General features: G+C 45.8%; 1 protein-coding gene across 1 annotated transcript; it reads left to right on the top strand.

Moving 5' to 3' along the window:
• The first annotated feature begins 22,748 nt into the window (after positions 1–22,748).
• LOC144688032 (BCL2/adenovirus E1B 19 kDa protein-interacting protein 3-like) lies at positions 22,749–65,355 on the top strand. Its single transcript, XM_078554688.1, has 6 exons — positions 22,749–22,982; positions 54,926–55,088; positions 59,675–59,759; positions 60,651–60,757; positions 61,725–61,874; positions 65,081–65,355. Exons 1-6 carry the CDS (start codon positions 22,946–22,948, stop codon positions 65,127–65,129), a joined length of 591 nt encoding a protein of 196 aa, XP_078410814.1. The 5' UTR covers positions 22,749–22,945; the 3' UTR covers positions 65,130–65,355.
• Positions 65,356–72,089: the final 6,734 nt, after the last annotated feature.

The raw sequence follows: 72,089 nt of genomic DNA, 5'->3' as shown, positions 1-72,089 counted from the left end.
TTGCAAAACTCAAAACACAGTGTCCAACATTAGATGTGATTCCGCGATTGGACAACATTTGCTAAATAATCCTCAATGTGATGTTAATTGCACTCCTCACAAAGTGGCATCTTTGTGTATGCTGTAAGCTACATATATTAATACACAGGGCCCTGTTCTTTGCAGACAGAAAGAACATGTACACACATTGCGCCTGTTTCAAATAAGTGACAGCCATTCGCTGACTCATTCTTCAGGGAAATGCCTTGACTAACCAGTGTCAAGCTGCCAGGTTTAAATTTCAAACAATGCTTGGCAGTCACCATCAGTGGTGCATTCTCTATGGTAACGCCACTTGGCCGACCAATCAGCTTTCTTTTCACATACAATATAAATTGTTGTTTTCCCCTTATATTGGTATTCTTGTGAGTGTCCTGAAGACAAAACTGCTTAGACATATCTCTTTTTTCAGTGAAACCATAACTCTGATTTTTATCATGGTCTTGCCCTGTACCCCTTTCTTTCCCTTATCCCTCTTTTATTGTATGAGTGCAAAAGGGCAAAGCTCCTTTCCCATGTTTTGTGTGTTTGTAGAATAAACTAACCCCCTGATTTTACCCTGTCTCAAGTTTGCTGTGGGGCTATTAATAGAGGATTGGATAACTCCAAAACTGAAGTGTTGGGGAAAATACGCCAACACTTATGAAGGGGGAAATCAAAAATCAAAACACCTTTCAGTTTAGGGACAGGTAGTGAGAGGAAAAATCAGGGCTGTTTAAATTAATCCCCCTCCAGTCCGTAACACTTTTAAACGCCAGAAAATAGATTGAGACTACCTGAATTCATGGGTGCTGACACCCATCGCATGCCCAGTCCCACAACAGGGACCAGCATCTAACCTATTGCACCATCCAATCCTGTCATAGTGTCATAAATTGTATGGCGCGGTGATTGTAGAGCAGCAAATTATTCTCAGCATTTGGTTGTCATCAGCAAGGCCAACATGATTTGCCTTGGTGGACTATATGTGACCCTGCATATCTGTGTGCTTGTTCGACATTGCTAGCCTGTTCACTAACGTGCCGTTCAAGGAAGCCATAGACATTTGCACCGCACCACAAAATCATGGCAATCTAGACATGCTGCCATTTTCTGGATCTGGATTCATTGAAACTTAAGAGCTTAGCAAATTGCGCAGTTGAGTTCAGCTTTAATGACACCATGTATGTCCAGCTAGATGGTGTTGCCATGAAATACCCTCTAGGCCCAGCTCTCGCCAACATCTTTGTCGGTTTCCATGGGAAATGTGTTTTTGATAGAATGATCCCTAACCCCCTACCCCTTACATATTTCTGATGCATATATGACATTTTTGCTATATTTGAATCTGGAGCTGCAAGTAAGAATTTCCTTACACATCTTAATCCACAGCATCCTGCATTCAAGTTAACCTTTGAAATGGAGCAGACTAAGGAATTTCCTTTCCTCGATGTGCGAGTTGAGAAATCCACTAATGGGTTCTCTACTACTGTCTGCCACAAGCCTACCTTCACTGCTCAGCATATGCATTGAGATTCCTACAGCTCTATGCTCTATAAGTTTGGTCCTATTGGCAATCTCATAAATAGGGCCCGAGCCATTTGCTGACCATGAAAGCTTGATAGGGTTCACGAATGCTATCTTAGTGGGATAATGGCTACCCCGGTCAGATCATCACTCGCTGTAGATCGCACATACTCACAAATGGACATAAGGCCGCCACTTTTGGACCTGAAAAGTGCCCAGTCTACCTCAAATTACTCTGGAAGGGTAAGGTGTCTCAAACATTTGAGCAACAGATGAAGCTAGTCATTTCACGCTGTAGTAGCAACATGTGTGGTATTTTCCACTAACAGGATGCTGCCGTCAAACCAAAAAGATGTTCTGTCCATAGACAAATGAGTAATGTGGTATACGAGTTTCAGCGCCAGTGTAATGCCAGGTATGTCCCATACGGACCAAAGACTGGTAGATCAAATGAAACAGCATGTCCCTTTGGCTGTTCTCAATAGGCAGTGTACAGACCATACTCAACTAGCTCATGCTTGCAAAACTCAGACCATAATATCTAATGTTAAATGTGATTGTGCATTCGGACAGCACTTTTTGAACAACCCTAAGTGTGCCCAGACCTACACTAACAACCAGTTGAAGATTATCAGTCAGGCACGCAATGTGGTTCGCTTATGCTTGGTGGAAGATACTTATTCTCATATGCAGGGGCTTGTCCTCTGCAGACAAAAGGAAAATGTCCAGACATTGTGTCTTTGTTGAATTAAACAAAACTGTGGGGGACAATGGTTTCCTGGTGCATCCTCCACACAATGCCTCGACCAATCAGAGTCAACTTGCCAACAACTCAGCACTCTTTTATCATGCAGCATAAATTGTTGCCCCATAAAATTTGGCATTCTTACACCTGCCCCAATGAGCGCAAGGCAACAAGCTTCAACAGCATGTCTCATTTTTTCAGCAATTTCAATAATCCCTACTGAGAGTGACCTTGGACAGCGTCCTTTACAATACCTGGAAGGGAGGGCCAACTGAGCCTGCAAGTTCAGCCGTGTCCCATTGAGTGGTGAGTACAACGCTGGACACTAACATGAACATTCATTAAAGAGTGAACAAAAGAAAAACACAACATTGTTTCTTCCATGATAAAGGAAAGGTCCTTAACTCCCATGCAACCATCAATGCATGGCGTTAGATCTCTGAGTAAGCTAGTTTCAACAAATGATGATGATGCACACACGAGATAAATGAAGCCAATGTAATGTGAATTATTTACAAGTGAAATTTAAATTTGGAAAAATACCCATGCCAGCTTTGTGCTCTCAATGAGTCTTATGTTAATGGCAAAGGAGTTGGGCTGGAAAGTTGTGGTCGTGATGTAGAGCCTCTTGTTTGTCCAGGAGGCTCTTTTATATCCCGCCTGTACCTGCTGCATTGCCAGCTGATGGCGGGTTTCGCCATCGAAAGGTTTCCCCCCACTGCATGATCGCATGTGTCTCTCACGTATGGCACCGACACTTTAAATTTAAATTATAACCGCGTGGCAACCGGCAAAAGTAAAGAGAACGGAAGAGGAGCACACTTCCGGTTCCACTGTCAGGAATGGCATGCCACTGACAAAATTCTGCACACAGTGTGGCCTAGACCTTCCAAAGGAACACGTGATGTGGCCTTTGTCGAGAACGATATTGCATTCGTCAACATGTCCAAAGCGTTTGACTCAGTAACTCAAGAGGCTCTGTGGGTGCAAGAAACTTTGTCAAAATCCTGCAATTGCTTCGTGATGATATTCTTTCACAGGAGGTGGATGTCACTGGCAAGGTCAGCACTTGTTGCCCATCCCTAATTGTGGCTTGCTCAGAGCTCATTTCAGAGTCAACTGTATTTCTGTGGATCTGGAGCTACATTTAGGCCAGGACCCTAAAGGGCACATAGGGAACCAGGTGGGTTTTTACAACAATCAATGACAGTTTCTAATAACCCAGATTTTTTAATTCAATTCAAGCTGCTGCAGTGGGATTCAAACCCATGGTCCCAGGGCATTAGCCTGGGCCTCGGCATTACCACTGCAGTGAAATTGCCACTATGCCACCATCGCCCCTGCAATGACTACAACCGAATCATAGAATCCTAGGATCATAGAAAGTTTAGGGCACAGAAAGAGGCCATTTGGCCAATCATGCCTGCGCCAGCTGTTAAACGAGCCGCCCAGCATGAAAAGAGGCTAGCAGAGATTTAAAATAAATTGCAAAAAGAGCAAGAGAAAAATGAGAAAACTTTTTCGCACAGCGAGCGATTAGGGTATATATGTGCATAAGTCTTTACAGATGGCAGCACATGTTGAGAAAGCAGTTAATAAAGCTTACAGTATCTTGGGCTTTGTTAATAGGGGTATACTGTACAAGAACAAGGAGGTTATGTTGAACTTGTATAAGACACTAGTTTGACCTCAGCTGGAGTATTACCTACAGTTCTGGGTGCCGCATTTTTGGAAGGCTGTGAAGACATTGGAGACAGTTCAGTAAAGATTCACGAGAATCATTCCTGGGATGAGAAACTTCAATTATGAAGATATGTTGGAGAGGATGGGACACTTTTTGTCCATCCAGACAGTGTTCAGTCCATTGAGGTTGATGTCACAGAATGACAGGATTCTTACAGTGAAGAAGGAGGCCATTCAGCCCATCGTTGTCTGCACTGGCTCTCTGAAGGAGCATTTCACCTAGTCCCAGTCTCCTGCCTTTTCCCCATAACCCTGCACATTGTTTCTTTTCAAATAATCATCTAATTCCCTCTTGAATGCCTCGATTCAAGCTGCCTCCCCCACATTCTCAGGCAGTGCATTCCAGACCCTAACCACTCGCTGTGTGAAAAAATTTTTTCTCATGTTGCTTTTGCCTCTTTTGCCAATTATTTTAAATCTGTGCCCTCTCGTTCTCGATCCTTTCACGAGTGGGAACAGTTTCTCCCTATCTGCCCTGTCCAGATGCCTCGTGAATTTGAACACCTCTATCAAATCTCCTCTCAACCTTTCTTTCTCTGAGGAAAAGTGCCCCAACTTCTCCAATCTATCTTCACGACTGAAGTTCCTCATCCCTGGAAACATTCTCCTGAATATTTCCTGCGCTGTCTCCAATGCCTTTACATCCTTCCGAAAATGTGGCAGTATTGAGGATAATGACCAGGAGAAGCTCACTACCAATTGTTCAAAGTGGTGACAATCCATCAAGCTGCATCACACTTTGAGTCATAATGCCTCAATGATCAGGCAGAGCGATGACAGGGAAGGAAAGAAATGGAAACAAATCCTCCACTCCAGATCCAAGACGTTCCAAAGTGCTTTAGTGATTTTGTGAACAGTTTCCTCTCCTCAGCTACTCCTCTTCAATTCTACAACCATTATCTCCCTTCTCAAAAAGAACATCTTTGAGCCCTCTGATCGTGCAAACTACCATCCCGTCTCCAACCTCTCCTCTCTCTTTAAAGCCTGTTTGGCTCTGCTGCCTTCAAATCCGTGCCCATCTTTCCCGCAACTCCACGTTTAAATCTCTCCAACGCCAGGAGCAGGATTTTTACCTCGTTGGGTTGGCCCGGGAGCGGCCGCGAAACCTACTGCCGCCCGCGATCGGGCCCCGGCCGCGATTTCATGCTGGCTGCCCAATGAACGGCCAGCCAGAGTGAATCGCGCGCTGAAACGCTCAGCGCTGCCTGGGAGGGAGAAGGAGGAGGGGGAGCGTGGAATTCGGCGCATGCGCGCAGGGGTGCGCTCACTGAAAGCTCCCTGAAGGCGCAGAGCTGCCTCAGGGAGCTGAAGATTTTTTAACTTTACAAATAAAGATGGTAAAATTAAGGAAAGCGTATCCCCTCATGTGACTGTGTCACGCGAGCAGGGACATGTTAAGAATGAGTTTCGAAAGTGTTTTATTTTTTTAAATCAATGGTCGAAACCTCATCCCGCCTGTGGATGAGGTTTCGCAAAAAATGCGAAGGCCGCCTGGCCTTTTCGCCCGCCAACCATAAGGTTGGACGGGCAGCGAAAAATTCAATTCAATTGGTTGATTAAGAGTCTTAATACTTAATTGTTGGCGGGCACGCTGTCGCCTCTCGCACATGCCCGCTGACCGAAATATCGCGTGAGTGCGCGATGACGTTGGGACGCTGGCCCCATGTCATTGTGCGCTATTTTCCTCCCCTTCGGTTCGGACGCGCGCCTGCCCGATGAGGCAAAAATTCTGCTCCAGGTTTTCTCCCCCTGACGTAGCATTGAAATGACTCTTATCAAAGCCACGATGGACATCCTGTGTGACTGTGACCATGGTAAACTACCCTTTCTCAGCCTCCTCATCCTGATAGCCTTTGACATCTCCCCCAGTGTCTCTCCTCTGTTATACAGCTGGGTGGGCCTGCTCTTGCCTGGTTCTATTCTTATCTATCCAGTTGTAGCCAGAGACTCACAAACAATGGTTTGGCTCCCTGCCCTTGAACTGTGACCTCTGCCCCATCCAATTTCAAATCCACTCCCCTTGGCAATACAAAAACACATGTTTTCACATGTGTATAAAAACAAAAAGCTACTGCGGATGCTGGAAATCCAAAACAAAAACAGAATTACCTGGAAAAACTCAGCAGGTCTGGCAGCATCGGTGGAGAAGAAAAGAGTCCACATGACCCTTCAACAGAACATGTTTTCACATGTACACTGATGATACCCAGCCCTACCTCAGCACATTTCTTGACACTTCTGCTGTGTCTGCTTTGGCATATAGCCTGCCCTACATCCAAGACTGGATGAGCAGAAATTTCCCCCAGCTAAATATTGTGAAGATTGAAGCAAATTTCTTCAGATCCCACCACAAGGTTTGTTCTTTTGCCACTGACTCCCTCCTGCCTAAGGCTGAATGAGACTGTTTGCAAGATTGGTGTTGTATCTGACTCTGGAAAGTGCTCCTGCCCTTACATCTGCTCCATCATTAAGACCGTCAGCTTCCACCTAGATACCATCACCCAATCCCACCCTGCCTCAGCTCATCTGCTGCCGAAACCCTCAGCCATGTTCTTGTTACCACTAGACTAGGCGATTTAAAAGCTCTCATGGAATGATAGGGCAGAATCCTCCCTTTGGCGTGCAGGGGGCGGGGCCCGCTCGCCGACGCGTATAATGGCGCGCGGTGACTTCGGGCGGGCGTCCCGACATCACCGCGCCCCATTTAGATTTTCAGTCCGGCTGCGCGCCTGTTAAAGGCCCATTAAGGCTTATTGGAAAGTAATTAAAACAGTTAAAGGAGCTGCCCGTCCAACCTTAAGGCTGGCGGGCAGACGAAGAGCCCCGGCGGCCTTCAGAAAAAACATGAAACCTCATTCACGGGCGGGAAGAGGTTTCATGAGGGATTTAAAATTTTGTGTTACATTTTTAATCAAAGTAATTGACGTGTCCCAGCTCATGTGACAGTGTTCCATGAGGGGACATGTCGATAAAATTGTTCTCATCGTTATTATTATCTTTTTAAATCTCCCTGAGGCAGCACACTCCTGGCGCAGGGAGCCCCCTCCCCGCCCGCACAGGGAGCGCACAGCACTTCCTGGCGCATGTCACGCTGGCCCACCCGCTTAAAATGGCGGCGCACCCCTAACTGGGGGGCGCCGATCGGGAACCCACTCCTGCACAGGGGGCGGTGGGGAGAATGCTGCCAATCGAGTCATAGAGTTATGTGGTACAGAAACAGGCCCTTCAGCCCATCGTGTCCATGCCAGCCATCAAGCACCTATCTATTCTAATCCCATTTCCCAGCACTTGGCCATAGCCCTATGTGCTATGGCATTTCAAGTGCTCATTTAAATGCTCTCCTGGCTGGTCTCCCATAAATTTGAGTTTATCTTAACCGGCAACAAGAACTGTTCAGCCATCACCTTGACACTGGCCCCCAGTCCAGCAAAGCCTTCATTTTTAAAGTGTTCATCCTTATTTTCAAATCTTCACATGCCCTTGACCCCTCCCCCTCTCTGCCATCTTCTCCAGCTCTATAATGCTCAGAGAAACCTGTATTCCTCAATTGTTGCTTCTTTCACACCCCATATTTTAATCGCTCCACCATTAGTGGCCGTGCATACAGCTGTCTTGGCTCTAAACTCTTGAATTCCCTCCATAAACCTCTCTATCTTCCTATCTTTCTCTCTAAGATAATATAAAATAAGGGGTACAATTCTTAAGGGGGTGCAGGAGCAGAGGAACCTGGGTGTATATGTGCCTAGATCATAGGTTTTATTAATAGGGGCATAAGGTACAAGAGCATGGAGATTACGCTGAGCTTATATAAGACTCTGGTTAGACCTCAGCTGGAGTATTGTGTACAGTTCTGGGTGCTACACTATAGGAAGGATGTGAACGCATTGGAGAGAGTGCAGAAGAGGTTTACAAGGATGAGAAACTTCAGTTATGAAGATAGATTGGAGAGGTTGGAACTGTTCTCCTAGGAGAGGAGAAGGCTAAGAGGAGATTTGATGGAGGTGTTCAAACTCATGAGGGAGCTGGATAGAGTCGATAGGGAGAAGCTGTCCCCGCTCGTAAAAGGATTGAGAACAAGAGGACACAGATTGAAAGTGATTTGGAGGCATTCAAGGGTGTATTAGATGATTATTTGAATAGAAACAATGAGCAACGGCACAGGGAAAAGGTAGGAAAATGGCACAATGTCAAAATGTACATTCAGAGAGGCGCTATCGGCATGATGGGCCGAATAGCCCCCTTCTGTGCCGTAACAGCGATACTGTGATTCTCTCTCCCTCTCCTCTGTTAAGACACTCGTAATTAAGCTTTTGGTCATCTGTCTCAATATCTCCTTATGTGGCTTGGTGTCAAGTCCAGTTTGAAAATACCTGCTATGAAACATCTCGAGGGGAAGGAGTTCCAGCGCGGGAAAGGGGATCGGGGGAGCAAAGGGGTTCCAAGGGGGGAAGGGCTCCGGACAGTGATGGGGAAAGGAAATGGGTGACTGGGGGAGGGGAAAGGACAGGGGAGTGAATGAAATATTGTATCACCACCACGCTGTCTAAATCAAAAGTGAAATGATAGTCATGGTGGGCGAGATCAGGTGCTGCATGCGAGTGTGATCATTGGGTGGGCGGAGATGCAGGTCAGCTCAGATAGACAACTGGGAGCGAACCCCAACAGGCAGCATTCAAAATGCTCAGGACATTGAGGTGGGTATGAAACATGAAGGATCCACGTGTGTGAGAGAGTGCTTGTACGAGACTCCGACAGGCTCTGCCACATACACATTTTTCCCTCCAGTAAGACTTGTTGGCCAGTTGTTCCCTCTGCAGTGACAGAGAACGATTTTGAGGGGCTCACAAGCAACGGGGGCTCGGAGGGAGAGGACAGCCTCTGAGATTATTGAGTGGATGACCCAGCTGCCGATCCTCTTCCCTTCGGGCGCCCGGGGGCCCCAGCCTGACTCCTTGAAGGGAAGAAGCACCCAGAGGGCCATCCAGGTGCCCCGTTTCCCTCTCGTGTTGCTGCTGTGTGAACTCACCAATGGCTCCCCCGATAGATTGCAGGTCTGCGCACATCTCTGCATTCCACTGGACCAGGGTCTCCATGGTGTCTACCATTGTTCCAATGGAGACCTCCATTCACACACTTATGGGCACCACTTCATTAGAGAGCAGACGGATGCACTCCTCCGGCTCTGCTGAGGGCTTCCAACAGCTCCAAGTGATGTTCCCATGCCTTCTGCTGACTCTCCAGGATGAGTTGGAAGGCAAATCCAGAGGCTCGTCATCTGACTCGGACCTCACAGATGCTTTTTACCCAGCAGCCCTCCGAGTGCCAGGGAGCTTGGCCGCACCTGCCTCCTCCTGCTGCGGATACGTGTCCGTGCAGCAACCACCAGATTGTGAACCCGAGCCTGCTCTAGATCTAGGCCCCATCGAGGTGTGTGTCTCTGCGCTGGTGGAAGGTGTGGGTAAGTGGTGTGATGGGTCTTCCAGGCTGCTTATTTCCAGCTCTTCAATGGAGGGGGTGTCCGCTTGGCTGTAGGTGAGGACGTGGATGGAGCTGAGGAACTGGCTGGCTGAGGGTGTTGGTCCCTTGGCAGAGCTCCCTGTGAACCAAAGTAAAGATAATTAGTGCATGGCAGCACAGTCAAAAACAGGCGAGAGAGCATTCACAGTTGCGTTGAGAAAGGGATGGTGTGGTGCAGGATCCTCACAAGGGTGTTCGCTGCCGGACTCACAGTCACCGTAGGCACGGTCCATGTCCTCACCGGTCAGCACGATGGCACACTCCTCAAAGTGAGTGAGGGGCCTGATGTGGGCCACCCATCCGTGGTCTGGGACCTCTCCCTGCTGCTGTGAGCCAGCTTCTCCTGCATGAAAACAGATGGAGAGAGTGTGAGCAGGACACATGGCACTGTGTGGAATGTTTGTGTGGTGAGTGGAGCCATGGACGGGATGAGGACATGAGCTCCAGAGGGTATGAGTCTGATGGAGATGTGAGGGTGTGTGTGAGAGTTGGTGGTGTTGTCCCTTGAGGTGTGAGATCCCTGTGGATGTGTGATGGGTTTGTGAGCGTGACAGTTGAGAGTGTCTTACCCTGGCACAACAAATTAGACCATTTAACCTGTAGCGGCACTGGGTGGTAGTGTATTTTTGCAGGGTATTGGCGCTGACCACCGCTGCCACCGCCTCCCATGCTGGATTGGTGATGCTGCTGCCCACCCTGTGGCCAGAGCGGGGGTAGAGGACATCATGGCGGGTCCCCCAAAAGGCGCTCGAGGGGCGCGTCACTAAACCGGGGGTGGGGGGGCGGGCAGCAGTCTTTTTGCCTTTTGGGGCCATCCTGTCTTGTTTGCAGCAGTCCTGGGCTGGAAGCACTGAGGGGTGTGCGCGTGGCTGCAGTTTAAATGTGGCGCCCGGTATGAAGCGGCGAGTTGGGTGAATGGGAGAGCACCTGCCATCGAAATGGCGTGTCTCCTGGGAATGCACAAATAATGCGGCAGGTTTGGGGGTGATACAGCCGCCATTGCGGCCAGCGGGTAAAACGCTGCTTTCCCGCCCGCTACTGCACTTAGTGCAAATCTGGGATGATTCTGCCCTGTGTGTTAGACATGCACAAATTCAATTGTTGCGTACGAAAACAGAAAACACTGGAAAAACTCAGCAGGCCTAACGGCATCTGTGGAGAGAAAGACAGAGTTAACGTTTCGAGTCCGTATGACTCTTCTTCAGAGCGTGTTATCATGTGTCATCTTAAAAAAAAAATCTACAGTTCAGTCAAAGAAGGATAAGGACTCCAAGCACAGGATTTTTCAAGTACTGTGGGGTTTGTTGTGAGCAGGTGGGTCAGGCTGCACTGCGCAAAGGCTCTCTTCTGAAATAATCCTGTAGTGAGCATCTCAAAACTCCTTCTAATTAATGAAAAAAGTTGAGCATGAATAAGTACATGAGAACTTTAAGGGACTGGATTGGCCTCAGGCACCAACAATCCTGCTTCTTTTTACTATACTTTAATATCACAACCCTTCTCGTCGTTTCCCTTTAACAATCACTCTTCGAAAACCCTTCTAATTGTCTCTTCAAGCCAAAGCAGCCTGCCCGACTCATTTCACAACTCCATTCCACTTTGGAAAAAAATGCCGCACTTTTACTTCCCCTCCTGCTTTTAATTTCCTGAGTTTCCCCCAATGCGTTTTTGCAACTCAAACACGCTTCCAAAGTCTGTTCTTCATCTGCACCTAATTATAACGTCTACAGTGTGAGCTCTGTAGGGCGTTTACGGACCATTTTTAATGTAGTCTTGCTTCATTCTCTGGATGTGGTCATCGCTGGCATGGCTGGCATTTACTGCCCATCCCTTAATTGCCCCAAGAAGGCGGTGGTGAACCGCCGTCTTGAATTGCTGTAGATTCCGTGTAGCGGCTTGATGCAACTGAGTCACTTGCTAGGCTATTTCAGGGGGCAGTTAAGAGTCAACCACGTTGGGAGTGAGACTGGAGTCACCTATAGCCCCAGACTGCGTAAGATCGGCGGGTTTCCCTCCCTAAAGGGTGTGAGTGAGCCATTGGATTTTATGTTAACCCGACAGCTCCGAAATCACTCCTGGAGTCCAGCTTTTTATTTAAAACTCAATTCAAAATCTGGTCGGGTTTAAACTCTAGATTACTAGCCCAAAATATAGTGGAACTTCTGTAGCACTGTACTTTGCATGTGACCTTCAGGGCGTTGACGTGACAATTTTAATGTGTTAGGTAGATTTTGTATACAACAATGACAACTCGCATTTATATAGCGCTTTTAATGCAGTAAAACATCTCAAGGCACTTCACGGGAGGGCGATTAGGCAAAACTCGATGGCGAGTCACAAATATTCGAACAGTTGAGCAAAAGGTTGGCCAAAGAGCGAGGTTTTAAGAAGCATCTTAAAGGAGGATAGAAAGGCTGAGAGATTTAGAGAGCAATTTCCCGAGCTTGGGAGCTAGACAGCTGAAGGAACGGCCTCCGATGGTAGGACAAAGGAAATCAAGGATGCAGGCGAGGTCAGGATCGGAGGAACACAGAGATCTCAGGGTTATAGGATGACAGTGATGGACAGGAGCAAAACCATGGAGAACAGGGATTTTAAATTTGAGGCGTCGCTGGACCAACCAATATAGGTCAGCGAGCAAAGGGGTGACGGGCGATTGGGATTTACTACGAGTTATACTGTGTGGAGCTTAGCCAAAGAGATAAGCGCTTACAACCTAACCTCCATGACAAGGCTTTTGTGCCGTATAGTTTTGCATGAGCTGAAGTTTACTGAGGGTGGAAGGCGTGAGGCTGGCCTGGAGAGCATTGGGAAAGTCGAGTGTACGCACACCAAAAGTTAACAATAACTCTGTGTCATTATGTGTAACGTTGCGTATTAATCTTTAGTAGATGCCTCTCACCATTCATTTCTGAATAAAGACAGGGAAGTTCTGAGTTGCTGCATCACTTTGAAGTGATGATCGCTAAATCGTGTTGTTTCGATTGTCCTAGAGAGTTTAAATTGATCTCTCTAAATTGATGATCCGAGCTTTTTGTCTGATATAGTACTTAGTCATGCAGATCAGTTTAAATAATTGTTCCGTGCTGAGTTAGCTGATCTCAGTTAGGGGTCAGTTGGCTTTCAGTGTTCTTCAGCTGGGAGTGAGGGTGTTGGTAAAAGTTAGCCACAGTTCCTATTCTCACCGAAATGTTGGGTCGCCACCTGAGAACAGCATCAGCTCCCGCTGTGATGGATTTCATGGTTGAGTGTCCACTGACTCATTGTCTAGGTGCACGTTTGAAAGATTGTGCAAGGTAGCAGAAGGTGACAGAATGGTTCTCTTACGCAGAAGACAGCATTTTCAGGAGAGAAAGGAAGAAGCTGATTGAAATTATTTTTTTTTAAAAAATGGACAATGAGGCCAGGTGGAAAGTACAGATGCATGTGGTCACTGGGTTAGAAGGAGATTGGGATCAGCTGCCGTGCTTGCGTGACTGAGCAGCCTGTCGACGCTCATTGTCCAAGCTCACACTGATACTGATCAGGTTTCGTCATGTAGCAGAGCATCCCCTCCCCAGTAAAAACCAATGACTTCAGGGCAGGAAGGAAGATCTGCTACAAACACCAGTGACTCATAATCCACATTGTAACAGCTGGGGATGGAGTCTGATACTGATCAGACAGGTTGTCGGGAATACAGTATGCCCCCCCCCCCCAACTCTGGCAGCTGCAAAAGATCCCATGGCACAATATCAAAGAAGAACAGGCCGTTCTCCCTAGTTTTCTGACCAACTGATGATCTGGTCATTATCCCATTTCTCTGATGGAGCTTGCAAATTGACAGGCCATGCGTCACATTCTACAATAGGAACTACACTTGAGAAAGTACTATTTTCATCTGACGGGAAAAGTCTACCATGGGGTGTCTAGTTCAGCTATCCATTCTGTGGTGTCCTGAATTGCTGAGTGGGGAAATGAAATGGCTGCCACAGCAGATCTTAGTGGGCAGTTTGATGTAATGTGTTCCATAGTCTAGGGCACATGGCCACGATCGCTCATTGGTTTATCCCAGTTATGGAGCAGGTGGATGTATTGCCCATGCCCAGTGTGGACCCGGTTGAGTGTTGACCACTGTCTTTGAGGGAGGTGGAAGCCAGGCACCATCTGCTCTTGGTTCTTTATGCTGCATGGGAGTTGATGACAACCGACAAACTATGTGCTTAGCTCTTAAGATGATAATAACATGAGAAACAGGAGCTTGGCCATTTGACTCATCGGGATTACTCAGTTCTTTCAACAAGATCCTGGTTGATCGTCTACCTCAACTCCACCTTTCACACTGTCCCCATATCCCTTAACGCCACCCCACTCCACCACACCCACCCTACCCAACACACTGCTTAGCACCTGAAGAAGTGGTGTAGTGGTAATGTCATTGGCCTACGTCATGTAGATATTAATGTATATAGTATTATTGGAAAATATTTTCCTTTTAAAATAGAGGTTTATTCTGTAGGTGTATTTTAACTGGATTAAAGCCAGCTAGTCTGGGTACTTCGATGTGTGCTTGTTTTGAGATGTAAGAGAGGTAGGGTGCATTTGCATTTTTTGAATAGAGCATTCAAGAAGTGGAGTGAAACCTGGCACTTAGCGAGCAGAGACCAAACAATATGTTTATATTGCTAATAAAATTGGTACTATGAAAGGGGTTTTACTGTAGAAGAAGTGGGTTCAAAGAGGCTGGTGATACAATGAGAATTTGCATTCAATGATCTGCGCTAAGTATACGTTCAGCAGTTTTTGTGTCTGCAGAGCAGAGGCAATGTAAGATCAAGCCTCCAACTGTCTGCACAGGGACCAAAGTGGAAGGAACATCATTTTGAATTTGTAAGGTGAAATTGCTTTGCCTGGTGTCTGGCTAAATCTGTGGGTTGCTGTTGTCTTAATGGAGATTAGTTTGGGAATTTGCTAAAAGTTATGATAGTAGTAATATGTAGCCATGTATATGTATTTAACTTGTGTAAATTAATAAAATGTTTCATTTAGTTTCATATAAAACCTCTTGAGAACTGGTGGTCTAATTCCTGAATTTAGAATTGCATCTCAAACATACCACTTAAAATTATAGGTTATGCCAGTTGTTTAAAGTTTCTCTCTGGGATTTTTTAAAAGTAACTCAGCTTTACCAACTGCTTAGTCATAACAATTGGGGGCTCGTCTGGGATAAAAAATATTTCTAATCCCTTGATTGGTTTGGAGTTGGTGAATCTTAAGCCTACGAGTATGAGAAGCACTTTGAACTCAGGAGTCGGTAAGGTATTTTAGAAGTGGTGAGACTGCAAGATGGTTTTGGCAATTGCCAAGGCTTGTCTGGGAGTAGAAGAGATAACTCTGATTGGGTTGGAAAAAATAACCAAACGTGAGTTAACAGATTTAGCAGATAAGTTAAAATTGGGGTCACCGGTGTGGGTTAGGAAATCAGATATAATTAAAAGTATAGCACAGCATCTACAGTTGGAAGTGAAACCTGACACTGGTGAGTCACAGCCGGAGGTAGTGAAACTTCAGTTACAAATGATCACACTTGAATTTGAACAAGCAAAGGAACTGGGAAAGCTTGAATTTGAAGCAAAGGACAGAGAAATGGCTTTTAAAATGGAATTAGAAATTGTGAAGATAGAGAAGGAGGAAAGAGAAAGAGAGAATTCCAATTGTAGATGTTGGCAGTTAAAAAAGAGATGCCAGTAGGTGAGGAAGGATTTATCTCCAGAGTAGAACCCAGTGGAGATGTTTGTAAATTTGTACAAGCTCTTCCAAAGTTTGAGGAAAAAGATATTGAATCATTCTTTATTTCATTTGAGAAGCTAGCTAAACAGATGAAATGGCCACAGGAAAACTGGACATTATTATTACAATCTAAGTTGTTAGGTAGGGCACGTGAGGTACATGCTTCACTATCAGAAGAAATGTCAGTGAATTATGGTGTGGTGAAAAGGGCTATTTTGAGTGCATATGAGTTGGTTCCTGAAGCAAACTGGCAGAAATTTAGGAATATGAGAAAACAGCCTGGGTAAACTTATATTGAGTTTGAAAGAGTAAAACAAAGTAATTTTGACCAGTGGATAAGGGTGTTAAAAATAGAAACACCAATGCAGCTCTTAGGAAAGTAATTCTTTTGGAAGAATTTAAAGATTCAATCCTTTCAGTAGTGAGAACTCATGTGGAGGAACAGAGGGTTGATTCTGTAAGATAAGCAGCAGAGACAGCTGCTGATTATGGGTTAGTTCATAGAGCTAAACCTTTTTTTATCACCCTTTCAAATTGGAAAAGGATAAAAAGTGGGAAGGTGAAGGGAAGGTAGGTAGTCAGGGAAGAGAAGTGGTAGCTGGAAGTTCCCAGGAAGTTTTTTCTCAGAATAAAAAGGAAGGGCTGAAGGTAGAAGTGACATTCAAAAATTGAGGCACATGAAGTCCGTGATTGCAGGAAAAATATTTTGGAATTGTTTGGGTACAGAAAAGCTCTGGAAGTAAAAGTACTGTGGGTTCTGAGGTTCAGGCACAGGATAAACCAATGGCTTGTGTACAAGTGAAACAGAGAGAATCAGTGAAAGGTAAAGAAGTGGGAATGTGTTCACAGTTTACTCATGAGAATTTTGAAGAGCAGGTTGCAGAAATGTTTAAAGATTTTGTACATGAAGGGAAAGTCTTTCCATATGTACAGGGTGGAGTAGGTAAATATATTAAAATTGTAAGAGACACAGGGGCTAGTCAATCCTTAATGTTGTGGGATAGTGATACTTGTTGTTCAAAGGGAGTATTTCAGGAGAAGGTAATAATAAATGTGGTTCATGGAGATGCTAAATCTATTACGTTGTGGAAGGTAAATTTAAAGAGCAAATGGAAGACAGGTGAAATTGTAGTTGGAGTGGTGGAAAAAAATGCCCATTGCAGGGATTCAATTTATTCTGGGTAATGATATAGCTGGATCGCAAATGCGGGTGATGGTTATGGTAGTTGAGCAGCCTATAGAAGTATCTTCAACAGAGGTGCTACAGAAGGAACATCCTGGATTGTTTTCTGATTGTGTTATGATGAGATCAAAATCTCACCGGGAAGAACAAGATAAACAGGATAAGCAAGCAGTTCAAAGGCAAGGAGAAGGTATCGAAATCCAATTAGCTGGCACTGTATTTGATAACATTGATCAAGAGGAGGGAATACAGAACAGTTCAGCTGAAATGTTTAACTCAAAGAGGTTAATGAAATTACAGAAAAATGATTTACAATTAAAACAGTTATATCAGAAAGCTTATTCAGAAACAGAAGCAAAATGCATTCCAGCATGTTATTATCTTCGAGAAGGTATTTTAATGAGAAAGTGGCAGTCAGTTCATGTCTCAGCAAATGAAAGCTGGAGGGAGGTGCATCAGATTGTTATTCCATTAGGGTATAGAAATGAGATTCTAAGGATTGCTCATGAAACTCCAATGGGTAGGGTGTGTGTGTGTGTGTGTGTGTTGGGGGGTGGTGGGGGAGGGGGGTGGGGTGGGGGGTGGGGGGACATTTAGGAATTTGGAAAACACAAGAAAAGATACAGAGGTCTTTTTATTGGCCAGGATTACATAGGGATGTAGTCAAATTCTGTAGAACCTGTTGTACATGTCAAATAACAGGAAAACCACAAGCAGTGATTAAGCTAGCACCTTTAATCCCAACACCAGCATTTGAAGAACCTTTTACCAGGGTCATGCTAGATTGTGTAGGACCCCTCCCTAAGCTTAAAAGTTGAAATCATTATTTATTGACAATAAAGGATGCATCTACCAGGTTTCCTGAAGTGATACCTTTAAGAAATATTACAACTAAGAAGATTGTGGAGGAGTTAATTAATTTTTTTTTACAAGATATGGTTTACCTAAAGAAATACAATCAGATCAGGGGTCAAATTTCATGTCATAGCTGTTCAAGGAAATAACGAACAGTTTGGGGATAAAACAGTTTAAGTCAACAGCTTATCATCTGGAGTCACAAGGATCTTTGGAAAGAAGGCATCAAACTTTAAAAACTGTGATGAAAGCATATTGTCAGGATTATGCTCAGGATTGGGAATTGGGAGTTCCATTTTTTGTTATTTGCTATTAGAGATGCTCCTAATGCATTGACTGCTTTAAGCCCTTTTGAATTAGTTTATGGTCATGAGGTAAGGGGACCACTGAAATTGATTCATGAGAAATTGGCGGGTCAAAATTCAGAAACTATTCTCCTGGATTAAGTATCAAATTTCAGGGAAAGATTGAACAGAGCATGTGAGTTGGCTAGGGAACATTTAAAGACATCACAGCAAGTGATAAAAGTGAAAGCAGATAAGAAAGCTAAAATTTGCAGTATTGTTTCTGGGGAGAAAGTACCAGTTTTGTTACCAGTATTAGGTGATTCATTAAATGCAAGATTTAGTGGGCCTTACAGGATTGAAAAGAAATTGCGTGAAGTAAATTATTTAGTAAATAATCCAGATAGAAGAAAGAAGCAGAGGGCGTGTCATGTAAATATGCTTAAAAAGTACTTTGACAGGGAAGAGGAACAAAAAGAGGTTTTAGTGATGGTGGATGATGAGAAAGAGGTAGAAGTGCAGGACTTTGAAATTGATTTTCCTGCAATCAAATTGGATAATGAGGAGGGTGCTTGAAAATTTAAATAAAATATTGAGTTACCTTCCAAGCAAGTGTCAAAGTGATTTGGAAAAACTATTGCAGTCACACAAACCTATTGGTGTAAATGAGCTGGGAAAGACAAATTTAGCTTTACATGATGTTTGTATAGAAATGTCATCTTCAATAAGGCAACAACCTTATAGATTAAATCCAGCAAAGTTATCACAAGTATTGGTTTCATGTTTCAAAATGGTATCATTGAGGCTAGTTGCAGTAACTGAAGTTCGCCAATTGTACTGATACCGATGCTAGATGGAACACAAAGACTGTGTGTGGACTATCGAAAGATGACTGAGGTGACAAAAATGAATTCCTATCCCATACCACAGTTGGAGGATTGCATTGAGAAAGTGGGACAATCAAAATTTATCACAAAGATTGACTTGCTAAAAGGATATTGGCAGGTACTGTTGTTGGAGAGAGCAAAGGAGATATCGGCTTTTGTGACACCAAGTGGACTATGTCAGTTTAAAGTCATGCCATTTGGTATGGAGAATGGACCTGCGACATTTCAAAGACTGACAAAGTAATTGCGGGTCCAAGCAATTATGCAGTTTATACTGATGATCTAATTGTTTTCAGTCAGATGTGGGAGGAACATTTACAGCATCTGGAAGAATTATTTACTTATTACAAGAAGCTAATTTGGTGATGAACTTGGCTAAAAGTGAGTTTGCAAAAGCACAAGTTACGTATCTAGGCCATACCAATGGACATGGTAAGGTGGCTCCGAGAGTTGCGAAAGTCAAGGCTATCGTGGGTTTGCAGTGGCTACAACAAAACGAGACGTTTTGAGATTTCTGGGCATGAGTGGGTTTTACCGGAAATTTGTACCAAAGTTTAGCCAAGCGGTTGCATCACTGACTGAACTATTCAAAAAGAACAAGAAGCTTCAATGGACACTGGAGTGTCAGAAGCCATTCGATAGTTTGAAAACTGTATTAACTATGACGCCAGTGTTGGCAGTACCCAATTATGCCAAGCAATTAAAGTTGGCCATTGACGCATTGAGGCTGTACTGTTACAGGAAGATGGCACTGGAATTGAAAAACCGATGGGGTATTTTTCACGGAAGCTGAATGTACAGCAGAAACAATTGTTTATACAAACCATAATCCTTTGAAGATTTTGGACAAATTTCGAAAAGTGCAAGCTTTTTCAGATGGAGTCTATTGTTACAACCATTTAATCTATGGATTATACATATTGCTGAAAGAGAAGGTTTGTTCGCGGATGCGTTATCAGGAGTTTGAAGCTTAAAGGAAAATAGGACATTAAAAAAAAACCTGGACACTGAACTGAAGTGATTTCTGTTGATACCAAGGACTTGTGTATGTATATTATGTTAATGCACGCATCTGGTAATGTAATAGCATAATAAGTATAGGAGATAGTGTGAGATGGGCTATTAAGATGAAGCCTTCTTTTAGAATTATGACGGTTCATTTTTCGATTGGAAGGGGGATGTCTTGAAGCTATTAATGTATATAATATTATTGGAAAACATCTTTCTTTTAAGATAGAGGCTTTGTCTGAGGGTGTGCATTAATTGGATTAAAGCCAGCTAGTCTGGGTGTTTTGATGTGTGCTCATTTTGAGATGTAACAGAGGTAGAACACGTTTGCATTTTTTTAATACAGCATTCAAGAAGTGAGGTGAAATTTGGCACCTAGCGAGCAGAGACCAGGCAATATGTTTATATTGCTAATAAAATTGGCACTATGAAGATGGTTTTATTTTTAGAAGAGGTGGGCTCAAAGAGGCTGGTGATACAATAGGAATTTACATTCAATGAGCTGTGCTAGGTATAAGTTTAGCAGTTTCCATGTGTGCAGAGCAGAGGCAATGTAAGATCAAAACAGCTGTAAGCCTCCAACTGTCTCCACAGGAACCAAAGTGAAAGGAACCCTCATTTTGAATTCGTAAGGTAAAAATGCTTTGCCTGGTTAAATCTTGCCTTCTGCCTTAATGGAGATTAGTTTGGGAATTTGTTAAAAGTTATGATAGTAGCAATTTGTAGCCATGTATATCTATTTAACTTGTGTAAATTAATAAAATATTTCATTTAGTTTAATATAAAATCTCTCGAGAACTGGTGGTCTGATTCCTGAATTTAGAGCTGCATCTCAAACATACCACTTAAAATTATAGGCTATGTCAGTTGTTTAAAGTTTCCCTCTGGGATTTTTAAAAAATAACTTAGCTTTACCAACTGCTTGGTCATAACAGCCTAATAATCCAAAGGTCTTGGTTAATGCTCTGGAGACATGGGCCAGAATTTTCCCGTCGGCGATTTGGGGACAGGGCCTGCTTGCCAATGGGAAAATGACGCGGGATGATGTTGGGAGGAACCCCCGACGTCATCCCGGTCCATTTAAATTTTTAGGAAGGCGGGCGGACAGCCATTGACAGGATCATTAAGCTCATTGAAAGACCTGCCCGTCCAACCTTAAGGCTGATGGGCAGGGCAGGCCAGGAGCCCCAGTGGGCTTCTGATAAAACATGGAACCTCATCCACTGGCGGAATGAGGTTTCATCTCAGTTTTTAAAAAAGTTTCACATGAGGGGGACATGTTAATCATGTTTTTCTTTCTCTATTTTTAAAGTTTTTAAAATATTCAGCGCTCTCCCTGAGACAGCACTTAGTCTCAGGGAGCAGTGTGCGAAAGAGAGCACTTTGGCAGATGGGGAGTCCCCCTCCCGCCCGCACAGGAAGTGCATAGCGCATAGCACTCCCTGTCGGGCAGGCCGCTGGGCGGGCTTTAATTGGCCCGCCCACTCAAAATGGCGGTCGGCCCCGTTTCGGCGGCGGAGTTCAGCCGCCCGCCCACCGCCGAGTTGGTGGGGCCCGCCCGTCCATCAAGGTCAAAATTCTGGCCATAGGTTTAAATCCCGACAAGTCTTGCTGGTGGAAGTTAAATTCTAGTAACTAATAATTCTGGAATTGAAAACCTCAATAATGGTCATTATGAAACCACCATCAATTGTTGCAAAAACCTATCTGATTCACTTTAGGGAAGGAAATCTGCCATTCTTACCTGGCCTGACCTACACGTGACTCCAGACCCACGGCAATGTGGTTGATTTAACTGACCTCTGAAATGGCCTAGCAAGCCACTTCAAGGGCAATTAGGGATGGGCGACAAATGCTGCCCTCGCCAGCGATGCCCACGTCCCACGAAAGAATAAAAATAATCCATTAAATTCTGTCCTGACTATGCTCAAAGTTGAGCAGGCACTGATCTCTGGGGTAGAGAATTCCAAGGGTTCGTAACCCCTTTGAGTGAAGAAATTTCTCCTTGTCTCGGTCCTAAATGACTGAGCCCTTATTCTGAGGCTGTGGCCGCACGGGTAAGATTTTTGTAGGCTGATGGGGGTGGGAACGGTGGTGGGCAGGTCGACCGGCGTGCATTTTGCTGGCACCATCCTGCCAACCAATTATGAAGAATGCTGGATCGGGGCTGGAACTGCCTGCAATGGTGGGTAGCTTCGTTACGGTGACGAAGATGTCAAATTAGTTAAGACCATTGATAAGGGGCCAGTGGAATTTGACCCGCAGGAACCCGTGGCACCCAGAACATGACAGCGGCAGGGAGACTGCCAGTGCTCCAGAAATACTTTGGGATCCCCCTTCCCCCTGACCCCACAACACATACTCGCCCATAGCTGAGGCAGCAGGGGTTTCCCCTCCACAATGCTGGTCCAGCCGTTGCACCCATTTACTTTCTCTCAAGACTTTTACAAGTGCTGAGAGGGTTCCCCCCCCTCCCTTAGGTAGAGCAGGCTTCAGCTCCTTCCAGCATTGAGAGCTCGCCCGCCATCTTAACTGGGCATGCCAATCCAAGCAAAAATCGAAGTTGTGTGACTGCTCCGATACGGTGCAGATTCGGGACCCTCATTTGACCCCGACGGCAGGGTCCCGACCCCAAAATGCAAAACCCTTCCCGGGTCACAAGAGGCTATGGGCCTAGTGCTGGAAGATGGGATTAGAATAGTTGGGCACTTGTTTGACCGGCGCAGACTCGATGGGCTGAAGGGCCTTTTCCTGTGCCGTAGACCTCTACGACTCTTATGATTCCCCAGCCAGGGGCAACATTTTCTCGGTTTCGACCCTGTAAAGGCCCTGTAAAGCAAGTGTGTGTGCTTCAAATAGGTCACCTCTCAAGTTTTCTAAATTCCTTTCATTCCTTGGGCTGAGTCTTGCTGTGAAATGAGAGAGAGAGAGAGAGAGAGAAAATCTTTCAATTTTGCTGCACTCTTCCTGGAGCCAGTGACTGATGTTACTTCCATGCTGGAGCTGTGTTGGGTAGACTGGGTGGCTATTTTGTTTGAGGCGCTGAGACTTTTGGGAGACGTTCCCTTAGCCCTTTGTTTACAAGCTGATCGTTCCTAAGCTCACATGATCAGCGGAGCTGGGCAGTGCAGGGACTGACGTGCATCTTTGCACGTTCTGTTTTTTTTTTGTAAATGCTTTAGCAAAGCGCAGACAGAAAGAAAGAAAAGCAGAGAGAGAGAGAGAGAGGGAGAGAGCTAGAAGCAGCAACTGGGGAAAAGGGGAGGGTGAAGCCAAAAAAAAAAGAGGGCTTTTATTTTTAGATTTACAGCATCAGTCTCTTGATTTATCCATTCCAGCGGAGATACGCTGCATTAGAAAATAGGAGGCAAAATATATTTTTTTTTTTGCAAAGAAAAAAAGACTTAAGATGTCAGTTTCCAATTTAGCAGAAGGAAGTTTGCATGGTGAGTATTCCAGCGAACCTCTTTGTTATTTATAATAACGTGCTCTTATATTTAATGTTGTCCAATATTATTTCTGCTTCTGATCATTCTCACGAGCATCCATGTGAGAGCAGACAAATAACACTTTTATTTATGCAGCTGTGGGGGGTCAAGAAGCAGTATTCATTTGGGCTGCTTTTGTGCCTCAGTCAAAATAATATCCAGCTAATATTTGTTTCAAGGTGTCAAAATGAACAGCTGTAACGGAGATTTAAATTGACAAAATATATTTCCTTGAACTATTTTTATTTTTTGGGTGATCCGTTTGCATTCGTGTGTTTTTTTGTTTTGAATACAATGCATTGATTAATGTGGACTTCGTGGGCTTTTCATGGCAAATTGAAATTGACAAGGGTGAAATCACTGGGTCGCTATTCTGCTTTTGCTACTGTTGCCTAGTTCAAGTTTGCCAGTCGCTGCAGTCTTTATGAATGGACGGAAGGCTGACAGCGGACCAGGTGGGGGGAGGTGCCTGGGTAACTCAAAGCAACAGTGTTGCTTGAGGGAAAGCGCTAATATTTTTTATCGCCCCTTGGGGCAACTTAAAAGCACTTTACAGCAAATGAAGTACTTTTTAAAGTGCACTCACGGTTGTCATGAAGGTACTGTTGCCCTTTTGGCGCACAGCAAGATCCAACGAACAAAGCAGTGCGATTGCCTTGCTAGTGTGATGTTGATTGAGGGATAAATATAGGCCAGGGCACAAAGTCGGTCACTCCGTGCTTTGAAGTAATGTGGTGGGATCTGTGATGTCCCCCTGAGAGAGCATTCAGAGCCTGATGCTGCATCTGAGCGAGGGCAGGTCTGACAGTGCAACATTCCCTCGGTACTGCACTGGAAGTGTCTTGTGCTTAGGTCTCATGAGTGGGACTCAAACCCATGACTTTCTGGCCCAGAGGCAAGAGTGCACTGTGACACAGCTAATGCTTGGGCTGGCAAGTTAGATCTGAAGCTTTTAAACAAACTAAAGAGGTACAGCTCTCCACACAAGAATAAAATATATATGTGGCTATTCCCAGAGTAGGTTGTAGGTTTTCTAATAGCTCAGATATGGTTGTCTACTGAGGAAAGGTTGGGCACACACTAATTAGAGTTTAGAAGAATAAGGTAATCTTATTGAAACACATAAGATTCGGAGGGTGGGGGTGGGGGGGGGGGTGGGGTGGGTGGGGGTGGTGGGGGGCCTGACAGGGTATGAGAGTCTGGTGGAGACAGGTTCAACTGAAGCATTCAAAAGGGAATTAGGCTGTTATCTGGAAAGGAAGAATGTGCAGGGTTATGGGCATGAGGCGGGGGAAGGGCACCGGGCGAGTTGCTCATTTGGAGAGCCGGTGCAGGCACGATGGGCCAAATGGCCTCCTCCTGTGCTGTACCAATTCCGTGATTCTGTGGGTAGACGCTGAGAGGATGTTTCCTCCTGCGGGAGAATCTAGATCTAGGGGGACACACTTTTCAAAATAAGGGTCTCACATTTAAGACGGGGAGGATGAGGAGGAATTTCCCCTCTCAGAGGATCGTTAGTCTTTGGAATTCTCTTCCACAGAGAGCAGTGGAGCCTGGGCCAATGAGTGTTATCAACACTGAGTGAGTTGGGCAGATTTTTGATCGACAAGGAAGTCCAGGGTTATGGGGGTGTGTGGGAGCAGGCAGGTAAAGGCCACAGTCTGATAATAAGACCATGACCTTATTAAATGACAGAGCAGGCTTGGTGGGCTGAGTGGCCCACTCAAGTTCCTATTTCTTATAATCTTATTTGTGTGGTGATATCAAGTTTATATTGGTGGCAAAACCTTGGCAGCTGAAGTGTTGTGGCCATACAGTTTGTACAACATGATGCACATATTAGCAGATATCCTGTGGAACTGCTTGCAATAGGTCAGAAGACTGGACACATCATACCATGCATGTAGAATATGTTAATCTGCTGCCAATATGGAGCTGTGTCTCCTTAAAACGACAAAGCCCAATAGCTGTTAAGTAAACCGTGGGTGAGATCAGAGTTTAATTGTTCTTTAAGTTGCAGGTCAGAGCCTTGGGTTTGATAAAGTCAGTCTGTGATCACAAATATTTTGCCTCCTGTGCCGATTAAGATATTTTGCTGTGCTGGGGTATCCTCTCTCTGTAAATTACAAATGACGACTGCTGCTTGAGTCTGATGGGGAAGTCTGGCAGGGAATGTATGCTGATGTGCTGTATTAATACAGATACTGCTTTCAAAAGGGAGAATCGCTTACATACTTGTGGAAGGACAATTTGTAGGGCTGAGGGGAAAGAGAAGATGGAGTGGGACATACATACGTATTAGGAGCAGGCCATTCGGCCCCTCGAGCCTGCTCTGCCATTCAATAAGATCATGGCTGATCTCATTGTGGCCTCGACTCCACATTCCGCCTATCCCCGATAACCTTTGACTCCCTTGTTAGTCAAGAATCTATGTACCTCTGCCTTAAAAATACTCAATGACCCTGTCTCCACTGTTCTCTGGGGAAGAGAATTCCAAAAACTCATGACCCTCTGAGAGAAATAATTTATCCTCATCTCCGTGTTAAATGGGAGACCCCTTATTTTTAAACTGCGTCCCCTAGTTCTAGTCTCTCCCACAAGGGGAAGCATCTGCCTGGCATCTACCCTTTCAAATCCTCTCAGGATCTTGTATGTTTCAAGAAGGTCATCTCTCATTCTCCTAAACTCCAATGGATACAGGCCCAGTGGGTCCAATCTTTCCTCATAAGATAATCCTCACATCTCAGGTATCAGTCAAGTGAACCTCCTCTGTATTGCTAATTGGGACTAATTCGGTAGCTCTTTTTAAAGAGCCAGCAGATTCAATGGGCTGAATGGCCTCCTGTGCTATATGATGTTGCGGTAGTTTCCATTGAGTTCTACCAGTCAACATCTATAAATACTCTCCTCTAATTTCCCCTGGCCCTATATTCTTGGTTCCCTTTGGAGTAATAACCTGAGAATGCCTCATCAGGAACATTTAATAGTTTTTACCTGTGCTGAGATCCTCCTTTAACCATCTTATCTGTAGATTATAAAGTTTAAGCTCCCCTAATATTTCCCCAGTGATTGCACATTGTTCTCGCTCATGTTGTCTGAACTCTCCAATGTTATAACTGTGTTGCTATCACTTTTTATAACTGTCTGTATGACTCACCGTTTACAGTCTGTCGTTTTATGTTGACCTGCTCCTGAGAACTCAACAGGCTGTTATCTTAAAGGTCAGCTCAGTATTCAGTATTTCTGTGTTGTGTGCATTTGTTCTTCTGAATACTCTACCTCAACTGAGAGGTTCATAGCTATCAGGAAAGATTGAGCAGGCTTCTTTCTAGAAAAGAGGAGGCGGGGGCGCAGGGGAGCAGGGGAGCAGGGGCAGGGTGTACCGGTGACCTGTTAGAGATCTTTAGGATTGTGCAAGCGTTTGATAGGATCGACGTAGAGAAAACGTTTCCACTGTGGGGAGACCAAAACGAGGGGTCATAAATATAACACAGTCACCAATAAATTCAATAAGTCCATGTCCAAATGCAGCAAGACCGGACAGTATCGAGACTTGGGCTGACAAGTGGCAAGTAACATTCGTGCCACACAAGTGCCAGACAATGACCACCTCCAACAAGAGAGAATCTAACCATCTCTCCATGACATTCAATGGCATTACCATCACTGAACCCCCCACTATCAACATCTTGGGGGTTACCATTGACCAGAAACTGAACTGGACTAGCCATATAAATACTGTGGCTACAAGAGCAGGTCAGAGGCTAGGAATCTTGTGACAAGTAATTTACCTCCTGACTCCCCAAAGCCTGTCCACCATCTACAAGGCACAAGTCAGGAGTGTGATGGAATGCTCCCTACTTGCCTGGATGAGTGCAGCTCCAACAACACTCGAGAAGCTTGACACCATCCAAGACAAAGCTGCCCGCTTGATTTGCACCCCAACCATAAACATTCACTCCCTCCATCACCGACACACAGTAGCAGCAGTGTGTACCATCTACAAGATGCACTGCAGGATTTCACCAAGGCTCCTTAGGCAGCACCTTCCAAATCCACAACCACTACCATCTAGAAGGACAAAGGCAGCAGGTAGATGGGAGCATCACCACCTGGAAGTATCCCTCCAAGCCACTCACCACCCTGACTTGGAAATATATCGCCGTACCTTCACTGTCACTGGGTCAAAATCCTGGAACTCCCTCCCTAACAGCACTGTGCATGTACCTACACCACATGAACTGCATAAGCTCAAGAAGGCAGCTCAGCACCGCCTTCTAAAGGGCAATTAGGGACGGGTAATAAATGCTGGCCTAGCCAGCGAAGCCCACACCCTGTAAATTAATTTTAAAAAAGAGAATTCAGGAAGAACTTCCTTATTCTAGAGAGTGGTTAGAATGTGAACCTCTCTACCATAAGGAGTAGTTGAGGTAAATTGGATAGATGCATTTAAGGGAAAGTATAAGAGGCAGAAAGCAATAGAATGCTTTTTGCTGAGGTGGGAAGAGGATCGTCTGTGTAAATCCTATGTCATTCTGTGAATAAATTCAGTGCTAGGTACGTCGGCATGCTGAAAGCCACTAGTTAATTTGTGATCTCAGCCACTTTTTGGTTGGGGAGGTGCTCAGCTGGCCTGTGGTTACCTCCAAGCGTTGGGGAGAAGTGTCCTTGGGGACAAGGCCAGTGAGGCGATTGAAGGCCACAGTTATGCCTGGGTGATGGCTTATGAAAGTTGGCTATAGGGCCATTTGCGACAGGCTGCGTTTCCCGCCAACGCCCTACATGCTCTGGGCGTGCACAGTTGGTGTGTGTGTTGCTCCATGATGTCATTTGAAGTGCCTGAGTCGGCAGTGGCCAGGATCAAAGATGGCAACTGCTGAAATCATCACAGCTGGGCGGCGGCATCCTTTTTAATGGACAGGCGGAAAGAAATGTGAAACTACTAATTTGTACTCATCCATTGTGGTTATTTAAATTATAACATACATAAAAGAAAGACACATTTAAGGCAAGACACAGCACCCTCTCTGTTATTGATACCAGCATGTCGGAATGAATCACAGCTGCTTGTAAGCAAAATTCATATGGCTAGTTAGTTTGAAAAAGTGCAATTTTGCAAAGACTAATTGCAGAGTTGCCTGTGGAACAAGGAGTGATAGTAAATCATTGGGTTTCACTGTGAAAACTGTACTCTGTCTGCCACCCATTAAGCCTGGAGAAAGCATATAGTGGCATGCGCTTGATCAGAAAGGCCATTATATTAGCATTGACAGGGGATTCAACGAGAGTATTTGCCCAGGGAGAGGAGGGAAGGGACGGGGGTGAGGAGAAGCAGATGGGGACCCCCGTAAATGCTGCTCAGTGGACTTCCCCGTGCCTTCTGACACACTTCCCGGGAGCTGCCGAATTTTGACATTGGCACATGCTCAATCCTTCTGACATCACCTTAACTGTGCATGCTCAGAAGCCTGTGCACGGGTAGACTGATACTGGCAGCCTGGGTGCAGCAGAATGACGCCAGCAGATTTCCGCCCATGTGTGGACCAGTGCGCATGCCCAGCCCGCCACCTTGCGTTGGCAGGAGACACAGTATTTGCAGCACCCTTTCAGGCTGTGCGGTAGGCCTGGAGGTCCTAGGTGGCTGCGCTTTGGCGGTTTGATGGGGGGCAGAGGGTTGGCTGGCAGGAGGGGAACATAGAGCAGAGAGATCACTGTCTGAATAAATATGAAAGTCAAAAAATGAGAGCTCTAGAAGTTCAGAAAAACATCATTGGTGCGATGGTTAAATACGTTAAGTCACTGGCATTAAAGACCTGTTTTATCAGACCTAAGGGGAAACCATAATGGTTACTTTTAATCACAAAATCCAATCTTATCCCCATCATTTGCTTCTTCTGCCAGCATTGACCTGTGCCCGGGTATGTTTCCATTGGCATCTCTAACCCAGCTTCATCCAAGCAGCTGTTCTCCATGTGTTGACCAGCCAGCTGAAGTTTATTGCTTTTGGATTATGTGGGGATCACCCTTGATCCTCTCATAACCTGCACTCCTCTCCTTGCCCACGCCCCCTTCCCCATCCATGCCCCTATTTACTTTTACGATCTATATCAATTTACAGTCTGTATTAATGACTTGAATGAAGCGGCCAGCTGTATTGTAGCCAAATTTGCTGATGATACATAAATAGGACAGTGTGTTGTGAGGAGAATACAAAGTGTCTGCAACGAGCTATGGATAGGTTAAGTGAATGGGCAAAAATTTGGCAGATGAAGTAAAATGTGGGAAAATGTGAACTCGTCCGCTTTGGCAGGAAGAATAGAAAAGTAGAATACTATTCAAATGGAGAGAGTCTGCAGAATTCTGTGGTACAGAAAGATCTGGGTGTCCTGGTACATGAATCCAAAATGTTAGCATGCAGATACAGCAAGTAGTAAGGCCCTCCCTTCCCCTCTCCCCACACTCTGCATCCACCCCCCCCAACCGCTCGTGTTTTCCCCCCTCCGCTCACGTTTCCCCCCCCAGCTCCCATTTTCCCCCCTCCCCGCTCCGCTCCCGTTTCCCTCCCTCTGCTCCTATTTTCCCTCCATCCGCTCCCGTTTCTCCCCCTCCGCTCCCGTTTCTCCCCCTCCGCTCCTGTTTCTCCCCCTCCGCTCCTGTTTCTCCCCCTCCGCTCCCATTCCCCCCCCCCCCCCCCGCACTCCCATTTCTCCCCCTCCCCTCTCCCGTTTCTCCCCCTCCGCTCCCGTTTCCCCACCTGCCTCCAGCTACTTCGGCCTTGAACTCTGGAATTCTTTTCTAAACCTTTCTGCCTCTCTACTTCACTCTCTTCCTTTAAGACACTCCTTAAAATCTACCTTTATGGAGAAGTTGAAGAGATTTTTTTTCACCCAGTGGGTGTTGGGGATCTGGAACTCGCTGCTTGAATGAAGGTTTCTGCCTCTACCACTCTTTATATTTAAAAAATACTTGGGTGCACTGTTGACTTTCCATAGCCTACAGGACACTGGATTAGGTTGGATAACTTTCTGAGCTAGCATTGACGTGATAGGCCAAGTGGCCTCCTCCTGTGTCATAAATTTTCTGTTTCTACTTCTTAGCCCAAGCTCCTGTTAAGCACCTTGGGACATTTTCACTACAGCAAAGACCCAGTGTAAATGCAAATTGTTGTTGATGTGAGGGAAGAGGTGTCTAGATTTGCCAGCAGCTTCATCACTGCTGCCTCTCTCTTTGGATATTTTTGAAATGTATTTATTGAAATAGTGTGTGTCTGTGTGTCAATGACATCATTGGGTGCAATTGGCTATTCGCCCAACAGTATAAACAAGTTGCACAACAAGGATGTGAGAATGCTGGCTGTCTCCGGAATCATACCACTTCATGAATGCCTGTTGATTTATCCCGGACCTATTACCTTCTGTCGAAGCCTGTGGCATTCAATGAAAGGAAGTAAAACAAACAGAGGTACGTTGTACCAAATCACACCTTGCAGAAAGGTCTCAGGTGGCTTCAAGCCCACTGAGTTACTTTTGAGGGCAGTTCTCTATTGTTCTGTAGGCGAATATACGCTTAGGCACTGCAAGGTTCCAACAATGGCGAATCAAAGGACTTGAGTTTTTCCCTCGGAGCGACCGGCGGGCCCGGAAGCAGATGCAAACTCGAGCTGGCTGGCCAATTAACAGCCACCCGGTGTGAAACCCATTCTGTGAGAGGGCCGGCACTACCTGGGTGGAGCTGGGACAGGGCGGACGCCTCCTGGGAGTCAGCTGCCGGCAGTGGGTTTAACAGGACAGAAGGAAGGACGCGGTGGGGCCTGCCAGCTAGGCCCACACCCGGAGGCCCGGATTTCCACTGCCTGTGGATCCTGCAACTATGGGACAGCCTAAAAGGCAGAGCCAGACTTTTCAGGAGTGAAGTTAGAAAAGCACGACGGTGGTACAAGCTTGGAACTCTCTTCTGAGAACATAGTTGATGATTTGTTCATTTTAAAACTAAGATTGACAGATTTTTTTTTTGTTAACCAGCAGTATTAAAGGACAAGGGTGGGTACATGGAGTCAGGTTACAGATCAGCCATGATCACGTTGAATAGCAGAATGGGCTCGAGGTGTTCCTTTGTTCCTGCGCCCCTCGGATAAACTGTCAACACTCGCCGTTTAAGTTCAAACCTGTAAAACGTCAGAGGTCAGGTGGCATCTGTGGACATGAAACCCTTCCCCTGCCTTCTTCGGTCAGTGATGTTACGGAAGGAGAAGGGCTGAACACGGGGAACTGGAAGAGCAAGAATTGGCCAGAGGCCTGACTATAGGCCCACTTGGCTTCATGGCATTGGGCAGCAATTGGTGCATGGAGAAAACAAAATGCTTCTTTGCTGTGCAGTGAACGAAATAAGCTTATTCACGGCTTGCCACCTTCTGTGGCAGTGAGTGCAGATTCATAAACTGGTTGTTTCTCCTTGGAAACATCAGGAAGTGTGATGTTTACTAGCTCGGACTTGTTGTCACGTGTGTTTACATATTTACCCCATTTGAAAGACTTTAAATAAAGACTTATATTTACTTAGTCTTTTTATGACCACACGACGTGCCAAAGCGATTTACAGTCAATGGAGTAGCTTTTTGAGGTGCAATTGCTTTTTAATATAGGAAACGCCGCAGCCAATTTGCGCACAGCAAGCCCCCACAAACAGCATTGTGATAATGACTAAATCATCTATTTTAGTGATGTCGGGAATCTTCCGGCCCCATTTGCATCTTGTGCATTCTCATTAAAAGGCCAACCTTGCCAGCACCAAGCCCATCCCCCAATTAAGTTCCCCACCAGTGAAAAATTAGAACATTCACTTTTATGACTATATATTAGTGCTGTGCTCCTGGCAAGCTTCACTCCTTCCAGTCACTGTTTTCTTGTTCATGGAACATGGGCGTCGCTAGCTCAGCCAGCATTTATTGCCCATCCCAATTGCCCTTGTTTAGGGGGCTTTTAAGAGTCAACCACATTGCCGGAGTTACGTGTAGGCTAGGTAAGGATGGCAGATTTCCATTAGTGAACCAGATGGGTTTTTAATGACTGTTGGTAACGGTCATCATTAGACTTTTAATTCCAGATTCTTATTGGATTCAAATTCCACCATCTGCTGTGGACGGGATTTGAACCCGGGTCCCCGGAGAATCATCCCCAGGTTTCTGGGTTACCAGCCCAGTGACAATGCCACTACGCCACCACTTCCCCTGTTTTTTTCCTTTTTGGGCACCGCACATAACTTCACTCATATCGAGTGCCAGTAGCAAAAACTGCACCAAGGCCTGACAAGGGAGGCTGGTGAAGGCTGGAAGTGGGGGTAGGGTGGAGAAAAGGCTGGACAGGGGAGGCAGGTTAAGTGGGTAAGGTATGGGGTGGGGGAGGTGGTAGGGTTCATAGAGTTGGTCCAGATTGTTGGCTTGGATAACGGGTGGGCACGGGGACGGTAACGGGTGTCGGCTTTGAGGGGAAGGAAGACGTGGAGGTGGATGGTAATAGGGTCCAGGGTAACAGGTTCAAAGGTGACAGAGGGGAGAGGAATGGTTATATTGGGTGGATCAAGGGTGATGGGGGGAAGTTGGTGGTTGACGGGGGAGGGTAGAAGGTGGTTGTCCGAGTTTGAAAGGTGATGTGCACCGGTTTTTCAAACTGACCTTGACCGTGCAGTTAGTCAATCAGTCTGAGACCCCTCTAGGTGGGTGGAGTTCAAGTGGCTGACTAAAGGGACACCCTAATAATTATGAGGCAACTGGATGTCAAAGGCGCTCAGTTGTGTTCTCCTGTCTGTGGTGAAGGCCGCATTGCAGCAGGTTTGTTCCTGACTCCTGGGTGTCAGAACATTGAGATCCCAGAAAGGTGTGGAGCTACCGCTCATTCTGACCCATTTACCATCGACTGCAGTCAGAGGCAGGGATGAAGGGAGGGAGGGAGGAGGAATGCCTCCAAGGGGCATGGTTAATGAATGGCAGCCAACTTACAACTCCATCTTCCCAGGTGGGTGGCCATGGCTGACAAGGGCTCCTGTGTTTAGTGTTTCTATGCCGCCAAGGCAATGGTCTCTCTATAGAGTCTCGAGGGTAGTGGAGGCAAACGGAATACTCTCCGAGGGAGGCTTCTCGAACATGGCTCCATCATCCTGGTCAAAGAGCAGTGTCTCCATGTGCATTCATGTATGAACAGGTCTGCTCCTCCAGGATGCCTTTCACCTGGAAGGGGTGGGGTGGGGATGCCGTGCCTAGACGGAGGCCAAGGGAAGGGCTTGCTGGCTTTGAGATGGAGAGAGAAACCTGTAAAGGATATGCTCACTAAATGTATAACTTCAATGCGTTCACAGATCCACTGAGGTGTTGCTGATGCAGGATGCAGGCTGCAGGCAACCCTGCCTTGGCACTGGCTCTCATACAGAAGAGGAGAAGGAGGGACCATCGCCGGTTGGCACAGGGCCTTGAGGAGCATGGGCAAGAGCAGCAAGAGGCAGCAAGGCCTCAAGAAGGTCAAGAGGCTGGTGAACAGGGTCCACTGCAACGGCGAGCACTGGCGGTGTTTTTATGTAGAAATGAGTGAAAGGCAATGCCAGAGGTGCTCTCGTGTGCCCCGGGATGTGGTTGCTCACATCTGCCAGCTTTCTCAGGACGAACTCTGGCCGCAAGGACTCTGGACGAGCAATGCTGTCCTGCAGCGAGTGAGTGGCTGCTCAGCTGCCCTTTAAGTGTGGCGTCCAGATGTTTGACACCAGGAGGCAACAGCGTGGACAGCAACTTCCTGTCCTCTCCCGCCGGGAGATTTGCCTTGCTCCGCGTGGGTGAATAATTAATGGGCTGAACAGTGCAGGATCGCGTGTGTTCAGCCGTCTCCCAGCCCCCAGTGGGAATCACTCCCACTTCTGCTCCCGCCACAGAACTTAGACTTCAGAGCTGAAAGCTCAGCCCGTTGAGTGAGAGATAAATATTGGCCAAAACTCAGGGGAGAATGCCGCTCTTTTTCAAAATATTGCCCTGGGTTCTTTTATAGCCACTCGAGTGAGCAGACAAGGTCTCTATTTCATGGGCTCATCTGAAAGGCAGTGCTGCACTCCCTCAGTATTGTACCGAGAGCGTCAGCCTTCATTTTCTGCTTAAATCTCTGGGTTGGGGTGAACCCACAACCTTCTGATGAAGGCAAGAGTGCTTCTAACTGATATTAAAAACAGAAAATGCTGGAAAAATCTGGCAACATCTGTGGAGAGAGAAACAGAGTTAACGTTTTGAGTCCTTATGACCCCCACTCTTCGGAACTCCGGAGTTCTTATTGGACTCGAAACGTTAACTCTGTTTCTCTCTCCACTGATGCTGCCAGACTTGCCGAGTTTTTCCAGAGTTTTCTGTTTTTATTTCAGATTTCCAGCATCCACGGTATTTTGCTATCATGCTGCTAACTGAGGTAGGGGCTGACACTCTAGGGGAGGATAGGTGGAGGGAAGGTAGGTTACGGGCGATGAGGGGAGCTAAGAGAGGGACAGGGATGGTGTGTGAATGGGGTATGAGAGGCCTGAAGTGTGATAGGAGAAGGGGAACATAAATGATAGGAGAGCTAATTGAGAGATGAGAGGAGAGAATGATAAGCAAATGCGAGATGAGTGTGAAGGTTGCCATTGTGAATTGTTGTGCGAACATAGTGTAACAATTATAACACTGAACTAGCAATCCAGAGGACAAAATATTTCAACAAATCTAAATTTGAACACAATTTAAAAATAAATCTGGTAATAAGGTAAAAGCAAAATACTGCGGATGCTGGAAATCTGAAACAAAAACAAAAATTGCTGTGAAAACTCAGCAGGTCTGACAGCATCTGTGGAGAGGAAGACAGAGGAAATAAGATGTTGGAATCAGTAAAGGTAACCATGGAGCTATCCGATTGTTGTAAATCCCAACTGGCTCACTGGTGGCCTTTCCCTTATCTATCCTCCCCTGGAGTGTCAGTCCCTACCTCAGCGAGTAGCACTCTTGCCTACATCAGAAGGTTGTGAATTCATTCTAATCGAGAGGTTTAAGCAGAAAATTTTGGCTGACACTCTTAGTGCCATACTGGAGGAGTGCTGCACTGCTGGAGATGCTGTCTTTCAGATGAGACATGAAACTGAGGCCCCGCCTGCTCTCTGAGGTGAGTATAAAAGATCCCATGGCCCTATTTTGAAGAGCAGAGGGGTTCTCCTTGGCATCCGTGGCCAATTTGGCCTTAAATGTGACTCCAGTCCAACATGGTCGACTCTTAAATGTCCCCAAAGTGGCCAAATCAGCCACTCGGTTATATTAAAACTGCTAAACGTAGTGGTTCAAGAGAGCCCGCCACCAACTTCCCGATGGCAACTGGGAACGAGGAACAAAAGCTCGCCTTGCTCGTGACTTCTACATTCTGATAATGAAAACCTGAAAAAAAAATGATTTGTGACATTTTGCTTTGTCGAATGCCGCAATGTAAGTGAAGACTCAGGCTGCAAGGTGGCCCAGTGGAGCAAGTTTCAAAAGTCTCTCATACAAATCTAAAAGGCCATTGACAATTTGATGGCACTGTAGAGTCAGAATGACATTCGGCCATCGTTGCCTGTGGAAGAGCTGCCCATTTGATCTCATTTTCTTCCCCGTTCTTTCCCCCTAACCCTGCACATTTTCCTTTTCAAGTGCTTATCCAATTTCTTTTGAAAGTTACGATTGAATCTGCTTCCACCAGCTTTTCAGACACTGCATTCCAGGTCACAATAACTCACTTTGTTACATGAATTTCTCCTCATCTCCTCTCTGGCTCTTTTGCCAATTCTCTTAAATCTGTGTCCTCTGGTTACTGACCGTCCTGCCAATGGAAACATTTTCTCCTTATTTACCCGTCATAATTTTGAATACCTCTATTAAGTTTCCCATTGAGTCTGAGGTTCCTCAGCATTACATATAATTAAATGCGATTAACAACACAGAAAGCGGTTATTCATCCCAACTGGTCTATGTTAGTGTTTACGTGTCTCATGTTCCTTCTTCCACCCGACCTAATCTTACCTCATCAACATAGGCTTCCGTACTTTTCTTCCTACATGTTTATTTAACTTACCTATAAGTGTAATGCTGTGCTTGTGGTGCAGTGGGTACTGTCCCTGCCTCTGAGCCAGAAGTTCCAGGTTCAAGTCCCACTCCAGGACTTGATAGCCAGGGAAGCATGTTCATGGTACGGCCAAACAGGATGTGTATCAACCTCTAAATCCTTCCAAAACACCTATAGCAGGTGGTAAGAGTGGGAGAGTCTCTGGGTTGGCCAGAACTGTGTGGTAGCTGCAGTGCAACAGCCTCCCCATGTTGAAAGACTCCATGCATAGGTTCTTGCCACGGGCTGTACTCTATGGCAAGTATCTTTGTTTCAAGGGACTACCAGAAGAAGCACTAATGCTATTTGCTTCAATTAACCCTTTTAGTAGCAAGTTCCACATTCTTGCTGCTTTCTAGGTAAAGAAGTTGCTTTGAATTCGTTACTAGTGCTGGTGACTTTCATATTTATTTTTGGTCTTTTATATCACCTGACGGATTTCACTTCAGCAGTTGCAGGTCATCGAACTCCCTCCCTGACCCTAGGATCTGTGGTTCCTCCCATCTCCCCTTCTCCCTCCCTGAAGACCCAAACTTACCAAAGTCTTCACGTGAATGAGATGTTAAACCGAGGCCCCATCTACCTACTCGGGGTGAGTGGGGTGGGGGGGGTGGGTGTTGAAATGTGAAAGATCCCATGGCACTATTTTGAAGAAGAGCCATGGAATTATCCCTGGCGGGTGTGACCAATATTTACACCTCCAATCAACATCGCAAAAAACAGGTTATCTGGTCGTTATCCCATTGCTGTTTGCGGGAGCTTGCTGTGCGCAAATCGGCTGCCGCGTTTCCTACTTTATATCAGTTGACCACCCTTCAGAAGCACTTCGTTGGCTGTAAAGCGATTTGAGATGTCCGGCGATCGTGAAAGGCGCTATATAAATGCAATTTTTTTTTTTCGTGCTTGTGACAGGGGGTTTCTGGCTGATAAATGCTGACAGGTCCGCTGTGTAGTTCCAAACAATTTGCACTGTTATTACAAATGAGCCAGGAGCTGCACGCGGGAATTCCTGAATGTCCTAAAAGCAAATTCAGTTAATTTGGGAGGAGAATACATTATGTTCTTAATAATGTGATGGGCTTAATAATGGGTTTACGATGGGCAATCTGGGAAAAACAACTCCGAGCAGTTGAGCTGGATGAAAGGCTCCGTGCTAAGTGTTATCCCTTAATTACTTCCTAATGTTTGGTGACAGCAGCAGGCCTGTGCTAATTTAAAACCGTCTTTCCATAGACAGTTGGACAACTCCCTTCCATATTCGATTAGTGTGGTCAAACGTTTTGTAATTCCCCCCTTTTAGTGCTTGGAAAGAAAACAAATTTAAGCGGAATTACAAAAACAAAACGTTGCGGATACTGAAAGCCTGATAAAAAAAAACAGAAAATGCGAGGGACGGTCAGCAGGACAGGCAGCACCTGTGGAGAGAGAAAAGCAGAGTTAACGGGGAGGAATTGTCCGGCCTGTTGCCGAGGGGCGTGAGCGGACAATATGGCCAGAAGGCCTCGCGAAACTAGTTTGGGATCGCCCACTCTGCTCGTCAATGGCCTTTCTCGTTGTCCAACGTGGGGAACTTAATTTCAACGCATTTGCATCTCTTATTGTGCCCTCATGCTGGAATCCCACCCCCCTCCACCACGTCAAATTGACTGCCCCTGTCGGTGTGACTTCAGAGCCGCGTGCTTCACAACTGCCTTTCAAAGGCGGGCACCCGGAGAGTTGAATTTCGAGGGGAACGTGGGGCGAGTGCACACAACCTTGCACAGCGCTTGCGAGCATCACCTGTAGGGCAAGGAAGAGACGCCAGGCATTCGCTGGGTTGGGGTGGGGGGGTACCCTAGGCAAGTAGCTTTTTCCCGACTGGCTTTCATTGCAGTGCTGGGGCAAGGACCCCCAGTGCAGGTGAGGCCGGGGTGGTGGGGTGGGGGACAAAGCAGCACAGACTGAAGGAAGTACACAAGCACATGCCATGGGGGTGGGGGGAGGGGGGTTGGGGGTGAGGGAAGCAGCCACGCACTTGGAAAAGCTTGTCAAAAGTGAGCATTCTTCCACAGCTGAGACCGTTCAGCTGCAGCTCCATTGACAGGCTTGGAGTCGGGCCTCTGAAGTTTTCCTGCCCACTCGAGCAACGTGAAAGCATCAATGTGCTACCAAATGCTCCAGAACTTTCCACCCCTCGGGTGCAGAGTGCAAATTAACGTGCGTTTTAGACAGCAGCAGAGCAATCGGCTGCCTGGGAAGTTGGACAATCCCCTTGTGAAAGGTGGCCATGGCGCAGTCACTGGTGGAGGTGCAACATCTTTATGAAGGTTTGGACCAGTCTCCCCCATGGTTGAAGCTAACAGTCCAGCCTTGCAGTGCGGGTTAGGAGAATGCCTGTGCCTGAGCTGAGAGCACAGCATGCAGTCCAATGGGGCAAAGCTGCCGCCAATCGGTCAGGTGGAGTGGGGCAGAGGTGGGCAGGTGGGTTTTGGACAGCACACTACGCATTGGCCATCCAAGTGGTGACCATAACTCTCCGGCATGCATGAAGGGGCCTTCAGACTTAACCAAGAGAAGTTCTTAGGACACATATGAAAACCCATTGTGTCCCTCTTTTTGACCCTGCAGGAGGAGAACACCAGGAACATAGAGCCTGGTGATTTTGCATTTTTTAAAAATTCATTTTACGGGTTGTGGGTGTCGCTGGCTAAGTCAGAATTTACTACCCATCCCTATTTGCCCTTGAGAAGGTGGTGTTGAGCTGCCTTCTTAAGCCGCTGCAGTCTATGTGGTGTCGGTACACCCACAGTGCTGTTAGGGAGGGAGTTCCTGGATGTTGACCCAGCGACAGTGAAGGAACGGCGATATATTTCCAAGTCAGGATGGTGACTGACTTGGAGGGGAACTTCCAGGTGACGGTGTTCCCATGTACCTCCTGCCCTTGTCCTTTTAGATGGTAGTGGTCCTGGGTTTGGAAGGTGCTGTCTAAGGATTCTTGGTGAATTCCTGCCATACATCTTGTAGATGGTACACACTGCTGCTACTGTGCGTCGGTGGTGGAGGGAGTGAATGTTTGTGGTTGGCGTGCCAATTAAGTGGGCTGCTTTGTCCTGGATGGTATCAAGCTTCTTGATTGTAGTTGGAACTGCACTCATCCAGGCAAATGGGGGCAATGGACTAGGGAGGTCAATTTCCAGATTCTGGACCTGAGAACCTGGCAACAGTGCCACAAGAAGTTTAATGACCTCACATGGATGGCCAAGGTCAGTGAATGCATCCTGACATGACATCTCCTACCCACCACAACACCAGCCTTCCACGCTGTTCAATGCAACTCACTGAGCCACACTCCACAGCACTCAAAACTCATGCCAGACACCCAGGTACTCTATCGCGTGTTCACATATGTATCAGTGCTGCCAGACTCTTTCCCACCATACATGGTCCCACATACATCCAACTGTTCAGCTATGGTAAGTATGTCACCCACAGATCAGCATGGAGCTACACCAGCAGTGAATTTCTGTCCTCTCTCTTGCAGGATAAGGTGGCACATGATGTAAGGGAGCAGGGAAAAGCCAGCGGGGACCTGGGCATTTCCTGAGCTCTACAGAGGAGTTGTGTCTCAGGATCATGGAGTAGACCGTGATGGGGCTCCTGGAGTCCCGGTGTCAATGGGAACATTGAGGATTACGGTATGTTCTCGTATTATGAGTCTCCTTCTCCTGGATTGCTGGCAACGCTGCTTAGCAGACTAGTCGACTCATTCCAGTAGACTCCCACCCAGAGGAGGAGAATTGGAGATCTAGATCAGTCATCCTTTAAACATAGTGCTTAGAATGGAGTCTTACCTTGCAGCTGACATTGAAACTACTAGGGGCCCAGGTCTCAGCCCTCAAGCAGGGTCTTCTGATGGCCTTGGTTAGATTGTTTCAATCTGGAAAAACAGAGTTGGAAGACCTGCTGAGACCACACTGGCAGAATTGATTTCCTTCTTTTATCCAGGACTGATACCAAGTTTAACCCTCCCCTTAGCCAGGACAGCAGCTGCCCACTTGCCACCCCACAACTCCGTCCAGGATTGCATAAGGAGGGCAGTAAAGTCATCCAACGTTTTTGCCCCTGAACCGCCCCGCGCATAGAAACATGGGCATTGAGTTAATACAATGGTTGTGTCTTTGTCAGGCAAGGGTATTGATGGTTACAGGACTAAGGCGGGTAAGTTGTTTTCATGGAAAGTGGGAGCGCCTTGATTACATGACACGTGGCAGACTGGGTTGTGTGCTGAGAGGGAGGGAGTACTCATGTTCGTGCACCTTATGCCTATTGCAACGAGATATGCTGGCAGTGAAGGCAGAGGCAGCAACAGCTTTCATTCATATAGCACCTTTAGCCAAGCTGGGGATAGGGCAGGAAGTGTATTGGAGGTAGAAGATCAGTGTGGCCCTACTGGAAGCTGGAACAGGCTGAAGTGGTCAAAATATAGTGCTTCTCAATACTTCACTGGGAATAGTGACCCCATAGTGACAGTGTTCCAGCTGAGACAACGTTAGTGTTTAAGTGAGGAGCTAAATTAAGGTCTTGTCTGTCTAAACAGGTGGATGTTAAAGATGTCATAGAAGTGTTTTGAGAGGAACAGAGGAACCTTGACTGTACTTTTGGCAAAGATTCCATTAAACTAGATTAACTTGGCTGTCATCGCATTGCTATTTATGGGACCTGTGCTATAATAGTCAAAGCATCTCAGAGAAATTCATTACCAGTGAATCAATTTGAGACACTTCTGAGGGATGTGTGACTTGCCATTGCAAATGCCAGTGTTTCTTCCTTAAGATCACAGTGAGAACAGAGAAGCTGAGGGTTTCTTGGCCAGAATATTAAATGGAGCGAAGGGGATGTTTTCAGTCAAATTGCTCACTAGCACAGGCTGCCTAGACTCCTTCACCAACACTCCACCATGTGGGAAATCAGAAATAAAAAAGGGGCATCCGCACTGCTAGACCCCCAAATAGTGGAAGGGAGTTAGAAGATCAAATATGTTGGCTAATTTCTGAGTACACAAACAATAGGACAAAAATAGTTCGAAACTTCAGCTGCCCTAATATCAATTGGGATACAAACAATGTGAAGGGCACAGTGGGCGCAAAATTCTTGAACTGCTTTCAAGAGAACTTTTTTAGCCAGCATGTAACAAGCCCAATGAGAGGGGGGCACAACTCTAGATTTAGTCTGAAGCTGGGCAAGTGGATGAGGTAGCAGTGGGGGACCATTTTGGAGATAATGACCATAATATTTAGCGTCATTATGGAAAAGGACAAAGATAGAACAGGAGTGAAAGTTCTAAATTGGGGGAAGACTCATTTTACAAAGCTTACGGGTGAGCTTGCGAAAGTGGTCATGGATTTCTGTAAGACATTTGACAAGGTCCCACATGGCAGACTGGTCACAGAAGTGAGAAACCATGGGATACAGGGGAAGGTGGCGAGTTGGATCCAAAATTGGCTCAGCGACAGGAAACAAAGGGTAATGGTCAGTGGACTTTTTGAGAATGGAAAGCGGTTTCCAGTGGCGTTCCACAGGGCTCAGTTTTGGGGCCCTTGCTGTTTGTTGTATATATTAATGATTTAAACATAAATGTGGGAGGTATGATTGGGAAATTTGCAGATGACACAAAAGGTGGTCGCGTAGTTGATATTAAAGAGGATAGCTGCTGACTCCAGAATGATATCAATGGTTTGGTTGAGTGGGCAGAAAATTGGCAAACGGAATTCAGTCTGGAAAAGTATGAGGTGATGCATTTGGGGAGGGCAAACAAAGCAAGGTCTATAAACGGAGGGATATTGAGAGGGGTTAAGGAGGTGAGAGACCTTGGAGTGCATGTCTACAGGTCCCTGAAGGTGGCAGGACAGGTGGACAAGGTGGCCAAGAAAGCATAAGGAATGGTTTCCTTTATTGGATGAGATATTGAATACAAAAGCAGGGGTGTAGTGTTGGAACTATATAAAATGCTGGTTAGGCCACAGCTGGAATTTTATGTACAGTTCTTGTCACCACTTTACAGGAAGGACTTAATTGTCCTGGAGCGAGTACAGAAGAGATTTACGAGAATGTTGCCAGGCTTGAAATTTGCAACTATGGGGAAAGATTGGATAGGCTGGGGCTGTTTTCCTTGGAACAGAGGAGGCTGAAGGGTGACCTAATTGAGGTGTATAAAATTATGAGGGGCCTAGTTAGGGTAGACAGGAAAGACCTGTTTCCTCTAACTGAGGGGTCAATTACCCAGGGGGCATAGATTTAAGGAGATTGGTAGAATGATTAGAGGGGACATGAGGAAAAACATTTTCACCCAGAGGGTGGCGGGCATCTGGAATTCGCTGCCTAAATTGGTAGCTAAGGCTGAAATGCTCAACTCATTTAAAAGGTACCTGGATCTGCACCTGAAGTGCTGTAACCTGCAAGGCTGGTCAGGTGCTGGAAAATGGGATTAAAATGAGCAGCTAGTTTCTTTCTTTCCCCCTGTTTTTTGGCTGATGCGGACATGATGGGCTGAATGGCCTCTTTCTGACCGTATCTTTTCTATGGTGTTGTCTAGACCCCCTCACCAACACCGGCTGTCTAGACCTCCTCACCAGCACTGTCTGTCTAGACCCCCTCACCAGCACTGTCTGTCTAAACCCCCTCACCAGCACTGTCTGTCTAGACCCCCTCACCAGCACTGTCTGTCTAGACCCCCTCACCAGCACTGTCTGTCTAGACCCCCTCACCAGCACTGTCTGTCAAGACCCCCTCACCAGCACTGGCTGTCTAGACCCCCTCGTCAACGCTGGCTGTCTAGACCCCCTCGCCAACGCCAGCTGTCAAGACCCCCTCACCAGCACCGGCTGTCAAGACCCCTTCACCAGCACCAGCTGTCAAGACCCCCTCACCAGCACCGGCTGTCAAGACCCCCTCGCCAGCACCATCTGTCTAGACCCCCTCGCCAGCACCATCTGTCTAGACCCCCTCGCCAACGCCGGCTGTCAAGACCCCCTCACCAGCACCGGCTGTCAAGACCCCCTCATCAGCACCGGCTGTCTAGATTCCCTCTCCCAACACCGGCTGTCTTGAGTCCCTCAGCAGCAGTAACAATGGTGAATGGCTCCTTAGTCGATGTGCTGGATAGCTGTATATTAGCATGGTGAAGGGGCAGGGAGAAGAGGGTAAAATGGACACTCGCCTGGAAGGATCTGTGTTGCAGTATCGTTGACTTTGCTATTCCTTTTTGTATGTACCTGTGCTGGAGTATGTCCATGCATACTTGACATATATATATGTGGGTGCATATATATACGTAGAATGATAGAATCTAGCAGCACTGAAGGAAGCTACTCAGCCCATCATGCCTGTGCTAGCTCCTTGTAAGAACTGTTCAATTTAATCCCACCCCCCAGCCTTTTCGCTGTAACCCTGCAAATTAATAAATTTCAAGTGCATGCCCAATTGCCTTTTCAAATTCTTATGAAATCTGATTCCATCACCTTTTCAGGAAGTGGGCTTCGGATCTTACCAAGCCTCTTTGTGAAGGTATTTCTCTTCAATTCCCCTTGTGGAGGGAACATGCAAACCACCCAAACAACACGTCTGCCCTACCCTTCAAACACCACCATGTGGCAGAGTCTGCAGGTCACACATTGGACACGTCAGCCATCTCAGAACACACTGAACTGGAGTGGAAGCAAGTCATCCTCGATCCCGAGAGACTGCCTGAGAAGGAGGAATGCCTGTTCATGCATGTGTGTGGTCTGATTATTACTTCTGAGTGCTGTGTTTGCCTAAGGCACCATTTGAAAAGGGCTGCTTTTATTCTAGTTCCTATTCTCCAGCAGAATCCTACACAGGACCTCTTGCGTGATGCAGTGCTCTATCTAATTCGTTGCTCTTTGTTTTGAATAGAGACCTTCTTAAAGTTGTATGAGCAGCTCTTGGAGGGCAAACAATGGAAGATTCTTTCCACTGGTTGGCGCATTGGTGACATGAGGCATTCAGTCTCGATTAGCGTTTGAAGAATGAATGGAGAGGTTAGACAGAGGAACAATAAGACATTGGGATGCTTTGCTACAAGTGGCGATTGAGGCCTTTTCAATGGACTTGGATAAGTATTCAAAGAGGAAGAACTGAGCTGCCTGAAAGGAATTGTTATCATGGCAGGGAGGGAATGTGTCATCAGCTAACCTTGGAACGATGAACACTGGGGCCTGGCAGGCAGCTGTAATGACCAATCAGGGCATTTAAACATGGCCTAACCTTCAATTATCATTTCAATATCACCAAAATGCACCTGCCCACAGAGGGGACGAAGCATTATGGGCCGCCTCTGCACTAGAAAAGAAAGGGGAGTGGGGAACTTAAGATTGATAACCTAGTGCACAGGAAAATCTCCCCTCTGACCACTCCCAATTATGTCCAACCTTCATGAGATTGCCTTGGTTGCATGGATTATCTTGACAGAGTAGATGGGGAAAAACTGTTCCCGCTGGCGGAAGGGTCGAGAACGAGGTGACACAGATTTAAAGTAATTGGCAAAAGAAGCGATGGTGAGCTGAGGAAAACCTTTCTCATGCAGCGAGTGTTTACGATCGAGAATACACTGCCTGACAGTGTGGTGGGTTGAGGCATTCAAGAGGGAATTGGATTATTATCTGAAAAGGAAGAATGTGCAGGGTTATAGGGGGTGGCACTTGGTACATTGCTCATTCGGCGGGCTAGCGCACACATGGTGGGCTGAATGGCTTTCTGTGCTGTACCGATTCTGTGACTATGCAGTTCTTGAAGAGGGTCAGAACATTGATGGTATTAAGGAAGGCGGGTTCAATAAAAGACGAGTGATGCTTTCTGGCAGATTACTGCCCAGCTGTTGAAGAAGGGAATCTTCCTGTTTTAATATCCACTTGATATGCAGGTAGGACCACAATTTAATGTCTCCTCTGAAGAACATGAAGGACAGTGCCTCTGAAATTGCGGGACTGCGTCAGTGCTGCAGTGCCATCATGGATTGCACACTCAAATCCTCCCTCACTCCATTCCCCCCTCACTACCACTGTACTGCAGAACTGATTAAAGAATATTGTAGCAAGTCACACATCCCTCAGAAATGGCTCATAATGATTCACTGGTAATGGATTCCATTGGTGTGTGCTTCCTGTTATAGCACCAGGTCCCATAAATAACAATGCGATGACATCCCAGTTAATTTGATTTGAACCTTTGCCAAAAGCAGTGGCAGGACTTCACTGTTCTGTTCCAACATACTGCTACAAGATGTTTAACATTCACCTGGCCAGACAGGGCCTTAGTTTAGACCCTGATTTACGTGTTAGCTGTGCCTTAGCGGCTGCCCTCTTGTCTCTGAGTTCCACCCCAGTATCTTGAGTATCTATTCCAGTCTGAAGCTTCAGTTAGATGCTGAGGGTGTGCTGCACTGCCAGCGGTGCTGTCTTTCAGAGAGACGTGAACCTGTGGTCCTGTCTGCCCTCTCAGGGGTGCAAAAATTCCATGACACTATTTTGTAGAAGAGCAGGGGAGTTTTCCAGGTGCCTTGACTGACATTTATCCTTCAAACAACACTGAAAGCAAGAGTATCTGGTCATCATCACATTGCTGTTTGTGGAGTACAAAAAAAGTTAAAGAATGACTTGCATTTCTACACACAGCGAAATTGTGCACAGCAAGATCCCAATGCAACAAATCACCGGATTGTATGTTTTTAGTAATGTTAGTTAAATATTTGCTGGGGCAATGGGTAGAAATCACCTGCACTCCTTCAAATAGTGGAGAGGGATACGAACATATGAATTAGGAGCAGGAGTAGGCCACTCGGCCCCTTGAGTCTGCCCGGAACTGAATGTAACCTCATCCCCACATTCCTGCCTACCCATATAGCCTTTCACCCCCTTGTTAATCAAGAATCTATCTAGCTCTGGCGTAAAAATATTCAAAGACCCTGCTTCCACCACCTATTGAGGAAGAGAGTTCCAAAGACTCTCAACCCTCCGAGAGAAAACATTTCTCCTCATCTCTGTCTTAAATGAGCCATCCTTTATTTTTAAACAGTGACCCCTAGTTCTAGATTCTCCCACAAAAGGAAACATCCTCTCCACATCCACCCTGTCAAGACCCCTCAGGATCTTAAAGGTTTCAATTAAGCCGCCTCTTACTCTTCTAAATTCCAGTGGATACAAGACTAACCTGTCCAGCCTTTCCTCATAAGACCACCCGCCCATTCCTGGTATTAGTCCAGTAAACCTTCTCTGAACTGCTTCTAACGCATTTGCATCTTTCTTTAAATAAGGAGACCAGTACTATACACAGTACTCCAGATGTGGTCTCACCAATGACCTGTACAACTGAAGCATAACCTCCTTACTTTTGTATCAAATTCCCCTCACAATAAATGATAACATTTTATTAGCTTTCCTAATCACTCGCTGTACCTGTATACTAGCCTTTTGTGATTCATGCACTAGGACACCCAGATCCCTCTGAATCTCAGAGCTCTGCAATCTGTCACCATTTAGATAATATGCTTTCTTTTTATTCTTCCTGCCAAAATGAACGATTTCACATTTGCCAACTTTATACTCCATTTGCCAGATCTTTGCCCACTCACTTAACCTATCTATGTCAATTTGTACCCTCCTTACGTCCTCTTCACAATCTACTTTCCTAACTATCTTTGTGTCATCAGCAAGTTTAGCAACCATTCCTTCGTTCCCTTCATGCAAATCATTTATATAAATTGTAAAAAGTTGAGGCCCCAGCACTGATCCCTGTGGCACACCACTCGTCACATCCTGCCAACCAGAAAAAGACCCATTTATGCCAACTCTGCTTCCTGTTAGCTAGCCAATCTTCTATCAATGCCAATATGTTACCCCCTACACCATGAGGTTTTATTTTCTGAAATAACCTTTGATGTGGCAATTTGTTAAATGCCTTCAGGAAATCTAAGTACAGTACATCCACCAGTCCCCCTTTGTCCACAGCACATGTAACTCCTTCAAAGAACTCCAATAAAGTAGTTAAGCATGATTGCCCTTTTACGAAACCATATTGACTCTGCCTGATTGCCTTGAATTTTTCTAAGTGCCCTACTATAACATCTTTAATAATAGCTTCTAACATTTTCCCTATGGCAGATGTTAGGCTAACCGGCCTGTAGTTTCCTGCTTACTGTCTCCCTCCCTTTCTGAATAAAGGAGTTACATTTGCTATTTTCCACTCTTATGGAACCTTCCTCAAATCTAGGGAATTTTGGAAAGTTAAAACCAACGCATCAACTCTCTCACTAGACACTTATTTCAAGACCTTAGGGTGAAGTCCATCCGGACCTGGGGATTTGTCAGCCCACAGCCCCAACAATTAGCTCAACACCACTTCCCTGGCAATTGTAATTTTCCCCAAGTTCCTCCTTCCCTTCCATTTCCTGATTTAGAGCTATTTCTGGGATGACACTTGTGTCCTCTATAATGAAGACCGAAGCAAAATACCTGTTTAATTCATCCGCCACCTCCCTACTTTCCATTATCAATTCCCCAGACGCACTCTCTATAGGCCCAACGCTCACTTTGATAACTCTTACTTAAATATCTATGGAAACTCTTACCATCTGTCTTTATATTATGAGCTAACTTTGTCTCGCACTCTAATTTTTCCCTCCTTATTAATCTTTTTGTCGTTCTTTGCTGTTCTTTATATTCTTTCCAATCTTCTAACTTGCCACCCGTCTTTGCGTAATTATATGCTTTTTCTTTAAGTTTGATACTGTCTTTAACTTTTTTAGTTAACCACGGATGGTGAACGGGGGCGAGACCGAAGCCCTGAGAAGCCGCTGATCAATCAGAGGCTGGCAGCTCTCCATTGCCCGTCAGTGCCACTGGGATCTGCGGCTGCTGCCGCCAATGCTCATGCCAGAGGCCCAGGATCAATGAAGGACCCCCAGGCTGAAGACGAGTGAGGGGGTGTCACGGGGTGGGGCCCACGTGGGGAGGGGGCTCAGAGGCAAAGGCAAAGTGGGTGGGCTTTTGGCAGCACCCCCCACCCCCCCAAACTCTAGGGAGCCTGCAAACAAACATGACAAAGATAAAAGCAAAATACAGCGGGTGCTGGAAATCTGAAACAAGAACAGAAAATGCTGGAAAAACTCAGTGGGTCTAACAGCACCTGTGGAGAGAGAAACAGAGTTAACGTTTCGAGTCCGTATGACTCTTCTTCAGAGCTAAAGAGAAGTAGAAATGTGATGAAACTTATACTGGTTAAGGGGGAGTGGAGCAGGTGAAGCTGGATAGAAGGCCAGCGATTGGTGGGGGCTAAGGCGAGATTGGCAAAGATATGAACATAAGGACAAAGTTAATAGCAGTGTAAGGGCTAAAGGAGGTGCTGATAGTGGCATTGAGGTAAGGAAGCAGAATGTAATAATAACAGGGAAAGGATAAGCACTCTGAAAAGAACAACATGAACAAGTAGGGATCGTTCCCTCCGGGACACCCTGGTCCACTCCTCCATCACCCCCTACTCCTCAACCCCCACCTATGGCACCTCCCCATGCCCACGCAGAAGATGCAACACCTGCCCCTTCACTCCCTCTCTCCTCACCGTCCAAGGGCCCAAACACTCCTTTCAAGTGAAGCAGCATTTCTAACTTAGTCTACTGCATTCGTTGCTCCCAATGCGGTCTCCTCTACATTGGAGAGACCAAACGCAAACTGGGCGACCGCTTTGCGGAACACCTGCGGTCTGTCCACAAGAAAGACCCAAACCTCCCTGTCGCTTGCCATTTTAACACTCTACACTGTTCTCTTGCCCACATGTCTGTCCTTGGCTTGCTGCATTGTTCCAGTGAAGCCCAACGCAAACTGGAGGAACAGCACCTCATCTTCCAACTAGGCACTTTACAGCCTTCCGGGCTGAATATTGAATTCAACAACTTTAGATCTTAAACTCCCCCCCCGCCTCCATCCCCACCCCGTTTCTCCCCCCTCCCTTTTTTTTTCAATAATTTATATAGATTCTTCTTTTCCCACCTATTTCCATTATTTTTAAATCTAAAACTAAAACTTTGTTAGTCTTTCCACCCCACCCCCACTAGAGCTGTACCTTGAGTATCCTGCCTTCCATTCTTAATTAGCACTTTTCTTAGATAATATCACCACCTTCAACACCTCTTTGATCTTTTTGTCTGTGACATCTTTTGATTATCTGCTCCTATCACTGCTTGCTTATCCCCACAATCACCCCACCCTCAACTTCTCTGTCCCCCCGCCCCCCACCTTAGACCAGCTTATATTTCACCTTTCTCCTAACTATACTGAGTTCTGCCGAAGGGTCATGAGGACTCGAAACGTTAACTGATTTCTTCTCCGCCGATGCTGCCAGACCTGCTGAGTTTTTCGAGGTAATTCTGTTTTTGAACAAGTGACAGATGGCCCTAGTGGGGCGGCGGTGGGGGAAAAGGACCAAAAATAGGCTAAAAGCTGGGGACGAAGCAAGGTTTGCTTTTCGGTTTCCTGCACGATGAGCCCCTTGCCCATTGCTAGTTGAATACCAGTGATGACGGGATGAGGCCCTTCAACCGCCATTAATTGAGGGACTCAATTAGCTCCCAGGCCGCCCATGAGCCTTCCTGCCCCAGCCTTAATCGGATGTAGGTGGGAAGATGGATGGGTACGACTCAGCGCCCACCAGCCTAATGAAATGCCCTCCCTACCTCCAAACCTGCTGATGGAGGGCATTCAATTCCGCCTATAGAATCACAGTGATTCGGCATAGAAAGAGGTCGCTCAGCCCATCGTGCCGGGGCCAACTCTTTGAAGCTCTCCCCTGTTTAGCCTGCAGGCTCAATTTCACAAGCGCGCATCACGTCATCGCCGTGGAGTCCGTAATCGGCAGCGCGCTCCCTTAAGATTTCGCACTGGAATTGCTGAATTTATCCCTTAAAAACAGTTACTGTATTCCACCTCGGTCAGTGCTGATTTAGCCTGAGTGAGATTCCCGATCCATCCTGAGTTCTGGGGGAAACCATAACTACCCCAGGCTCACTGCATTCAGGGCCTTGTAGCTGAGGGTCAGGAGCCCAATGTCCTCCTTAAGCCGCGCGCAGCGAGAGCGAATGTATCCTGCAGGCCCCTCACAAGATACTGTGCGTGCACAGCCCCACAAAATCATTTCAGGGTGTCATGCATTGAAATGAGCGGGCAGGGGACAGCAGTAAAATTTGAGAGGTAATAACGTTGCCTGAGACTCGAAACCATTCATTTTTGCGCAGAATCGAGCGCAATTTCTGGTGGCTCTGTCACAGCCGCTAGAAAAGTCCTAAAATGCCTTTCGTAACCTCCAGGCGTCCGAAATTCATAGCCAATAAGACCATAAGACATAGGAGCAGAAATTAGGCCATTCGGCCCATCGAGTCTGCTCCACCATTCAATCATGGCCGATAAGTTTCTCAACCCCATTCTCCCGCCTTCTCCCCGTAACCTTTGAATGGTGTACTTTTAAAGTGCAGGCGCTGTTGTAAGGAACACGGCAGCCGTTTTGCGCACAGCAAGATCCCGCCAACAGCCATGAGGTAATCAGCTTTTCTTTGTAATCATTTTTGATCCATCCCCCAGGATGTGGGCGCTGCGGGCAACACCGGCATTTATTTATTGCCCATCCCTAATTACCCTTGAGAAGGCGGTGGTAAGCTGCCGCAGGCTGCAAGGGAGTTCCAGGGTTTCGATCCAGCGATGATGAAGTAAGATTGTTGTTTGAGGGATAAAAATGAAATAGTGCCGTGGGCTCTTTTTTTTCTTTGTATCCACCTGAGAGGGTATGATGTTTAATGTCTCATCTGAAAGATAACAGCCCCCGTGGTGGAGCACTCCCTCGGTACTGTACTGAAGTGTCAGCTGGATTATGTGCTCAAACATCTGGTGTGGGACTTGAACCCGCAACATTCTGATTCAGCAGTAAAAGCCCGAACTGTGCCAAGACTGGCGATTTATTTTAAGCTAGCCATTCTTTAAGTATATTCCCACGAAACGTCTGTCTGCAGCGTTGTTTGCCTCCAGCTGTATAACTTTGTGGTTACAATTGAGATAAGAAAGCACAAGTAAGGAAAAGAGACTGGAAAAATTCGACAGTCAACAAGCCCGCGTTAGTAGGAAGGCATTGCGATTGAGCGCGAGCAAGACATCCCTACTCGGGTTTCAACAGTAACTCACATTTCTACCAAAGAAATGAGGGGAAAGGAGGGTTTTGGAAAGCAGGGAGGAAGGTGAAGAGAACTGGGCAGGAAACCCATTGCAAATATGTCAAGGGAGTGCCACCTTGCAAAAGATTTAGTAGATTCACACACTGCTCTTTTTAAAAAATATTCTTTCATGGGATGTGGACATGGACATCACTGGCAAGTCCAGCACTTGTTGCCCGTCCCTAATTACCCCTTGAACTGAGTGGCTTGCTAGGGCCATTTCGGAGGGCAGTTAAGAATCAGCCACGTTGCTGTGGACCTGGAGTCACATGTAGGCCAGGTGGGGGGTAAGGGTGACAGATTTCCTTCCCTAAACGACTTTACTGGTTATAAATTAGAGGGGAGGGGAGGTGGCCATGGGTGAAGAGATCCAAGGGCTGCCATCATCGGCACTGTTGGTGCCCTCACAGTAAATAACTGGGTTCTAGGCAGCGCACACCTACACATAGGAAGTGGGCTGAAGCCATGCAGGTGTGGTTCTTTACCCTGGCGTTTAGACAATTCAGCCTGGGGATCTTCTATGTTGCAATTTAATTACATGGGAAGAAAAAAATAATAATTGTGGGTAATTTGTGAACGTACATACTCTTTCACAAAAAGCCACTGACCTGAAGGGCATTTTACGTGAGCGGGCCAATTAAGGCCCGCCCAGCGTGACGCCTGGCGTGAAGTGCTATGCGCTCCCTGTGCGGGCGAGGGGGATTCCCCAAATGCGAGAGTGCGCTCTTTCGCGCATGCGCACGACAGAGCGCACATCTCCCTGAGGCTAACTGCTGCCTCAGGGAGATCGCTTACACTTTTAAAAATATTATAAATTAAAAAAAAAATTTTTTTTTAATTCCCTAACATGTCCCCCTCATGTAACAATGTGACACATGAGGTGGGACATGTTCATAATTAACATAATAACTTTATTAAAAATTTAAAAACCCTGCATGAAACCTCATCCCGCCCGTGGATGAGGTTTCATGTTTTATCTGTTTGCTGCCGGGGCTCCTGGCCTGCCTGACAACCTTAAGGTTGGACGGGCAGGTACACTAAGTACTTTAATTGATCTGCCAATGGCCTCAATTGGCCATTGACAGGTCGACGAGCCCGCAGCTGATTTGGCTGCGCCCCCTCCTTCCTGAAAATTTAAATGGACCGGGATGACATTGGGGGTTTCGCCCAACGTCATCCCACGTCATTTTATGCGTTGGCGAGCGAGCCCAGGCCTCTCCCAATTACCAGCTAGTAGCATCTTCCTAATTTCCCTCCTGGTTCTTCCACTTTGCTAAGCCCTTTTACTTCCTCCAAACACAGATGTGGAGATGCAGTCACCGATGCAGGTTCCTTGTGTTCCCATACTTTCATGATCTTGTCCCATCCCCATCTCTATAACCCACTAGGATTACGTAGTATATACGGCACTGAAACAGACTGTTCGGCCCTACCCAGTCCAGGACGGTGTTTATTCTTCACTCGATCCTCCTCCTAACTTTTCTCGTTTAAATTTATCATCTTAACCCTCTATTTCCTTCTCCCTCAGAAGCTTCCCCTCAAATGCATCTGTTCTATCCCTTCAACCACTCCGTGTGGTAGTGGGTTCCACATTCTCACCACTCTTTGGGTAAAGAATTTTCTTCTGAATTCCCTACTGGATTTCTTGTTATGCTGTTCCCCACCAGAGGAAGTATTCTCTCTGTAGCCACCCTGTTAAAACTTTTCATAACTTTAAAGGCCTCTATTAGGTCAGCCCTTGGCCTTTTTTTGGGAGAAAAGTGACCCAGCCTGATCATCCTGTCCTGATAATATATACCCATGCATTTCTCGTATCATCCTTGTAAATCTTCACTGCACCCTTTCCAGTGACTTTATATCCTTTTTATAATATGGCGATCAGGACTGCACACAGCACTGTAGGTGTGGCCGAGCCAAGGTTCAATACAAGTTTAATATAAATTCCCCTACTTATCAATTTCCTTCTAGAAATAAAGCCTAGTGCATGGTTTGCTTAGTTCATGGCCTTGCTTCGAGGTCTCTGCCTACTTGCCCGCCCTCCATTTCCTTTGATCCTCCAGTTGTGACCGTGCCTTCAGCTACCTTGGCCCTAATCTCAGGAATTCCCTCCCTAAACCTGTTCACATCCATGTCCTTTAAGATGCTCCTTAAAACCTACCTCTTCAATGGAGCTCTTGGCCTGTTTCTGTAATCCTAGTGGGTTATAGAGATGGGGATGGGACAAGATCATGATAGTATGGGAACACAAGGAACCTGCATCAGTGACTGCATCTCCACATCTGTGTTTGGAAGAAGTAAAAGGACTCAGTGAAGTGGAAGAACCAGGAGGGATATTAGCAAGATGCTATGAGCTGGTAATTAGGAGAGATGTTTCACAACCCTTCACTGTGTGTGTCTGAAAACATGTCAGGACAGTGGCTTTTTATGAAAGAGTGTGTGCATTCACAAATTACTCCAGTGCCTCCTCATGTGACTTTGGTGTTGAATTTTGTTGGAATATTTTACTATGTTCAGGATGCTGTCCAAATGCAGGTTATTGTCATTGTCTGGCTGGGAGGTGTTATTGAGCTGGATAAACCCCTAGAAGGATAGGAGTTTCCCTGGAGCTGCTGATAAAACCTTGCTGGATCTACAGCAGAGTGTTTGAGCTGAAGCAGCTTCGAGGCAATTTGGGAAGTTAACACAGGAAGATTTACTGAATGACAGCATGGGGAGCTGGGTTGATGTCAGTACAGGTACAGTCAGTAACTCAGGGCACTGGGGTGGGGGGAATGAGGGGTTACAGAGTGATAGTGTGAGGGGGCTGGATTAACATCAGTAGCGATACAGTCAGTAACACCGGGCACTGGGGAAGAGGGTTTACTGAGTGTGAGTGTGAGGGGGCTGGATTAATATCAGCACATTTACAGACAGTAAAGCACACTTGGAGAGGAGTTGCTGAGTGACAGTGTGAGGGAGCTGGATTAACATCAGTAGAAATACAGTCAGTAACACAGGCTGCTGGGGCAGGCATTACTGAGCGACAGTGTGAGGAAGTTGGAATGACATCCCATACATTGTTGCTCAGTAACCCTTCCCCCATCAACCCAACACCCTGCGTTGTTCTCTGTACCTCTTCATAGTCCAGCTCCCTCACACTGCCGCAATGGCTGCACCTTTATTGACCTTGAGCGTCCTGTAGCATTTCACAGACAGTGAAGTGCTTTTGTAGTCTCTATTGAAACATACGTCCAAGTGAATGAACCCGGAACCTTTTTCAGTCGCTCCAGCATCCCAGTCCAGAAATTCCTCATCCTCTTGGGATGGAATTCAGGTGTAAGGGAGGAAGAGGAAAAGGGATGGGAATTTGGAGAGGAACTGGCTTTAAGTGCTGTTTCTGAAGCAGATGCACCCCCTTCCCACCGACCCACCCTGTAACCGCTCGAAGACGCCCTACTACAGGTTTTACCCTGGCGGAACTGAGTTCTTGTATTAATCAGATATTTTGTTCCGAGGTGGCTCCCTTCACGTTGTCTCCTTTTTTCTCTCAGGTTCATGGGTGGAGCTGGACTACAGTCAGCACAGCGGCCCGCGGGTCCTGGAGCACGTGCCCTCCTCCAGCTCTATCCACAACGGAGACATGGAGAAAATCCTCCTGGACGCACAGCACGAATCAGAAAAGAACAGTTCACGAGGCAGCTCCCACTGCGACAGGTGATCTTGGCCTTGCTTTCCATTCTGTTCCCTCACCCACGCAGCTAGGCGAAAGCGGCAGGGTTTCAGTGATAACTGTATATTGCCATATTTCCCTGAGGTTCACAGTTTTTGGATCCAAGCAATTGCAAGTTAACGCAAAGCTGAAACATTTTTATAGGAACAGGAGGAGGCCGTATATCCCTGATCCTCAAGTCTGCTCCACCGTTCAGTGAGATCATGGCTGATCTGTGACCCAACTTCATCTTTTGTTCCATATCCCTTAATATCTTTGATTGATAAAATTCTGTCAACCTCAAAAAAAAACTGCAAAAGATTTTGGATAGAGTAGCGAGTGAAAGTGAGAAGAAAGGGCTGAGCATAAATTGTAAGAAAAAAACAAAATGTCTGGTAGTGTCCAAAAAGCAAACAGCACCAGAATGTAGGATCACAATGAAGAATGACAGAGTCAAACAGGTAGACAAATTTTGTAACATAGGAATTGTGTTAACATCGGACGGAAAGCGCAACCAAGAAATAAGATGAAGGATTGGAACAGCCAATGATGTATTTTGAAAAATGAAAAAGATTATGATCAACTCAAAATTAGCCATGAAAGCAAAGCTGCGAATCCAGGAATGCTACATCACACTGATTTTTGACACACAAAAGTGAGCGTTGGACGATCAGTGAAGCAATGCAGAAAAGAATTGAACTGCAGAGTTGTGGTTTTTGAGGCAAGTAATGAAAACATCTCGGGCAAGTCACGCTGTCAATGAGGAGGTGCTAGTAAAACCTGACTCCGAAAGAACTCTGCTGACCAAAATCAGGAAGAGACAGTTGGAATTTCTTGGGCGCATAATAAGAAAGCATGATTTAGAAAGTCTGCTAATCATGGAAAAGATCGATGGCGAAAGAGATCGAGATAGGCAAAGTACGATCTTTCTGAAGGCCCTCTCAAACTGGATGAGTGTACTACCAACGAAGATGATCCATGCCTCCAGAGCATGATTAACTTGGAGATTCAACATCGCCAACACCGACTTCATGAAAGTCCATGGTTGCCAACGCCCTGTTAGAGAGAGAGAGAGAGAGGTCAATCTCAAATTTAAAATTAACAATTGATCTAACCTCAATTGCAGTTTTCAGAAATGTGCTCCAAATTTCTGCCACCCTTTTTGTGTGGGAGTGTTTTCTAATTTAATTTAATTTTCATTAAGTAGCAGGTTGCTGGTGGCACTCGGTGAGTTGAAGTAGCTGTGTCAGACGGGTCAGCCAGCTTCATCTTTCAGTTTGTACTGATGCAACCCTTCTCTCAGTAGGGACCTTAGGGACAGGAGGAGGCCATTCATCCCTTGGGCCTTCTACCATTCACTGGCACCATTCACTGACTTGTATCTTAGCCTGCCCATGTACCTGGCTCATTTCTCTTTATCGCTATGCTACCAAAAATGCATCGATCTCAGGTGTGGGACAGAGCTCTACACTTTTAACGTCCTTCACGTGTAGATGTATTTCCTAATGTCCCTCCTGATTTAAGATTATGTTGCCTTGTCCTAGATTCCCCCACCAGTGGAAAAAGGTTCCCTCTACGTATCCTTCCAATTGTTTTCCCCATCCTAAAAACCCCAGTCAAACTAGCCCTTTCTATATTCCAGGGGGTCCAATCCTAGTTTAAATAATCTCTTTCTATAATGTAGAAATCTCTCTTCGAAAGATACTTTGATCTATCTATATCCCTTGGTATCTGCACTTAACGGAAAACTACTGATTTCAGCCTCGAAAGCTTCACTTGTCCCCCAGCGTCTGAGTCCCACTCTTCCATTCCCTTTGTGTGAAGAAGTGCCTCCTGATTTCACTCCTGAATGGTTCAACTCTAACTTGAAGTCCTTATTTTGGACTCGCTCCACCAGAGTAGGCAGTTTCTCATTACCTACCTCATCAAAATCTTTTTATTATTTAAAGATACCTCGATTAGATCAACCCTTAATCTTCTAACCTCAAGAGAACAGAAGCCAAGTTTAAGTTACAGAAACCCTCCTCCTCCTGATTTAACTCTTTAAGCCCTGGTGAATCCTCCCGGAGCAGTAAGTGGAATAGGAAAAACCGAGTTGGCTGGGTGGGGGTAGGGGGGTGAGTGAAGGAGGGGGGTGGGGGGTGGGGGGAACTGGCAGCTACCTGCGTCGGCTCCTCTCGAATGTCGGAACTGATTCTGAACGGGTGAATGAAGTAGAAAACGTGGAGGATTCATGGCTCAATAAACACTGGTGAAACCTCAATAAAACCGACCAAGCGATTGCTACATGATTCGACAGCTTAACTCCCTTTTCACACCAAGCCCTGGCTTGTCCTATAGCTTATCTCTCCTCCCCTTGCCTAAAGAGGAATTAGCGTTGGGGCTTTCCGCCTCGCCTCAGAGCCAAAAACTAAAATTGCTGATCTCAGCGAACCTGCGAGTGACTGAAGTCCTCATGGCTGCTGCAATGATTGGCTTTCAGAAATATTAAAGGGACAGTCCCACTGTGCCTAGAGCTATTAAAGGGACAGTGTCACCCTGTTGGGGGCTTGTCCTGAGATGGCTGCATTCCTGATCCAGGAGTTTTCTATCGATTTCTGTCCCCCCCACACCACCCCACCCCACACCCACTGACCACCATCTTAGCCTGAACAGTAGCATGTCCAATGACAGCAGAATGTACTTGAAAAGGTGGAAATTTGCAGAGCTATGGGGAAAGAGCAAGGGGAGTGGGGCTAACTGGAAAGTTTTTTCAAAGGGCCAGGGCAGACACAAGTGCCACCTTCTGTGCTGTATGATTTTTTTGCTTTGTTGCAATACAGCTTTAGTTAGTATGAAGCTCTTAATAAGGTCCACCCTTGAAGGGGAAATTAGGTTTATTAAGGGTTTGAACTAACTTAATGTGGAACAACCCTTGCATCTTGCAAACTGCGTGGCTTCAGATAAGGTGCAACCAGTTGCCTTATCAACACATTACATATAGTTTACAGGTCAGAATCCAGGTTATTCAGTTCAATTGATCTGTGCTCACGTTCATTCACCACGTGATCTGATTCTCACCCCTCTTCATCTAACTATTTGCATATCCTTTTATACCCTTTTCCTTCATGTGTTTATCTAGTTTCCCTTGAAGTACATCTATGCTATGCTCCCAACCATTTGTTGTGGCAGCAAGTTCCACATTCTCATTCACTCTCTTGGTAAAGAAGTTTCTCCTGAATTCCCTAGTGGATTCATTAGTGACTATCATGTATTTCCAGCCATGAGTTCTGGTTTTGCTGCTAGTAGAAATGTCATATCTGTGTCCGTCCTAGCAAACCCTTTCATAATCTTGAAGACCTCTATCCAGCCATACCTTAACCTTGCCTTTTCTTCAAATTGTCTGATATTGATAGTTAAGGGAACATCTGTAAATGCTCTGAGTTATAAAGGGGGATTTTTAATTTTCTCGCGTTTTTCAATGCATTATGAGTAATCTACAAGCCGTTACTGACCTTCGACTGTGCAGTCACTGGAACATAGGAACGGGAATAGGCCATTCAGCCCTTGATCACTCAATTCGATCATGGCTCATCTGCATTGTTGCTTCATTTACCCACCTAGATTCCATAGCCCTTAATACCCTTATGTAACACATCTATTAATTGGAATTTTGAAAGCTTCACTTGTCCCAGCATCCACAGCTTTATGGGGGAAGTTTCCAGGTTACACAGCTCTTTGTGTAAAGACATCACCACTGAATGGTCTGGCTCTGATTGAAGTTCATGTCCCCACATTCTGGACTCCCCCACCCTCAGGAAAATAGTTTCTCTCTATCTATCCTATCAACTCCTTCAATCATCTTAAAACATCACAGTTAGATCACCCCTTAAGTCTTTTACATGGCTGATGGTACGGCGGTAATTTCACTTGACGCGTAATCCTGAAACTCGAGCTAATGCTTTGGGAACATAGGTTCAAATCCCATCGCAGCAGAGGAATTTAAATTAGATCAATTAATAAAAATCTGGAATTGGAAGCTAGTCCCATGAAGTTATTGTTGATTGTTGTAACCCATCTGGTTCACGGCTATTCTTTAGGGAAGGAAATCCACTGCCCTTACCTGGTCTCACCTGCAGGTGACTCCAGATCCATAGTATGTAGTTGCCTCTTAACTGCCCTCTGAAATGAACCAAGCCACTTGGTTCAAAGGCAATTAGGGATGGGCAACAAATGCTGACCTTGCCAGTGACGCCCACATCCCATGAAATAATTTTTTAAAAAGCTCGTCTATATCTGTCCACAGAATTTAACCCTTTTAGCCTGTAATTTGATGACTAAGAAGATCTCTTTGTCTGTCTACGAGGGGTTAAGGACAAGTGGAAGGTTGCGAGTAACACATCTACTTATTTCTGTAATCTGTGTCGCAAACAGACTCACGTAGCTTAACTTCCATATCTGGAAAGGGAGGACCTAGTGAGAATAGAAGCGTTGACCATGATGATGGCCTGTGTTGTTCCGAAACTATTTGGCAAGAAGGTATATGAACACTGCAGCAGAGGAACCCTGGATCAGCCCCTTGTTAAGGAGTGTTCTTTTTCCTGTTTTACAGCCCTCCCTTACTGATGAGCCCCCAGATGCCTCACGTTCCTGTTGAGTTTGAAACTGGAAGCATTGCAGATAGCAGCAGTACTCAGGTAGGTAAGGACTTGGCCAGGGGAGTGACGTTGGCCCTTTTGTGATTAACGTCCCCATTACATTCCCATAGCAACGTCTCTGTATCATGCTGGCGCTCCCCTTTCTGACCTTCATTGCTCCCTGAGGAAGTCCTGTGTTGGTCAGAGAATGGGAAACACCAGCGCTGGCCTGGATGGGAAAGTCGGGATGACCAACCAGGGAGCGACGGTTACATTTTAATACAACACGAGTGGTGGTGGTTCCTCTCAAGGCTTAATGTTTGCTAGCCTGTGCCTAAGTTTGGTAAATGAATTCTGAGTACATGAGCCAAACAGAAACTCTAATCATGTGGGGTTTTCCAGAACTTGTTTTGAAAATTGTAAAAGGTTAGCTTTGGGATGCATTAGACACCCAAGGCAAATTAGCAATCTGATAGCCTAGCACCAAAGTTATGGCAGGTATTGGGTGGGCCGTGGTCTTATGGAAAGTGTTTCCTTGGTTTTGTTTTGTTTTCTTCTCTTTTATTTTCTACCCTTCTCAGTTTTTGCTGCTTTTATTCTTTCATTTGCTTTTTTTTTGTTGCTTATTTGTTTATTCCTCTTTGCTTTTCTCATCTTGCGTTCACTTTCATTCTTTATCCATGCACTTCCCCTTGCCACGTCATTGATTGGCGGGCAAAATGGCTGCCAAAATCACCTGGGAATTTGCGGGATCTGCTGTTTTCCCAAATATTCCAGAGCCTCGCCGTGGCAGTTTATGTCTTTTTTTGCATTTTCCATGGGAACTGAATGTATCCCATCTGGGAGATTTCAGGACCTTCCTTCCTGTGATCGTATTTACACCTGGAACGCTTTGAATTGGGGTTTGCCTCTTCCTGGGTTAATTAATCTTTTTATCGCTTGTTTCCACAGTCTGATGAAGAAAACCAGGAGAGGAGCGGAGAGATTGAGAAACTACTAAGGAATAATGCGGAGTGGATCTGGTACTGGTCCAGTCGACCAGAAAACGTGCCCCCAAAGTGAGTTGCAACTCCGTACTCTTACTGCTGTTAGACGCGATAGCCTTGTGGTTGTGACAAAAACTTGAAAGTCCTGAGGTTAGATTCCACCATAAAAAATTGTGAAATTGAATTCAATAAATCTGGTTAGCTTCAGAACAGTAATGACTGTGAATTTGCCCTATGAACCCAACTAGCTCACAAACGTCCTTTAGGAAAGATGGTCCGCTAAGATCCCTAACCTGGTCATTTTGTGCCTCCAGTCTCACACTGACTGGTTACCGACAGAAGAAATAGAAGCTGGAGTAAGACATTAGGCCCTTTGACCTTGCTCCACCTTCAACAAGATCTTCTACTTCAACTCCACCTTGCCGCACTATCACTGTGTCCCTTAATTCCCTTAAGTGTCCAAAAATCTATTACACTGTGTCTTGGATCTACTCAATCACTGAGCATCCACAGCTCTCTGGGTGCACTGAATTTGAAAGGTTCACAACCTTTGAAGAAATGTCCCCTCAGCTCAGTCTTAGATGACTTACCCCTTATTCTGAGATTGCTCTAGATTCCCCAGCCAGTGGAAACAGTTCTTAACATCTACTCTATCACTTTCGCACATAGGAACTGAAGTCAGCCATTCAGAAGCAATGCTTTTCAGACACCAAAAATTCACATGTGAGCCTAGAATGTAAGGACAACACAGCCAGGACCCAGCAACGTCCTCGATGGGCATCCACTTGCATCTGGTCAAGTAAGACTCGCAGGGTAGCAGTTACGACTGAGAGCCCTGAATAATGTATGTTCATTTCTCTAGCCTGGAGACACTGGAAGCAATCCTCACTGCTACTCTGGCTGAGACCACCTAACACAGGACGAATCTATTGAGCACTTTATCCAAAATCTAACATAGCCTGGATGAATGTAAGTTCCAAGTCATGCTTTAACTGGATGGAAGTGACAAATGATTTTTGTTTTTTCTTTCCACTCTTAGGGAATTTGTATTCAAACATCCAAAGTATTGTTCAAGTCTGAGTGTACGGAAGACAGGCGTGATGAAGAAAGGAGGAATCTTCAGCTCTGAGTTTGTAGTGTTCCTCATTCCCTCTCTCCTGATAACTCACCTGTTCATGCTGGGAGTTGGGTACGTCCATGATTAATTAATTGTCTTGCACGCCCGTTGTCATGGTAACTCACTTGTTCCTGTTATTGGGTACATCCATGATTAATGTATAGATTGTCTTGTGCACTCATTGACATGGTGACTCACTTGTTCATGCTGGGTGTTGGGCACGTGCATGATTAATGTATAGGTTGTCTTGCACACCCGTTGTCATGATGCTTTCACAAAGTTCTACCGATTGCTTCCCTTTGATCATTTAATTAAATGGCCATCAAAAATAGAACCCACAATTATTAGTCCTAACTATCTGTTACATGGAGTTACATCGAGCTCACAGCACAGAAACAGGCCATTTATGCTGCACATGAGCCTCTCTTCATCTAACTCTCTCAGCCTACCGTTCTATTTTTTTCCTCCCTCTTGTGCTTAACTAGCTTTCTCTCAAATTTATCCCTGCTATTTGCCTCAACTACTCTTTGGTGTCATCTTCACATACCTACCACTATCTAGGTAAAGAAGTTTCTCCCGAATTTCCCTTGAATTTATTAGTTCCAATTTTTATAATTATGGTCAGTTGTTTTTCAATCGCTTACACGTGGAAACATTTCTCGATCTGTGCTGTCAAACCCCTTCATCGTTTTAAAGACCCATATCAGGTCACTTCTGAACCTCCTCTTTTCTAGAAAAAAGACCCCTAACTTGTTCAGTCTTTTCTGATAGTTATAACCTCTAATTTTTGGTATAATTCCTGCATGTCCTCTTTATAAAATGGAGACCAAAACTGTTCTTAGTACTTAAAGTGTAGTCTATGCAAGGTTCCAATCAAGTTCCCTGCTTTTTGTTGCAATCCCTTCAGAAATAAAGCTCACTGCTTGGCTTTTTTTATACATGGCCTCATTAATCTCTTTCCTATAGTTTCACTTTGAGCTCTGATACTTGGTGACAGACATTCTCAATCCATCTTGACCCACCTGATTTCAGGAGTTGTTTTCTTCAGAATCGGGACTTTGAGGTGTTCCGATAGGGACTTCCAAGATGATGAAGGGGAGTTGACAAAATTGCCTTGGATAAATTTTTCACTGCGGACTCCAGTCAGAAGCCACTGAAGAATGAGATGAATGCTTTCCCTAAATGGAAGATCAAGCTGTGGAATAAGTTATCGAAGCAGACAGCGCAAATGGGTTTCAGAGATCTGGGTGTGTTTCCGGGGAGGGAAAGCGTTGAAGGAAGACATGAGGAGGAGGGAATTGGGTTTCCATCTCTCAAAGGGGATGGACTTTTCTTTATCTTAAAATTTCTAATGTCTTTATGACTTATTCTGCACACAAATTGCGTCAATTATAAATGACTTGTGCCAGATGAGATGTTAAATCGAGGCCCCTTTATGTATGCTCAGGTGAATGCTAAAATCTCCATTGTACTGATCCTCTGGTGTCCCAACTAATATTCTCCCAGCAGCCAAGCCCCCAAACACACTCTGACCTGTTATCAATACAGCTGTGTTGTGAGGGCTTGCAAAAGTTGGCTGTCCAATTAGCTGTACTACGATAAGTAGTCCCTTCTTTGGAGGCGCTGAGGGCATAATAGGTTGTTCTATTTAATGAAGCTAGTGTCATGAGATGAGTTTTTTTAATTCATTCATGGAATGTGGGTGGGCGTCGCTGGCTAGGCCAGCATTGATTGCCCATTCCCAAATACCCATGAGAAGGTAAATTAGGGATGGGCAATAAATGCTAACAAGGTCTTGCCAGTAATGCTTGCACTCCATGAACGAATAAAACAAAAGTTACCTCATGACCGTGTTAGCTCCTTCAAGTATAGCAGCCTCTCCCCAGTTTGGTTTCGTTTCTTATCTTTGACTGTTTAGTCCATCCTCTCTTCACTCATGCCTTCTTTGCTCTCGTGCTCTTTCTCTCTCTCGCTCTCTCTCTCTCCAGTTTCATCACTGTTTTTTTAATTCACTGCCCTAACTTCTGCTCTAAGGCATTGCTGGAGGTTGGCTATTGAGTTATAGGATAATACAAAGGAGACAGCCCACTGTGCCTGTGCCAGCTCTTTGAAAGACCTATCCAAAGAGCCCTGTTCTCCTGCCCTTTCTCCATCATTTTCAAGTATTTATCCAATTCCTTTTTGAAAGTTACCCTTGAATCAGCAGCCACCTCCCTTTCAGGCAGTGCATTCCAGTTCACAACAACTTGCTGTATAAAAAGCATCTCTTCATAATGTCTCTGGTTCCCTTTCCTTCCTCCGTGTCATTTGGTTACCAACTCTCTTGCCAGTGGAACAATTTTCCCTTTCTACTCTACCAGAACCCTTTGTGATTTTAAACACCTCTATTAAATCTCCTTTTAACCATCTCTGTTATGAGATGCTGACGTGCTGGACTGCAGGGGCTCAAGAAGGCAACTCATCAGTACCTTCTCCAGAGCATTTAGGGATGGGCAATAAGCGCTGGCCTAGCCAGCGAACCCCACACCCCATGAATGAATTTTTAAAAAATCCAGGGTTTTGTGTCCAGCATGGGTTAGGTTTGCAAAGACATGATGGATTTGCACATGTATGTCAGGTTTAACATTATCAACTCTGTCAAGCCCCCTCAGAGACTTATAGGTTTCAATAAGGAAGGCTGCAATGAGTATGGGACCAACCTGCTCAACCTTTCATCGTGAAACAATGCCTTCATCCCAGGGATCAACTTAATGATCAGATCATGGCAGCTTGACTCCCCATACCACTCATTATCAGCACACACCATGTTAATCTCGCCTGACACTCCAGCACGGTGCCCCGCGTGTGCTGCGCTGTCAGGTGAGATGTTAAACCGAGATCCATCAATCCTCTCGGGGCAAAGAAATCCCATGCCACTATTTTGAAGAAGATCAGGGGAGCTCTCACTGCTGCACTGGCCGATATTTATCCCTCAACTAATATCGTTAAAGCTGGTCGTTCTCACACATGACATCCTACTCCACGAGGAGTCACTCCACTTCTAAAGCACCTAATTAGCTGTGAAGCATTTCGAGGCATCCTGAGCTTGCGAAAGGCGCTTTAGAATTGCAAATTCTTTATTTACTTTGCTGAGACTGGTTAACTCCGCACCCAAATCACTCATTGTACCTTGCAGTTTATGACAAATAAATAACTACAAGTCTCTGACCACCCCCCCCTGCCCGCCTCATCTTACACTGTTTGAATCTGATCCTGTATTTCTGTATTTCTCACTTTAGAATATACATTGGAAAAAGATTGGCTGCATCACCTGCAAGTACCTTGTAAAAATTCTACAGGAAAAACTGCTCAAACTGGATGAACTGCGGAGATTGACACCGATTTCTTCACTCGTCACTCATGTAGATGGACACCCAAAGCCCAACGAAAGTTACAGAGACTTGAAGTGTTTTTACGGTTATCTTAACTTCCTGTTCCCATCATGTCTCCCTGTTTAAACATTTGCTATGCCCTTCCCTTTGTAGTATCCTGACCGTAAATGAGTTGTCTTTGACAGCCCGGGTGGTTAGCTTTACACTCCAGTGCCGATCCCATGCCCTTGCAACCTCTCCTTGTAGGCAAAACTCATCATTTCAGCACGTGCCATGAACTTGGAACTTCCAGTGGCCTGTCCACCACAGGCTCCTCAGCATTTGTGTGTGTGCGCGCATATGTGTGCACGCGCGTCCCTTTCTCAACCACGTCTGAGGAAACACGTTTCCCCAAACCCAGAGTAACATTATCCAAGGGCTGGAAAAAAATCAGTTGGCATCTCCACTTTAATACCAGTACGCCACGGCAATGGCCTTGTCTTGCCAGAACCCAGTTTCACTTTCACTACAGTTCATCGTTCCAAAATGTGGTGCTGTTGTGGTAATGGCTAGGAAACTGGTTAATGATTATGTGTCCTTTCAAAATTCAAGCAAAACCAAGGAATGTAATCACAGAATTCAGGCTGAGCCAGATAAAAGTGACACTTGGAAAAATCGTTTTCACATAAAAGGGTTGTAAGAGTATTGGCCGGGGCGGGGGGGAGGGGGGAGAGAGGTGGAGAGGGGAGGGGGATGGGTGCATCAATGCTCCAGGAGACCATTGACTGAGGGGTTAGATTTTTTGATGCATCCACCCCCTCTCCCGCCCTAAAACTAACCTTAAGGGTTGGCTGTAAATCAAACGGTTTGTATAACTGGCAGCCAATCCTCAACAACGCTTTTACATTGCTGAAAAAAAGAGACATGTCGAAGCTTTTCATCTTGCACTCATCAGGACACTTTGCAAGAATACCAATATAAGGGGAAAACAACAATTTATACTGTATGTGAAAAGAGTGCTGATTGGTTGGCAAAAGGACTCTGATTGGCAGAGGCATTGCCATGGAGAACGCACCAGTAATGGTGACTGACAGTTAACTGCCAAGCACTCTTTGAAATTTAAACCAGGCAGCTCGACCCTGATTGGTCACTGTCAATGTGTGTATGTGTTCTTCCTGCCTGCAAAAAGAACAGAGCCCTGTGTGTTATACGTAGCCTTCAGTACACGCAAATGCACCACACTGCGAGCCCAACTGACAATCTTAAATTGGTTGCCAGTGTAATTCTTAGCACACTGAGGATTATTTAGCAAATGTCCAATCGCAGAATCACATCTAATGTTGGACACTGTGTTTTGAGTTTTGCAAGCACGGGCTGGTTGGGGACGGTCTGTACCCTGCCCATTGCGAACAGCGGCTGGGACATGCTGTTTGATACGATCCACCAGTCTTTGGGATGTATGGCCTACATACCGAGCATCACACTGGCACTGAAACTCATGTACCGCATTACTCATTTGTTTGATAGGCAAGAACGTCTTTTTGGCTTGACGGCAGCATCCTGTTAGTGGCAAATACCATTCGTGTTGCCACTGCATGGTAGCAGTGTGAAACACCTAGCTTCACCTGTTGCTCAAATATTTGAGATACCTTGTCCTTCCGGAGTAACCTGATGCAGACTGGGCACTTTTCAGGGCCGAAAGGAACAGCCCCAGCCATGAGTTTGCGTGATATTCAGCGCAGAATGATCTGATCGAGGTAGCCGTTATCCTGCAGGATGCCTTTGACGCGCCCTATTTCAGCACCAAGCGTGCATGGCGAGCAAATGGCTCGGGCCCTATTTACAAGGTTGCCGATAAGACCAAGAGAACTTTAAGTTCTCGCAGCCTTCTAATCCTATCACTCGCCCCGGAATTCGAAGAATACTCGTATCACCACATCCATAGATTTTCCCAGTGCAACACGTTTACGAATAACTGCAGCTGGAATTTGGACTTTGTGCTTGGGCATACCCAGCCCTCCAATCCTGTTACTGGATTACAGGAGGCCATCGGTTACCTGGGGTGGGGGGTGTAGGCATTGCTTCGTTGCATTTTTTGATAATCTTGTAGCGTGTGAGGACCTCAATGCGTGTAGTGACCAGTGAAGGTAGGCTTGCGGTAGACAGTGGTAGAGAACACCCCCCTTGCAGATTTTTCAACTAGCACGTCTAGGAAGGGGAGTTCATTGTGCTGCTCCATTTCAAATGTGAATTTGAACTTTTAGACCTGGGCCGCAAATTGAAAATTGATCCCCAGCCACAGTCTGTCGAGCTGCTCAACAGGGAGATATGTATCCGTTCTTTTTAGACTATTTGGTGGGTGAACTCCAAATTGGGACCCTGACTGTGAATCTAACCTTATGACCCACGAGCCTCCATGGTACATTCTTGCATAGCCCATGAAGACAAACCCTGGACGACTGTTGGTAGACTTGGTCATTCTTAGATGATATCAAATCTGTAGCATTGAGTCACTCCATTTAAAATTGGATAGGGACATTTGCTTCCTTATCCTTGCTCTGCTCATGGTACTGCTTCATTGCTGGGGTAGAGTAGCACAGGTGGCCAGATGGGACACGATGATATTACTCTCCATGTTTGACCTGGGGCCGAAGTGGCTGCTGGCTCCCACGGAAAGCGCTCTGTGACAGAGTTTGAGCAGTTAGAGGCCTCCCCAACGTCTCACTAAAGCTCCTGCCTAGGGAAGACCACAGCCGGAATTTTACGGCATTTTTGCAGCAGGGATGGGGCTGTAAAATGCATTGACTTTGGTGGCACCATAAAATCCCGCTGCCGTAAAATTCAGCCCCAACGTGACTTACTGACGTGCCCCGCTCAGGGGCCTACAGTCCCTCTGTCTCTTTACAGCAAAGGATCTAAATTCCTGTCCACTGCTTTAGTGGCAACGCCTAGCTAAGTTTTATAAACTGTGAACTGACCTAAAGAAAAAAATGCTTGTATTTATTTAGCATCTTTCGCGACCTTAGGGCAACTCAAAGCACTTGACAGCTACTTTTGCAGTGTAGCCGGGGAGGCAATGGTGTAGTAGTGTTGCTGGGCTAGTAATCTCAGGGGTAATGCTCTGGCAGATGGTCAAATTTGAATTCAATAAAAATCTGGAATTTAAAGTCTAATGATAACCATGAAACCATTGTCAATGGTTGTAAAAACCCATCTGGTTCACTAATGTCCTTTAGGCAAGGAAATTTGCTGTCCTTACCTGGTCTGGCCTACATGTGACTCCGGACCCACAGCAATGTGGTTGACTCTCAACTGCCCTCTGTAAATGCTGACCTGGCCAGCAAGACCCACATCCTATGAATGAATAAACAAAAAAGTAATTGTGCTAATGTAGGAAGCCAATTTTCACGTAGCAAGGCACTATGAAGTAGAAGCAAAATACTGCAGATGCTGGCAATCTGAAATAAAAACAGAACGTGCTGGGAAAACTCAATAGGAGAGAGAAACATTTTGGGTTCTCTTCAGAAAAAGATGCATATGTGCCTTGATACTGAGAAAGCTTGCTGGCCAGTTATAGGGATTGAACCCATGACTTTAGGATTATTATCATCTGATTTAACCAGTGGACCAAAGCCATATTGGACTCTGTTCCTCTTTCCACAAATGCTGCCAGGCCTACTGAGTTTTTCCAGAACTTAATGTTTTTATTTCAGATAATGACCAGAATCTGTTTTTTTAGTGATTTTTGGTTAAGGGATGAACATTAACCAGGACGCCAGACTCCCTGCTCTTCGAAACAAGGCCATAAGATCTATTGCCTTCACCTAAGTGGTCAGGCAAGTCCCTGGTTTAATGTCTCATCGAAAGTATGGCACCTTTAATGGTGCAGCACTCCCTCAGTAGTGCACTGGAATGTAAGCCTAAATTTCATGTTCACATCTCTGGAGTGGGTCTTGAGCTCATCACCTTCTCAGTCAGAGGCAAGGGTGTGCTACCTACTGAGTCACAGCTGGAAAGTTACTTAATCCCTGTTTTAGCAGATTTCACTCTGTCTTAATAGCTGATAGCTGGGTAGCATTTCCAGTATACCAGCTGGCTTCAGAGGGATCTCAGGTGAATGGTGCCCCATTGACCTGACAAAGATTCTCAAACCCAGCATGGAACAGTCATCAAACATCCAAGTTTCTATGACTCCATACCCTACAACCATACCAAATAATGATAATAGTCATTGAGTGGATGGCTAGCTCAGGCTAAAATTGTTTCCCCATCAGCTAATAAGGTATAATTATATCATGATTATAATAACACAATAAATGAACTTGGCGTCTGACTGGTCATGAAGCTATCAAAGTCCATCCCAGTGAATGTTTAGAAGATTGCTAGATAATTATAGATGAGGAAGGTTATTTGGCTCATTTTAAGTTCATGCTATTCGGGATTCCTCTCAGATTATCTCAACAGCTTTTTAAAATGCTACCATGCTTTTCATCTGTACTGCAGAAGTCTAGTTTGTGAGTTGTTCACTGTTTGAGGCCCTTTCTGAAATCAAGTCTTAAATTTACTTTTTACTAGTTTGACCTTGTGCCACCTTGTCCTATAATGGACGTTTGCGATTTCTGCCATTTGCAATGCCGCTTGCTCCCTTGTCTATTTCTGTGCCATTTTACTCAGCTTCCGCCTTTGAAAGTTGAAAGGTCCAAGTATCTCCACTCACTTTTTACCAACTAGCGCAGCTCTCCGACAGCCAGAGGTCAGTCCTACTCCAAGCCTCTGCGTTGTCTCTGAAGTGTGAAGGTTTCCCTCATCTGCAGGAATGAAATCAGGAAGTGCTTTATCCACATACACAATAGGTGCTGGACTGGGTAAAATCCAAGAGCTGTTCAAGGAAGAAAGGAGTTTGAGCAGAATAGTAGGATCTGCATTACCTACACTCCCAATAGGTTATCAATTTGATTACCCGCCAGAAACCTCACTGGATGAGGCCCTTCCCATTACAGTATATTAACAGAAGGGCAAGTGTTAATGACTGGAATTAAGTTTTACAATTAAAAGATCTGTAAATATGCTTCTGCTTCTTACCCCTTCTCCCCACCCACCCTCCCCGCTGTGTAAAAAAGTAATTAAACCTGAGCAATGAAGTCCCTCTGTTGACTATTTTGTTTTGCCATTGAATTACTTCTGAGTTGTTTGTGGATTCTCTGGTTGGAGCACTCGCTGGTCACCCATTTACTCCAATGAATTCCCTACAGAACGTTTGTCCTTTTTTCCCATTTGCCATGGCTGCACTAGCTGCCAATGCAGCAGCTGATGTTGGGCATGCACATTGGATTCTGTTGCGCACTTACGTTACAGCGAGCAATGGTGTTGGCAGTGGCCAGGATCAAAAATGACGCTGCTCAAATAATCGCAGCTGTGTTTTCTCCCCTGTTTATATAATTTTTATTCATTCATTGGCTGTGGGCTTCGCTGGCTGGGCCAGCATTTATTGCCCGCCCCTAGTTGCCCTTGAGAAGGTGGTGCTGAGCTGCCGCCTTGAACCGCTGCAGTCCATGGGGTGTAGGTACACCCACACCAGGTATTTGACCCAGTGACACTTAAGGAACGGCGAGATGTTTCCAAATCAGGATGGTGAGTGGCTTGGAGGGGAACTTCCAGGTGGTGGTGTTCCCATGCATCTGCTGCCTTTGTCCTTCTAGATGGTAGTGGTCGTGGGATCGGGAGGTGCTGTCTAAGGAGGCTTGGTGAGTTCCTGCAATGCATCTTGTAGGTGGTACTGCTACTTCTGCGTGTGGGTGGTGGAGGGAGTGTATGTTTATGGATGGGGTACAAATCAAGCGGTTCTGGATGGTGTTGAACTTCTTGAATGTTGTTGGAGCTGCACTCATCCAGGCAAGGGAGAGTATTCCATCACACTCCTGGCTTGTGCCTTGTAGATCTTGGACAGGCTTTGGGGAGTCAGGAGGTGAGTTACTTGCTGGCGGATTCCTAGCCTCTGACCTGCTCTTGTAGCCACAGTATTTATGTGGCTAGTCCAGTTCAATTTCTGGTCAAAGGTAACCACCAGTATGTTGATTCTCTCTTGTTGGAGATGGTCATTGCCTGGCACTTGTGTGGCGTGAATGTTACCTGCCCTTTGCCAGCCCAAGCTTGGATGTTGTCTAGGTCTTGCTGCATTTGGATATGGACTGTTCAGTACCTGAGGAGTTGCAAATAGTGCTGAACATTGTGCAATCATCAGTGAACATTCCCACTTCTGACCTTAAGATGGAAGGAAGGCCATTGATGAAGCAGCTGAAGATGGTTGGGCTGAAATGATTGGCAACAGTCAAAGTCAAAACCTTTTCTTCAACTAGGCATATTGTTTCATGGAAGTGTAATTTAAGCACAAAATTTAATAGCAGGCTTAAAGTCCAGTCATGAAAGAGAGGGTGTTTCACGCAAAGTACTATAATGGTTCTTAATCAACTAAATAATCTTCAAAGTCCTCTACGTATCATTATTGCTTGATTTGGGCTCTTGTAATTTCATGCGACTTCTGTGTAAGCAAGGTCCCCTTAGGGATGAGTTTTAACCTTGGGAGATTGGGGTTCAGCCTATCCTCTCTGGCAGGCTGAACAATTTGTTACATGAGCCAGAGATACACACAGCAATGAGTTTGGCTGGCTCATCATTGGAATTTGGAAGGATACCTGTTGCTGTCACTAATTAATGAGTTGATAGCTTTATTGTTCTTCTGGCAAAACCTAAACTTCCAACCATATTCTTTGCGGGAAGTGCGTCCATACAGATATAAAAGCTGTGCACGCACGCGCAGAGGGGTACTGGCAGGCTGGGCACCGCAGAATGACATCATTGGCGTTGGCAGGAATTACAGGGAGGAATTTTTCGACAGTGGGGTCTCACGGTCCCGCCGAAGCCAATGGAGTTTAAAGTG

Source organism: Cetorhinus maximus, chromosome 1 (genome assembly GCF_964194155.1).
Source record: "Cetorhinus maximus chromosome 1, sCetMax3.hap1.1, whole genome shotgun sequence".
NCBI lineage: Eukaryota > Metazoa > Chordata > Chondrichthyes > Lamniformes > Cetorhinidae > Cetorhinus > Cetorhinus maximus.
Note: the sequence above shows the minus strand (reverse complement) of the source record. Positions and strands in the feature narration are given on the sequence as shown.

Coding starts and splice junctions, on each gene's coding strand:
- LOC144688032 (XM_078554688.1), top strand. CDS start 22,946: ATGTCAGTTTCCAATTTAGCAGAAGGAAGTTTGCATG. Junction 60,758..61,724: donor CCAGAAAACGTGCCCCCAAA/GTGAGTTGCAAC, acceptor TTCCACTCTTAG/GGAATTTGTATTCAAACATC. Junction 61,875..65,080: donor CTGTTCATGCTGGGAGTTGG/GTACGTCCATGA, acceptor TTCTCACTTTAG/AATATACATTGGAAAAAGAT.